This window comes from Aegilops tauschii, chromosome 4 (assembly GCF_002575655.3).
Source record: "Aegilops tauschii subsp. strangulata cultivar AL8/78 chromosome 4, Aet v6.0, whole genome shotgun sequence".
NCBI classification, from domain to species: Eukaryota; Viridiplantae; Streptophyta; class Magnoliopsida; order Poales; family Poaceae; genus Aegilops; species Aegilops tauschii.
The window spans coordinates 13,165,324-13,229,151 of record NC_053038.3 but is presented as its reverse complement, the minus strand read 5'-3'; the positions used below and the strand labels follow the sequence as shown (position 1 = coordinate 13,229,151).

General features: G+C 45.9%; 3 protein-coding genes and 1 long non-coding RNA gene across 9 annotated transcripts; 1 reads left to right on the top strand and 3 right to left on the bottom strand.

Annotated features, from left to right (window-relative positions):
* Positions 1–4,292: 4,292 nt before the first annotated feature.
* LOC141021154 (protein synthesis inhibitor I-like) lies at positions 4,293–11,917 on the top strand. Of its 4 annotated transcripts, XR_012181183.1 has the most exons (5): positions 4,293–7,191; positions 10,187–10,284; positions 10,398–11,192; positions 11,340–11,511; positions 11,867–11,917. XR_012181183.1 is itself a non-coding variant. In XM_073496082.1 (4 exons), the coding sequence occupies exons 1-3, from the start codon at positions 7,051–7,053 to the stop codon at positions 11,182–11,184; spliced, it is 1,026 nt and encodes a 341-aa protein (XP_073352183.1). In that variant the 5' UTR covers positions 4,293–7,050; the 3' UTR covers positions 11,185–11,192; positions 11,340–11,917. The 4 variants fall into 4 exon arrangements, 2 of the variants coding, with proteins under 2 accessions (XP_073352183.1, XP_073352182.1); XR_012181182.1 differs by having other exon boundaries at positions 10,398–11,511; XM_073496082.1 differs by having other exon boundaries at positions 11,340–11,917.
* Positions 4,739–6,266, bottom strand: LOC141021596 (uncharacterized). Its single transcript, XM_073497441.1, has 3 exons — positions 6,189–6,266; positions 5,941–6,087; positions 4,739–5,419 (listed from the first exon to the last, which is right to left on the bottom strand). Exons 1-3 carry the CDS (start codon positions 6,264–6,266, stop codon positions 4,739–4,741), a joined length of 906 nt encoding a protein of 301 aa, XP_073353542.1.
* On the bottom strand, positions 11,499–15,969 carry LOC141021155 (uncharacterized). 3 transcript variants are annotated; one of them, XM_073496084.1, is made up of 7 exons: positions 15,842–15,969; positions 15,425–15,651; positions 13,055–13,251; positions 12,902–12,968; positions 12,721–12,815; positions 12,365–12,646; positions 11,499–12,280 (listed from the first exon to the last, which is right to left on the bottom strand). In XM_073496084.1, the coding sequence occupies exons 1-4, from the start codon at positions 15,856–15,858 to the stop codon at positions 12,942–12,944; spliced, it is 468 nt and encodes a 155-aa protein (XP_073352185.1). In that variant the 5' UTR covers positions 15,859–15,969; the 3' UTR covers positions 11,499–12,280; positions 12,365–12,646; positions 12,721–12,815; positions 12,902–12,941. The 3 variants fall into 3 exon arrangements, 2 of the variants coding, with proteins under 2 accessions (XP_073352185.1, XP_073352184.1); XR_012181184.1 differs by having other exon boundaries at positions 12,409–12,646; positions 12,902–13,251; XM_073496083.1 differs by having other exon boundaries at positions 12,902–13,251.
* Positions 15,970–16,698: 729 nt separating this feature from the next.
* On the bottom strand, positions 16,699–34,851 carry LOC141021153 (uncharacterized). The gene is made up of 3 exons (XR_012181181.1): positions 34,427–34,851; positions 29,331–29,370; positions 16,699–17,182 (listed from the first exon to the last, which is right to left on the bottom strand). It is a non-coding gene; the product is annotated as an uncharacterized lncRNA (long non-coding RNA).
* Between the last annotated feature and the right edge of the window lie 28,977 nt (positions 34,852–63,828).

The window sequence follows — 63,828 nt, the reverse complement described above, 5'->3', positions numbered from 1 at the left end:
AGGCCCTACTACTAGGTCATATTCAAGTGTGTTGGAGGAGGTGAAACCTGATTTCATTCCTTCATCAGATGAAGAAGATGATGGTTTGCTTTTTGAGGATGAAGATGATGGACATGAGCCACTGTCATTTGTTCTACCTAAAGGGAGGAAGAGTAGGGCCAAGAAAAGGAAACCAAGGATCTGGTACAATGACAAACTTGAGCAACCACATCAGCAGTTATGTCTGTACATGTGCTTTAAGGATCAGCAGCAATTCAGAGATGCTTTGTTGAGCTTGCACATCACACAGGCCAGAGACTTCAGGTATCACAGAAATTCAGACCAAAGGATCATTGCCTGTTGTAAGAAAGAGCACTGCCAGTTTTGCATAGTTGCTGCAGTTATCAAAGGGGGGAAGACTTTTGCTATTAAGAAAATAAGGCTGGAGCACACTTGCCCTGGCAGCACTGAGACATCAAGGATTAGTGCCAAGTGGCTTGCAAAGACCTATGAGTCACTGTTCAGGTCTGATCCAACCACAATGATTAACAACTGCAATGAGAAGTATGGTGTTGATGTGCCAAGGCACATGGCCTATAGGACCAAAAACCTTGTTGTAGAAGCTGTGCTAGGAAGCACAAGAAGCAGTATCCCAGACTTAGGGATTTGCTCAGACCATCATGGATACAAACCCTGGTAGTAGAGTTGTAGTTACAACAGTTACTCCAAAACCAACTACAAAAATACCACATCCAGAACCAATCTTTCATGCTATGTTCTTCTGCATAAATGGAGCAAGGGAGGGATTTCTCAATGGATGCAGACCATTCATTGGTTAGTTATGCCATTATCACTGCTGCTCAAATCATTGTTATTTGTACATCACAATCTTTTTAGTTCATTGTTAACTATGCCAATATAGTTTAGTAATGCTTTATAGTTCTTTTTAGTGACTGAAATATATAGTTTAGTAATGCTTTATAGTTATTTTTAGTGACTTAAATATATAGTTTAGTAGTGCTTTATAGAAGTTTAAATTGTTCTTTGGTTGCAACAACAGGTGTTGATGGATGCTTTATTAAGCTCACCACTGGTGCTCAAATCCTGGCTGCCACTAGAAAAGATGGGAATAATAATATTTTCCCACTTGCATTTGCTATTGTTCGACAAGAGGACACAGTTAACTAGTGTTGGTTTCTACACCAACTGAAGATATGTCTAGGAGGAGAAGTTGGGAAATTTGGGCGTTATACTATCATGTCTGATAGACAGAAGGTATGCATGCATCTTCCTGTTATGTTCTTGCTGTTATGTTCTGCATTAGCATGTTATGTTCTAGATGCAGTAGTACATCAGCTAAGTCTAGCATGCTATGTGAACAGGGGCTACTAAATGCAGTAAACCAAGTTTTTCCAAACTGCCATCAAAGATTTTGCCTTAGACACCTCTATGCAAATTTCCAGAATGCTGGGTTTAGGGGGGAAGATCTTAAAAAATGCATGGATAATGCCAGCTATGCTTATAACCAGCACAAGTTTAACATTGCCATGAATGACTTGAAAAATGAGAGTGAGGAAGCTTGGAAGTGGCTAAGTGGAATACCTAAGCACACATGGGCTAGGCATGCTTTTGACACTAACTGCAAGACAGACTTGGTTGTTAACAACCTGTCTGAGGTGTTCCACAAGTACATCCTAGATTTTAGGAAAAAACGTATTAGGACTATGATTGATGGTATTAAGGACAAGCAGATGGTGAGGTGGGATAATAACAGAGAGAGAGGAAAGGCATCTCTGTAGGAGATTACACCACATTATGCTGAGAAGCTTGAGGTGGAAAAGGAAAGGGCCAGATTCGGACACCGAAAGAGTTTCGGGGGTTACCGGATAAATACCGGAGTACCGGGGGTTACCGGAACCCCCTCCCCCCCGGAGCTTAATGGGCCTACATGGGCCTTAGTGGAAATAGAGGGCAGCAAGGGAGGTGTGGGCCCCCCCCCAAGGCCCAAACCGAATTGGTTTAGGGCAAAGGGGGCCGGCCCCCTCTCTCCTCCTCCTCCTCTCCCTTTGCTCCCCCCTCTCCTACTCCTACTAGGAAAGGGAGGAGTCCTACTCCTAGTGGGAGTAGGACTCCCCCCCTTGGGCGCGCCTCTCCCCCTTGGCCGGCCACCTCCTCCCTCCCTCCTTTATATACGGAGGAGGGGGCACCCCATAGACACAACAATTGATCCCTTGGATCTCTTAGCCGTGTGCGGTGCCCCCCTCCACCATAATCCACCTCGATAATATCGTAGCGGTGCTTAGGCGAAGCCCTGCGTCGGTAGAACATCATCATCGTCACCACGCCGTCGTGCTGACGGAACTCTCCCTCATAGCTCGGTTGGATCGGAGTTCGAGGGACGTCATCGAGTTGAACGTGTGCTGAACTCGGAGGTGTCGTGCGTTCGGTACTTGATCGGTCGGATCGTGAAGACGTACGACTACATCAACCGCGTTGCGCTAACGCTTCCGCTTTTTGGTCTACGAGGGTACGTAGACAACACTCTTCCCTCTCGTTGCTATGCATCACCATGATCTGCATGTACGTAGGATTTTTTTTTTTGAAATTACTATGTTCCCCAACAGCTACTCCACCTGCAAGATCAAGGAATGAAGCCACTCCACCTGCAAGATCAAGGAATGAAGATACTCCATCAGGATCATAGTAGCCACCAGCAAGGACTGCTACTGCAAGATCTGCTTCTGCAAGATCTGCTACTGCCAGATCTGCTAGAGGGTTAGCTAGTGCAAGATTTGCAAGGCCTTTCACTGCCCCAAGATTTGCTACTGGAGCTTCATCTTCCGGTCCTTCTACTTCTGGTGCTCCTTCAAGTGTCCTAGGGAATTATACTCGCTTGATGTAATTCTTTACTGCCAGTGGTAACCATTGAGTGATAGAATGATTCTGATGGTTGCATGTTGCAACTTTGGTCTGATGTGTACCAGAAAATGCTTATGGATTTTGCTTCTGAACTAAGTTGTTTGTGCTACAAAACCATGTATGTTCTGATGTAGTACTAAGTTGGGTCTGATGTGTACTAAGTCTCATCTGGTCATTTGTGAACATATCATGCTCCTGTCAACATATTATGCCTGCAATATTTGGTCATTTGGCATTATTCAAGAATTCAATGCTTTTTGTGTTATTGCAAAGATGCTCCTGTCAACATATCATGCACATAAATTTGGTCATTTGTCAAGAAACCATGCTCATGTCAATATTATTCAACATTTTAGATGAGTTTAGATCATGCTCAAACTGGATGATAATGCCATAATGGCCACATACTTCATTACTAGGATCAACATACCAAATCTTTTTTACAAAGACACCTAGCTAACACATTACTAGGATCAACATGACTAGGATAAACATTCAGTTCCAGCAACACCTGACCACAACCATTCAGTAAACCAAGGATCAACCTGACCACAACTTGCATCTTCAGTGCCAAAAGATCACTTGAGTCTAAACTACTGACCAGTACCACTAAACCTGACCACAACTACCACTAAACAAGCTTACTGCAGCAGCATCTTAGCTGTCACTAAACCTACCACAAAGACAAGAAAAAGAAAGACAACATTCTGATATTTCCCCTTCAGTGCATCTATCTCTGCATTTTTCTCATTGAGCTGGTCTTCCAAAGACATAGCCACCACCTCTCTTCCTCTTTGAGCTTCAGGCAGAGCCACAACTGCAGTGTCATCTTCAAACACAGCAACACTTGATTCACCTCTCAGCCTACACACTTCATCCCGCAAATCTCCGATCAAATCACTCAAAAACTTGGGCAGATGATCATGATGCCATTCAACAAAGCCACAACTACCATGCTGTACCAACAGAAATCAGGGTTTGAGAGGGGAGAAGATCTAATGAACAGAAAAATAGAACAAAAATGAAGCTCACCATGGCATCCACGCAGGCGTAGTACCTCCGCCTGGGTTCTGATGGCTCCATGAGATCCATCTCGGGGCCTTCCAACGCGGCCTGCACCAGCAGAGCTTCTCCGGCTCGTACGCCATCGGGCTCTCACGGTAGGGCACCGGCGACCTCGATTCGTCCCCTCTCCTTCCAGAGGCTCGACGGAAGCTGGGAGCCTGAGAATGACCCGAAGACCACGACATTGCCTTGGACGCAGCCGCCGCCGCTGCCGCCCCCTGCGAGATCGCCTCCGCCGCCGGCCCGCTCAGGAATCGCCTCCGCCGTCGCCTAACCCTAGTTTTTCCCCCAAATCCCCAATCCGTTTCCTGTTCGCCCCCACGCATTGCTGTTATAACCAGGGCCACCACTCAGAGCGTTTTTTGGCTATAGGACAGTGGCCACGTTAGCGTTTTTTTGGCTAAAACGTCACTAAGGTTTGATTTGGACCAGGATTCGTTAGTTTAGAGGTATAACTTGAGCCATCTAACAGCCATCAAAGCAACATATTTCATCAGAGGTATAACTTGAGCCATCTAAGAAAGCATTAGCTAAATAACGTAGCATAGTGGAGTTCAACATAACCATAGATTCTTACAGCCATAATTAATAGATTCTTACAACATTAGCTAAAGACCATAGCATAGTGGAGTTCAACATTGTTCACAACTACTACATCCATACATTACACTTCACTAAACCACCCTTCACAAAAGATTAGCAAAGCCTTCTATCAAAGCAACATATATCATGATAGGTATGCTCTACTTCATCTACCAGATCATCTTCATCTACCTCATTCCTTCAAGATGTCATGGATCAACTTCAACTTCTCTTTGCTCTTCTCAAGTGAATTGAACTGAACAGCTAGCTGGAGCTTTAACTCATCCCTGCATTTTATCAGATTCTCATGTCCCCTCTTGAGATCATACATGTGAAGGTTCAGCTGCACATTCTCTTCTGTGAGTTTTTTCACAGACTTGGTGAGCTCATCAACCTGAATCTTTAAATTGTTGTTGCCTTCAGTTAGCTTTTCCTTCTCTTTCAAATGATTCGTCTTCAGGTTCCTAATGACACTGCCTTGAGCTTCTAGCAGGTTCATCAGCACTTTATACTTCTCTTTCAGCTTCAAGTTCTCTGCCTCTTTCTTCTCCATCTCATTCTTCATGCCAGCCACAGCTGATGCACTGGCAACCTCAGCTCTCTTCTCCTTAGCTTGCACATAGCTCAAATCCAACACCCTGTCCTCCTGTGCACCGAGAAGTTGATGGACATCTTCAACTAGTTTGTCATAGTTGGCATCCAGATTCCTTTTCTCTTCTTTAAGGTGGTGGATAGTAAGTGAACTTTCCAGGTTATCCTTCCTCCTAGCATGCCTGCTGTCTTCAAACATTTCCCAAAGCTTCAACAATGCATTTTGCATTGTGGGAGGCCACTCTGGGTCAACCCACGCAAGAAAACCACAATTCTCACTTTCCTGTAATATAGTAAACATTTATATTGTTACTCTCTCAAGAATTACAATTATGAAAGGGCACTTTTAAAAAATCAACTAAGAGCATAAGAACTACAACCTATACATGTGGTCAACTAAAAAGTGCTACTTCTACTGCAACCTATACTGCCTCAATTAAAAATTAGCATTTACACTGCTAACTAAGCTGCTGGTCATATATACTACTACAAAAAAGTGGGCAATTTAACTAAACATGAATATACATGAGCACATGCCTACACAACATGTTGCAGTGAGCTTCAGTACTAATAAATAACTAAACTATGAGCATCTCCACTACCAACTAAGCTGCTGCCCATATATATTACTAACATCAGGTGGCATGTTTAACAAAGGTGAGCATCAAAGCTACTAACTTACTAATAAATAACTAAACAATGTGCTTCATCATCAGTAGGAGTACTCCATCAGTAGTACTAACTTACTAAACAGAGGCTACCAACTATATTACAGTGAACATAGAGAGAGAGCATGAATCTTACAGGCTGAGCACAAACTAGAAACCTCCTGCCCGTCTCAAATGATTCAAAAGCTACACGACGCTCAGTTGGCAGCCGATGCTCCACGCAGAGCCCTTCTGATGCCTTCTCCAAGCCATTGTAGTCTTGGTCTTCAATACTAGCAGGAATCTACAGGAGCAAATCCCCAAATCAGAAAACCAGATCAGCAAATCCCCAAAATCCTTAAATCAGAAACCCTAACCCTAACTCACCCTAGCTCTACCACTGACCTGATAATGCATACCGTCTTCGGAGGAGGAGATCTGCAGGTTGGACAAGTCATCGCTGCTCTCATCCTCGAAGACCATGGCGCGGCGGCGATGGCGGACGCGGCGGTCTGCGCGGTGAGTGGCGGTGGATTGGAGCGACGAGGGCGATGGGGCGAGGAGAGGGACAGAGTGCGGTTGGCTCCGGTCCGACGAGCCCCGACCCAGCTACATGGTGCGAACGAGCCGGGCTGGAACGAGTGACCGAGCGGGTAGGCCACCGTGGCACCTGACACTTGGGCCGGTCGGTCAGATACGTGGTCAATACGGGCTTATACGACTGTCAGACCGTTTCGCAACACTTAGGCTCTGAGCTGGTACTGAACTGCAAAAAAAATGACTGATGGTACTGATTCGTCACGACGTGCCGAAGTGTGGTAGTTCCTTGCAATTAACTATGTTGTTTAGTTTGTAGCTATGTGCCGTTGGTTGATGCTTGGGAGTTTGGCGCTCCAGCGTAAACAACGTAAGCACAGGCTGCACAACACAGCGTAACGGTAGTGGAAGGAAGCGATGTGCTTTAGGCGGGTATCCCATTTGTCTCTCCGTGGATGTAGGATGTAGTATTATCGCTTATCCCACATACTCGTCTAAAACACGATTTGCCCTTTTATTTATTGCTCCACACAAAGGAATCCCCTCCTCACGCTGCTCTTGCTCGCCACCTGCCCGTGAGCACTGGGCCTGCGCCGCCACGATTTTCCCTTTTTATTTATTCCTCCACATTCCCCTCACGCTGCTCTTGCTCGCCACCTGCCCGTGAGCACTGGGCCTGCGCCGCCACTCTCTGCGCACTCCCGAGACGCTGCCGCTGCCCGCTGCTACGATGGACTGGGAAGAAGCGGCGACTTTGCAGGTGGAGGCCGTAGCGGCGGCGGCGGTTGATTTGTCGCCGGTGGAGGCCGTAGCGGCGGCGGAGGAGGTTGAGGCGGACACATCAGTCAACCGCAGCATCGTCAACAATCAGGTACCGATGCCTTCTCCCCCTTTTATGTATATATATATACTCCAGTGGAAGTAGATTCCAGCAGTCTTTTTTAGAATCTGAGCAGTTTTTTACTAGACTAGATCTTAATTAGAGGAGGATATGTCTAATCGATCTGTCGGTTAAGCGGTGACAAACAATAGCGGCGGCTGCTACGGATCAGCCGGATGATTTCCCCAGGAAATCATCCGGCTAGCCAGCCGTACGATTCAGGCGCGGTGGCCGTTCGATTCATGTGATGCAGCCAGTCTTCCTTTCCTTTCCCCGGGTCTACACACAACGCGACACCACATGAGCTTCAACGCTTCCGCCGTGGCACCGGCGCCGGCGGCCACCCAGCAGCGGATGCTGCGACCCCGACGAGACACGAGGCTGCGCACTACCTGTTGCATCTCTCGCCACGCGGCAGCACTCGTGCTACAAAAAATCAGAGCGACGCCGGCCACCGTCCTTGCCATTGGTGCCTTGCAGCTCCGCCACCCCCACTCTGACCGTGGATGCTTTGCAGCACTGCCGCCGCTCCCGCAGCACTAGTGCCTCCACCACAGCACCGACGCCGCCGATGAGCGCTGCATCGCGCATCACTGGTTCCTCTTCGCAGCGACACACGTGTTGCATAGAACCGCCGACAGCACCGACGAGCGTTTTGCAGCACTGGAAGTTGCCGAGGAGCGCCGTGTCGCTGTGCCCGCTGCCGTCGATGAGCGCCGCATTGCCGGCAACACTGACGGGAGTTGCATCTGAACATTGCAACTACCCCTCTCCACGCTGCATTGAAGCTCCGCCGCCGCGCGTGCACCACCATGCGTGTTGCGTTGTCAGCTTCCGTCGCCGGCGAGATACACGGGTCGCAGCAGCAGGTGGTTTACGCGAGGGAGAACTCCGGCTCGACGCGCCAGCGGTCACACGCTGAAGCTCCATTGCAGCGTCCTCGGCAGCACGCAGTGCTCCATTACAATGCCGGCTGACGTCGATGAACGTTGCATCGCAGCACCGGTGGCCGCCGAGGAGCGCCACATCGCCGGCAGCACTGACGAGAGTAGCATCTGAACATTGCAACCCGCCCACGCTGCATTGAGACTCCGCCGCCGCGTGCACACCACCGTGCGTGTTTCGTTGTCAGATTCCGTTGCCGGCAAGATACGCGGGTCGCAGCACCAGGTGGTTCACGCGAGGGGAACTCCGGCTCGACGCGCCGTCCGTGGCATGCTGAAGCTCTATCGCGTCGCCCTCAGCACCACGCGATGCTCCATTGCAGCGCCGGCACGCGATCCTCTATCACAGCGCCGGCGGTCGCACGCTGAAGCTCTATCGCATCGCCCTCAGCAGCACGCGGTGCTCCATTGCAGCGCCGACACGCGATCCTCTATCGCAGCGCTGGCGGTCGCACGCTGAATCTCCATCGTAGCGCTGGCAGGCGCGCGAGGAAGCTCTATCACAGCAACCCGCGACGCTCGGTGATGCAACCGGCGATGTTGCATCAATTTCGCGGTCGGGATTTGGATGCGCGGGAGGGTGGTCGGCGTCTGAATCCTCTCTATATTCACGGTGGCGGGGAAAGTGGTGGTAGCGGCCGAGAGCTGTCTCCATATCCGGCGAGAGGTAAGGGGGTAAGAGCATCTCCAAAAGCCGCGCAACGCGCGACGCGTTAAAAGTCAGAATACAGCGCCGGGTGAGCCAGGTTTTGCGCGCGGCGGTGCGCTGGCTCCAGCGGTCGCCGCAAAATAAAGCGCGCCCGAGCCGCTCCAGCAGGCGCGCTATATTTTATAGAAATGCGTACATAGTTCAGTCTTCTCCTACAATACATAGTCCATAGTACATAGTTCTACGATACATAAATAAAACGAAAAACTACTACTACTCGTCATTCTCCGACTCGGACTCTGCCTCGGTGATGTCCTCCTCAGACGTTGGAGCGTAGGCGTCAAGGAACCGCTCGTCGCGGGAGTCCCAGGACTACGCATCTTCTAGCGCGATGTTGTATTTAGCGACCGCCTTTCGCGTTCGCTTGTCCTCGTGATAGGCGGCTCGCTCCTTCCTCCTCTCCTCCCTCCCCGCCCTCCTCTCGGTGAAGAACTGTTCCTCATTGATAATATCTTGCGGGAAGCGTTGCCTCCACAACGCCATGGCTTCCTCGTCCATCTCGGCCAGGCTAAGACAGCGCTCCCGCCTCCGGTTTTTGCGCCGATCCTCGTCGGTGATAAGCCGCGGGAAAGGAGCCAACTCATGTGCCCGCTCCGGCGTCGCCACGTCAGTGAAGTTCATGTCCCAACGGGACCGTCGGAGGCGCCACGCCGCAGCGTCGTACGCGCGGGCACCGTCCTGGGCGGTGTCGAAGGTTCCGAGGCCGAGGCGCACGCCACCGCCCAACCGGATCGAGGCGGAGTATGTGCCGGACGGACGCACGCGGACGCCGCGGTAACCCGAACCTCCCCGGCGGCGAGGCGGCATGATGGCGCGGTGGTGTCGTGTCGGCGGCGAGGAGAGAAAGCGCTAGAGGGAGCGAGAGAGAGTGGCAGAGGGCGCCGCAATTTATAGGCGCGCCGAACGCGGTGCGCCAAATCTAGCGTGCGGGCTGCCGCCTTTTCCCGCGCGCGCGCAATCGTTTCCCGCCACCGCTGGAGCGCGCGAAAACGTCCCGCACGTGCTAAAAGCCCAGTTTACCGCGAGCGCGTCTTTTGGCGCGGCTGTTGAAGATGCTTTAAATGGAGGAGAAAGATAAGTTGCGGGCGAGAAAAGTCGCGGAGAAAAGATATGACTGGGAGAGATATGGATGCGGTGTGTGTGGGACCGAGCAAATGACTCGGTAGATAATACTAAGAGTTTTCCTAAACAATAAATAGGCTTGTATCTCATGAGATTTACGACACTCAGTTTTAGTATCAACCCCGGCAGCGGCAAAAAATAAATATAAAAATATAAGTACGTACCAAAAGACAAGTACTCATAATCATCTTTGTCTTCATTTTTTGTGCAGAGACTCACTCCTATTGCAAAGCTTCTCATTACATTGGTAGGAGTTGTAATTGCATTTCAACCTGCTAGTGCTATCAAGATTCCTGAGAGTATTAATGGGTATGAACCTCTTTTTTTTGTTTTTATTTTCCTTATACTAAATGCATAAATACAAGTATACAGTATGCGAATATTTCATGGCCTTTAGTAATTAGTTCTTTTTTAATTGGCAGAGTGCCACTTATTGGGATGGAAGCGGATCTAGAGGACTATGCTAGGTTGGCTCGGGAAGGACGTCGAGTAGCCAAAATGCGCTCGCCATTTACCATGTCAAGGGAAGGTCTGCCTGTGCTTGAAAATCAGACTGGAGTTGCAAAACCACCGCCGGCCTGGTTATATAACAAGATTGTAAATGGCCATGATCAGGTGGTATTTCTGATTAGAAGCGATAACCTGTATATCGGTGGATACATAAATCCCCAAGGAATTATCCATTCATTCGCCGAATATTCAAGTATGCTCCCCGGATCCATTTCTCTAGGAATCGGTGGAAGTTATAGAGACCTAGTTGGTCGTAGGTCAAACCTTGCAAACCTTGATCTAGGCAAAAGGGCAATGAAGAGAGCTTTGAAGATTCTTTCTCGGTACAAACATGGAGTCAGCGACTTCTTTCAGATGACAACTTCACTGGCAAGGTACTCTGTAGTATTATGTGAGGCACAGAGGTTCACGGAGATTCATGAATCTTTACTTGATAAATGGAACTCAAGGACTGGATACTATATTCAGCGGCCTAAGGAGCTCTTAGTTAGCTGGGCTTCACTGTCGTGTGGTGTGCTGGAGAAGTGGAAACCCACCCTCAAATATGGTAAAACCTATTATTATGAGACATTGTGGAACTATGACAATGTACGGTTCAAACTTAGAACATCAAAAACAGGAGCTCCATATCTCTTGAGACTGCTGATAAAGGGCAAAAGATGCCAGGATAGCATAATGGGCTGGGGCCACCGCCCTTAGGTATGCAGGCAAGTATTTTTCTTTCGTTTTATTCATACCATGCAATTTACAATGCTGAATTGGATACTCTGCCCACCATTAGTACCATGAACTTTCCTGGGGTTTTAGATCCATGACAGCAGCCTTGAGCTGAATGTGCTTTTGTTGAACTACAGGTGTGGAGAAGGGCAAGATGGAGTGCAGTGATGGAGTGCTACCCCTCCTCTGGATCTGAAGCCTAATAAGGAATAAATAAAAAGCTACAACACATGGAGTTGACTTGGTTCCTAACTCCATGCTGAATAAATATTCTTCTGGGATGTTACCCTGCCAAGTTGTGTTGAACATGTATTAAAGCATAGGGGCACTTATATCTCCCCTAATAATAATAATTAAACCGGGTACTTGTCTCCCCAAACTCTGGTTTTTCAGTTGGTTCGGTTGGCATGGCACGGCTCGCCGATTTTTCATTCTGTCGATATATCCGATTACCTCTGTCATGTCCGATTACCTCTCATCCCATCGTCCGTATCAATAGGTTGCTGCACTTTGCTTCCTTCATCTGCGTTTTAGGAGCGTCTCCTTGCTGCGGGCATGTTGTTCTCTTACGACCCTGCGTTTTGCAGATGCTACAGAATCTACTCCTCTTTGCTCAGGCCTTCATACAGCGTCTTGTCCCTCGTGTTCATAGGCCTCCCTGCAGTCCTCATCTTCAGGGGTGCTCCCAATCACGAAGGAGGTTGCTGTGCCCTGACATCCTGTCGTGTGCGCTGTCAACAGTTACTGCCTGCTCAGCTACCTTGGTGGCTTGCTTATTGGTAGCACGGTCCTCGAGCCCAAGCCCATCCCTGGCATGCTCAAATGGCGTCATCACAACAATGGCTTGCTCGAACAGACTCATCAGTCTTTCATACGCTTCCACACTCACATCTTCGAGCTTAACCAGCTCTAGTGCCTTGACGTACATTCTTGTATGCCTGAATGTTAGCGCGGTGGCACAGAGCTGGTCTCCCTGGTAATGCTGAAGGTGATCTGGCAAAACATCCCTCACATCCCTTGTCCACCTTTTTACAATGTGCCTTTCTGGTATCTCTGTCATGCCACGATAGTCCATAATCTGTCTCATGCAAAACAAATAGTATAGGTTAGCTCCCAGGATTGGGCTAATGATCAGCTTCACAATTTCTGTACTTGTGCACACCTTAAGAACATGACAGCATAACATGCCCATATGTTCGAACATACCACATTCACATTCAGATTCTGCTCAATTGTCAATCATCTTCACCAGGAAAACAACCCTGCTCCATTTCTCCCTTCTTTTCAGGCCGAGTGTGTGTTGCCCTGTATAATTCATTGTTCTCAGCCTGTTCGACCCGATACCCACCCAACTAGTACAAAATTTGGCCGAATTGCTCGCCCGAGTGTACACCTTGCTGGCATGTATTTCAATTGACGAGTTCGTTTTGAGGACGTCGCCACCCTGAATGTGAAACGGTTTTTGTCAGCTCACTCATTCAAGACTAGACTCTTCGTCACAGAACAGTTTTAACTTACAATCTTGGTTCTTTTCTCCTCGTAGCTCTCATCGGACTGGCGATCAAACTACAACCTCATGTACACCCGCACCTGTTCTCATGCAAAGGTTTCCCCTAGACAAACCAACGAGAATATTTGTCAGCACGGTACATCTTAAATTCAGCTCAGCAACTTACATATCTTAGGCTGAACTCCCTACCGAGCGTCCACAAACAATTTCCTGCATTGTCTTCCACTTCTCAGGATTGAGCCGGCTCTTTCCATATCTGATACTCCATCCATCCCAAAATGTAAGATCATTTTTAACACTTTTACACTATCATATGACAAAAATGATAAAAAATGATCTTACATTTTGGGACGGAGTGAGTATCAATCTGTGCTCCCAGGAATACAAATTGTAGCAGTGGTATGCCTTTGTCAGTGAGTTGAAGGTGTTGCCCAGCTCCAGCTTGATCACTTCTTCGCCATCCCTCTCTGCAAATCCTCTTATCATTTTCTCCAGAGCACCCATTCTGCTAGCGCATGGCGCTCGCAACCACGCTAACTCTGTCCAGCAAAATAGAAAGAAGATTCAGTGCATAGACGGCGGACTCAGAAGTCAGAACCCTACACTTCTACTTCTCTGCTACCAGAACAACAAAAAAATCAGAGCACACAACACCTAATCACAGCATGCGAGCATTAGAGCATATCCACTCGATTTGGCCCCCCCAGGGGCGCTCAAATAGCGCCGCCTGGGGGCGCGCCGGCGAAAATCTCGGCGTCGGGGCGAGATGTTTCCCAACCGCCGACCCAAGGCCGGCCCCAGACGCCGTTTTTTTGTTTTTTTTCAAAAACAAAACTCGGCCACAGTTCAGCCAAACACGACGCAAATTCGAGCAAACTTGGCGAGTTCATTGACATATTTACAGGAACTTGTGAAAAACAAACTAATAAAGGAAACCTTCATGGCGAGGAGCACCGGCTCGACGACGCACGGCTCCTTCTTCGGCCTAACGAGCCGGGCAGAGGTGGGGAGGGCTCGTTGATGGCGATGCCGCCGCCGCGGGTGCGCCGACCGAGCGGCGTGTCTTGGGGCTCCGGCTTGACAGGGCGGAGAGCGGGTGAGCCGGAGGAGCGGGAGCGGGAGCCAGACAAGGAGGACTCCGGCTCCATGCGCCTCGGCGTCCACGAGCTGCCACACCGGAGGGAGAAGGTGGGGGCCGACGGGTACTCCAGCCGCGGCGTGTTGCCGCCCTCGATGTATTCGAGGACGGCCTCCAACGTGTGGCCTGGCACGCCCACCATCGGCGGCACCCTTCCGAGTTTTGGAGGCCGCGGGGTTCGATGCCGTTGGTGGCCTCGAGTTGCTCGGCGTGACGCCGCCTGAAGTACGGCTCCCACAGCGTGCTGTCAGAGGTGAACCTCGGCCCGTCCCTCGCCGACTGCGGCAGTGAGGCGTGGATGCGGGCGATCTCCACCCACGGGTCCGCCCCAGAGGGAGGCGGCGGCACTGGACCCTGCCGGCGCTCCTCCACGACACCCGCATGTCCGGCGGGGCCGGGTAGCCGGCCTCGTAGAGGAGGCGGGCCTCGTCCTCGCGCAGGGGTAGCGCTCGGCAATGGGGAAAAAGGAGGGACGCCAAGGAGAGAGGAGAGACGGGAGCGTCGGTGGTAGAGAGAGTGCAAGTGTGCGTCTCACCGGTGTGGGAGAGGTGGCTTTTATAGCCGCGGGCGGGCGGCGAGCGTGTGTCCGCCGTGTGTATGCGTGGCGGGAGAGGGCCGGACACGCATCGCCATGCCTTCGCTGCGGCACCCGTGAGGCATCAATGGAAGGCTGACCAGCGCGCCAGCCTCCCCGCGGGAAACCGAGGCGATGAGGACGATGCGGGCGCGGGGTCGCTGACTCGGCGGGCCCGCCGTTCTTTCGCCCCAAAACCGATTGCCCCGGCGCCCCCGGGCGCCCCCAGCGCGCTGGGTTCGGCCTGGGTCTGCCGACGCCAAATTCGGCCCTAACTGGCGAAAAATGGGCTTTTGGGGGGGGGCGCGGCTGCGCTTTCAGCGCCAACGATAAGAAAGGGCCTTGGGGGGCTTGCTGGGGGCGCCGCTGGAAATGCTCAGTATTTCGATACATCCCAAGCACACGACCCCATCAACAACAACACCCCTCCCCCCGGCTCTATTCCGTACGATGGTCATCCTTAAATCAATCTATATAATTCCTTACGGGGGCACAAGACAGGCATGACCGCATGAGCTTATTACTTTGTTTTCCAATCCCCACAAGCACAACAATAGGATAGCGGGTGCAGCAAAATCACTGAACTTTTTTTGGGCCATGCCTGCGCATTTGGTAATATTTGGGAAGGGGTATGGGAGTTTAGAGTAGGGAGTTGTATTAAGATTAAACATGGGATGAGACGTCTTATTCTTAATCCTCTGTTTGGCACACAATACAAATTATGTGTGAGATTTAAAGAGAAACAGTATTCCCTTATTTGTTTCATGGGAATTGATGAGTAACTAGACATGGGAAGTTAACGTAATTTATGATGAAGGGCTAAGATTGACTCACTAAAACAATTCCTTTCCAACTCCCACCCCCTCCCGTGTTAATAAAATGGTGGGAGTTGAAGCCTAAAGTCCCATGCCTATTCCCTTCTGAATTTCCAATCCCTCGATTCAAACAGTAGATTTGAAGTCTCGTACCCTTTCAATTTCCATTCCCTAAATGTAATTACCTCCAACCAAACACGCTGAAGATTCAGCCGGGTGGTCGCGGATATGATTTGATCGCAGACTCGCCTGACTGACTAGACTGTTCGCATCGTTCCGGGCGGGGTCGCCGCCATTGAAGTACGCAGCCACAGACGACTCCCGCACGCCTACTGGACCGCCACTACCGGCCTCGCTCCCGTCGTTCAGATCCGAGCCAGCGGGGACAACCCCATCGATGAAGATTGGCAACCTGCCACAATGGGTCAGAGAAATCAGCGAGGCGGCGCCGAAGCTAACAAATCAAACACTACAAAACGCCGCCGGCACAGCCACACAGCAAGGGCCGGCACGGCCAGCCCGCAGCGCAAATACCATATAGGATTGGGGAGGGGAGGGGCGAGAGGAAGGGGCAAGGGGATGGGGTGCACACCGCCGCTCACCTGCACACCGGATCCATGGGTAATCGCCACCGGCGCTGCTAAGCATCGCCGTCCTCTCGATCTCCTTCTCCAGCCGCCGCCCTCCTCTCTGTTTTCTGCACTCGGAAACGCAAAAGCAGCCCGCTGTTGCGTGTTGTGGCCGAAAAATTTCTGGACCGTGGTACATGTATAAAGCGTTATTTTTTTTTTGAGTAACGTATAAAGCGTACCTGTACCAGCGGTCCATGCGCACAGCCCCCTCCCTCCCCATTATCTCATCTTGGCTACCTTTACATACGGCTACTGCATTGCAAAACCAGAAGCTCATACTATAATGATGATGATTAGTTAACTAAAATCTGAAACTCTCTGGCCATTTTCTCTAGCTGATAGCAAGAATAATGAACAGCAAGCACTATACCCGATTAGTGTAGCGAATGCCTAATCAAGGTCCATCTGAATATAATTTAATTGTGTTTGATTTGGGCATGCATATAAGTTTGATATCCTGTTGCGGACAGTTGTTTCTCATTTGTTGTTGACCTGATCTAGATCCCTGAACTCTTGTGCTTTGAACCTGAACCTGAAGATTTTATAGCTGTTCAAAGCACTATAAGAAACCTGTTAATACATGACAGTTCATGTCCGTCACAGACCAGGCGAAAACTGTCATGCGTGGCCATGCATGACAGATTTGAATTCCGTCATGTATATCGCGTCATAATTTGACATCAAGTCGTCCATGACGGTTCTCGGCCGTCAAGGATTAGCCCGAGGCCCGCGCAGCCCAAACCAGGCCCTAACCTTCGTGACGGACGATGCCATGTAGGATTTCTGAATCATAAATTGGAATGACGTGGCTGCCTACATGGAAATTATTTTCGTCACGAAAATCATCATGGATTTAGGCACAATTTCAATTTAGTCCCATTATCTCTTTCTTTCCACCCAAGTTTCACCAACACATTTTTTAGCATAACTTGTTACACAGATCATAATGGCAACTTTCACCAAAGACAAGCATTTCCAAAATCGCGTACATACATATATCAATTAATATGCGTCCGCCCGCAGGTATCTACAACATTTGCAATTCACAATATTCTCCATGAAATAATAATTTACAACATATACAAAATATATCACACAACAAGATTAGGAAATAGTAGAATCCAGGTTACATAGACATAACATACAAACTATTAAGGTTTTTATTATAGGTCTTGCCGTCAGCCCTCCAAATGGCAATTATCACGTCATGACAGATTGTGATGGGCTGCACCGAGTAGCCCGCTACCCAATCATACCAAACATATTTACAAAACAACAGATATTGGTCGATACGGATAGATAACAAGAGAACTGCAAAAAAGTGAAAAATGGATTACATGCTGTCAAAAAATCGTAAATCTTATAGTGCCTACAAATAAGGATAACATAGTATCTACAACATATATGTTTCATTTATATCCAAATTAATTAAAACAGCCAAGTTACAGGTAAAAAATGAAGTGTTATGTACTTGTGCATACCATCCAAACAAGAAACAATTTATTTTTTTGCGCACTAGGCATGGGATTGATAGAAGAAGAGTACAAGCATGGGATTACAACGCTTACAAGGCCATGTGCGCACTAGGCATGGTGTACAAGCGAAGGAGCACAACAGATGGGGGTATGCTCAGCCCCGCGACCGAAAACTAGAGACTAAGCACCGGGGATAATGTTTTGCATTCCGGTGGCGCCCGCCTTGGTCCATAGTCGCGCCTCGTCCTTGATGGTGTCGGAGGTGAGGTTGATCGATGGTGTCGCTCCGTCAAAAATGCAAGCGTTGCGGTGCTTCCAAATCCACCAAGCTGAGAGGATGATGAGGGAGGATAGACCCTTGCGCATGGAAGCGGGCGCGAGGTCGAGAGAGGATTGCCACCATAACTGGAATGGTGTGCTGGGGTCAGGGAGGTTGATGGGCACACACGCCCAGCCGAGGATCTCGTGCCAAATTTGGCGAGAGAAAGAGCATCCGGCAAGAAGGTGGTGCATGGTCTCCTCCTCTTGGTCACACAGGGCGCAAGTGTCGTCGTGGGGCAATCCGCGGCGAGCCAGGCGTTCCGCGGTCCAGCAGCGGTCTTGCATGGCCAGCCAAAGGAAGAACTTGACGCGGAGAGGAGCCCAAGGTCGCCAGGTGAGCCGCCAGAAAGGGTCTTCACAAGCTTCGAAGAATAAGGCCTTGTAACAGGAACTTGCAGTATATGTAGCAGAAGAGGTCCATCGCCAGCGTAGCGTGTCCGGCTCGCTGGAGAGATTAGTGTGCCGCACCAAACACCATAGCTCGACGTGCTGCACCATGGCCGCCGGCCCAAGCGCGCCTCGGATATCCTGCACCCAAGAGCGCTGGTGTAGACCATCACACATGTAGCGCTCCTTCCGAAGGCGCCTTGGGACGAGAGCGAGAACGAGAGGGGCGATCTCGGCCACAGACCTGCCAGCGATCCAGTGGTCGGTCCAGAATCTGCAAGTATCTCCAGCTCCAAGCTGCCAAGTCGTGGAGGCTTTGAAAATTGCACTCGCGTTCGCGTCGTGGGGGATGTGAAGGTGGCTCCAGGGGCGAGTAGCGTCGGTACGTTGCAGCCATAGCCAACGAACACGAAGAGAGATGCCCGTACGCTGTATGCCTCGGATGCCGAGGCCACCGAGGGAGATAGGCCGGCATACACACTGCCAGTTGACGAGGCACTGATCACCGTTGGCCTTGTCTGATCCTGCCCATAAAAATCCGCGGATGATCCGGTTCACCTTCTTGATGGCAGTGCTGTTGAAGGCAATGGCCATGAGGAAGTGCGTGGGGATGGCACTTAGGACATGGTGCACAAGGGATAGGCGGTCTCCCTTGGATAGCATAGATGCCCGCCATGTGGAGAGCTTGCGCCCAAGCTTGTCAATGATCGGTTGCAAGCTCGTCGAAGAGGCCTTGCGGACTGAGAGGGGCAGCCCGAGGTAGGTGATGGGAATGTGAGTGACGGGACACTGCACCTCCGTGGCTATAGCAACAATGTGATCCTTGGTGCATTAGATAGGAGCGGCCGAACACTTGTCAAAGTTGGTTTGCAGCTGTGACGCCCGGATAATTAGGCTACAGTAATTCCCTGCTAATGGGGCCACATCACCACGATCACTATTGTTATTCTCCCGATGATTCAATCCCGTTCAAATTCAAAATTCAAAATCAAGGCAAACGATAAAAGTTTTCAAACATTAAAACTAAAATGTTCAAATTGGAACAAATAAATCCTAAGTAATAATGGAGGAGAAACCACACTTTTATAAAATGTGTAAATACTCTAAAATGAGCAAAACAGCAGCTACATATAATTAAATGCTTTTTATAATATATAAAATATTAAACTAATTTATTTGGGAGCCCAAGTTATTGTGACATTAGAATAAGTAGTAACACTATTTTAGGAACTAATTTAGCATTTTATAAAACTATAGTAAATAGAAAGTGAGATAAAACAGTAAAAAGGAAATAGATAAAAGAAAACCAAACCAATAAAAAAAAAAGAAAGACCCCCGGGCCAACCGACCCAACAGGTCGGCCCAGTCAGCCACCAGGCCAGCCCACCCCGTCGCCTTATCCCCGCACCCCCCCGTGACCTAAAGCCACGTCCCCCACTCCCCCACCCACGACTCTTCCTCCCTCGCACGCTCCCTCCCCTTGTTTCCAGATCGGGCGCCCCTGGCACCGATCGATGCCGCCGCCTGCGCCCGACGTCCTCCCCGCCACCTCAGACTACGCCGGGAGCACCGCCTCCGCCGTCTTCGTCAACTACAAGGACGTATCGGAGCTCGGGACCTCTGCCTCGCGCCGATCGAGCCGTTCCCTTCCCCGGATCGCCGTCACCCGCCGCCGGACCTCGTCGCCTCGCCGCACGTCGTCCCCGTCGTCCTCACCACGCCCCGCTGCCTAAGACCCTACAACCCCGGTGAGGCCCCCCGGCCTCTCCTTCTCTCCCCGCGTCGTCGCCCGTTACCGCCCCATCTCCGTCGTGGCCGCCCCTGCCGCGCTGGCGGCTGCTGCTGCTCTCCAACGCCTCGCCCGTGCGGCCCCGCTTCGCCCTGCCGCCCGCTTCCCCCACTGCTGCCCACCTCGCTCGCCGCTGCCTCCCGCCGGAGCTCCACGCCGGCCGCCGCTGCTGCCGCTCCCCACGCTCGCCCGCGCCTCTGCTCGCGTTGATCTTACGAGGCCGGGCATGACCCAGAAAAGTGTGTCCGGCCAAATGGGATCGAGCGTGTTGGGTTATGTGGTGCACCCCTGCAGGGAAGTTTATCTATTCGAATAGCCGTGTCCCTCGGTAAAAGGACGACCCGGAGTTGTACCTTGACCTTATGACAACTAGAACCGGATACTGAATAAAATACACCCTTCCAAGTGCCAGATACAACCCGGTGATCGCTCTCTAACAGGGCGACGAGGAGGGGATCGCCGGGTAGGATTATGCTATGCGATGCTACTTGGAGGATTTCAATCTACTCTCTTCTACATGCTGCAAGACGGAGATGACCAGAAGCGTAGTCATCGACAGGACTAGCTACCCCCCTTTTATTCTGGCATTCTGCAGTTCAGTCCACTGATATGCCCCTTTACACATATACCCATGCATATGTAGTGTAGCTCCTTGCTTGCGAGTACTTTGGATGAGTACTCACGGTTGCTTCTCTCCCTCTTTTCCCCCTTTCCTTGCTATCTGGTTGTCGCAACCAGATGCTGGAGTCCAGGAGCCAGACGCCACCGTCGACGACGACACCTACGACACTGGAGGTGCCTACTACTACGTGCAGGCCGCTGACGACGACCAGGAGTAGTTAGGAGGATCCCAGGCAGGAGGCCTGCGCCTCGTTCGATCTGTATCCCAGTTTGTGCTAGCCTTCTTAAGGCAAACTTGTTTAACTTATGTCTGTACTCAGATATTGTTGCTTCCGCTGACTCGTCTATGATCGAGCACTTGTATTCGAGCCCTCGAGGCCCCTGGCTTGTATTATGATGCTTGTATGACTTATTTATGTTGTAGAGTTGTGTTGTGATATCCTCCCGTGAGTCCCTGATCTTGATCGTACACATTTGCGTGCATGATTAGTGTACGGTCAAATCGGGGGCGTCACAAGTTGGTATCAGAGCCGACTGCCTGTAGGAATCCCCCTTTCCAACTCCTTGGCCGAAGTCGAGTCTAGACATTGCAAAAACTTTTACTAACATGGCTGTGTGTCTTACGGGCCCACGTCGCCATTGGGTGGTATTAGGATCTTTTACTCCTTGTCTCTGGGACTCTGATCTCTCTTCTATTCGGGTTAAGTGAGTTTTGCTAAATCTAACATTAGGATCTCGTTATCGCTTTCACCCGGAGAGCCCCTTATTACTAATGATCGTCTGCTGCACGTGAAGACCCTGAAGATACTCTCCGCTGATAACCCAAGAACTTGTGTTCATCGCTTTTACAATTCCCTTTCATCGATGAACTCCTATGGATAACCACGTATACTCGCAATTCATACAATGTTTCCCAGTTGATCTTGTTACTACAAGATACCCCGTAATGCTCTCTGTTGTTCAAAGAATCCTTTGAGCTTACTGCTATGCTGTTCTTTGACACCTGAATACCCCTACGGATAATTCTCGCACTTACCGAGTATCCGCTCATCCCCAGTTGAATTCAAGTATATCACAAAAGTGTTCAGAATACCATTCGATCTTCCGAAAATCCTCAGGAGCCTATTGCTCTTGAAATTCTTGCTTGCTTGCATTATGGATAATCCCATAAGTCTCGTAATCTTATAGTCATTCCTTGTCATTATCATTTTGAGTCTGTTGATTCAAAATATTGCGAATGCTCACAATCCTCAATCAGATCCTAGAATTCTTCCTTCTGGCTCAAACGTCATTTTTAACATGAGCTGGATCTCGACCTATCAAATTGCCATCGATTGTACCCCTAAGCCTACTCACTTATCCATCCTTGATCAGAGCGTTGCTTCTGACCCCCTGATTTGGAAATCATAATTCTTTTTGCATTCGAACTTTGAGTTAGTCAGTTGTTTCTATAATCAGATCTCCTTGCATTCTTCTTCCTCTGGTTGAGTACCGATGCTCACATCAGATCCCTTGTGGACCATCGGTTCCTTTGTTGGATTTTATCCGACAGTGTCCTTCCTATTGAATAACCTTGTGAGTCTTTCCATGGGTATATAATGCCTTTGGTAAATTGTATCCTCTGTTTTCTCAACCATGCTCCGTTTTCGAGCTGGTGGTATTTACTGTTGAAGCTGGTGGTATATGATTCCACGATACCCTGACGGGTTGAACCTATGCCTTCCTTAATATGTGTGAACTCAGAAGTTTTCACGAGTCATACTCATCTGGTATTTCACGAGGTAAAACTTTCAACACTAATGCCTTTATCAAAGCGAGGAGTGAATGGAAGGTTATACAGTGAAGAAGTGGGAGTCGACCTTGAACCTTTGTGTTCATGCCCATGGACACGATGTAGATCCTATCATGGAAGCTTCTTATAATAATAACTATTTCCCTGGTATAATATCATCTGGTATCGGTGAATTGATCCTTTGCGATCGTGGTTCCGACCATGTTCTCCTTTAAATACCATTTCCTATGCAAGTTTAAGTAATTGTCTTCTATAGAGCAATACCCCAATCCACCCTCTACTTTGATTTGTCGTCGAGTATTGCCCCCTGGTATCTCGAGACTATCACGGAACCGCATAACTTCTTATGAGTTCTTCATCAAGTACTACATTCTCACGGATTACTATTTTTCCTGGGTTTTGAGTGGTTAATCACTCGAGTACCCCGACAATTGAATCGAGTCCGCACTACGGTTCAACAACTTTTAGTAATGTTCCTTACTTACGAGTTTGTACCCGATCGCGTCATTCCTAGCCTGTTTGGCTATATCATTATCTTGATGATTTTAACTGTGCTACCTGGTCCTTATTCCCGGAGCACCACTTCGACGATGAGCTAAGCTTACGTCGATTTTCCTCGTCATATCGTTTCACCTCGAACAACAAACTTGACCCCGAGTTTGTGTGCTACCCGTGGTTCCAATAACCTTTCGCTTTCATCATTCCTTTGACTTGATGTCATCGTCGATCGATTACATCTCCATGAAACCTCTCGACAAAATTTGTCATGATCATCATCAACATTCTGAGTTCCTCCAGGATATCAATTGAATTCATGATGAGAAATACCATCCTTGCCCCTCGATGATTTGTGTTATCATCGGCAACATTCTTGCTTTCCCTTCAATACAAACTTGTTCATGTTTTGTGTTGTACCTTGAGATCCTTGTTATCCAACTTATGTTATGTTCTACCTTGGAGTATTGCTATCTCTTATGTCAAGGATATTGTGAGAATTTCTCCACCTCTTGAGAATTCTTGATATAGTAATACTTCTCGCCATCTCCATTTGCTTTCTGATCCCCGTGTTGTTTCTAACCTGAATACCGACAATTGAACTAGGATGCGTGAATTCAAAACTTCTAGCAATCCTATTGCTTTGGAGCTAATGGTCGATAGTTCATGCTTAGACTATTGGTTAATGAATCATCATTCGAACATTGATCGTGCTACCTAGCCCATATTTCGGGTGCACCGTCAACCAATGTTCAATCGTGTATGTTTCCTCGAGCATACCTCATTATATCATTTGAACTGACAAAAGTTATCTCCTTGTTCACATAAGTGTGGAAATCCCTCTTTTTGGAAATCTCGAGGAATTGTCGCTGAGTCAATCAGTCACCTCCTCACCTCCCCTTGATTTAATGATGAACTCTTGTTTCGGAACTTGGTTTCATAGTTCATTTCCCGAGAATCTTACAATGTCATCTCGACAATTCGTGTTGCACCTTTCTTCTCAGGCATCCCGAGTCTGAGTTATCCTGACACCAATCAGATCTGAATCTCGGTCAGATATGATGGTTGGAACATATTTCCAAGAGTTGTCACATTGGTCTATTCATGACCCGGTAAGGTGATGTCATGCCTAACACACCTGGCCAGAGGACCTATTGTTATAGGTTTTCCCTTTTAGCAAGGTTAGCTGTTCTTCCATGAGGAAATTGTAAGACTTATTCTATAAGTTGTTCCTGATGGATCCTTTTTGTTTCCTAAGTCTGATCCTCACCTGTTGACCATGTCAATGCTACCTCGAAGCATGTCTATGGTACTCCGATTTTCAACAGGAACATTTGAAGCCCAATGCTAAATGTTTCCTGCTCAATTATCCAAACACCGTTGTATGGGTAATGTCATGAAATTTCTCTCCCCTACCTAAAGAGTTTTCTACATTATATCCTGTCATGAATATCATGCTCAGCTTGTCCTTGGGAAGGATATACCCTTGAAATATGTGTTTAAACACATTTTCCTTTCCATTCTTCTGTTTAATCTGATAATCATATTTTCCTTTCCATTGTTTGGTTTAACCTTTCTGGTGATCTATATGATCTAAGCAGTAATATTCTCCTGCTTATGTAAACACCTCGGTGTACAACTCTGTCAGTAAGACCCTGTTACTATTGTTGGTGACATTTCGGTAACCACCGATGGACGAGAATTTTGCCTAATGGTCCGCCTCGTTTCAACGGGCAGGGAAATGGTTCTCTTCGTCCCTCGCCCTTGGTACCGACGATGTTGCTGACATATAACTGACAGGTTAACCTCTGACATGCCTTGCTATCATGATCGTGCAAGATGTCACCGCCCTTCCTACTTTTAACCCACATGGTGGGCCCATAACCCACAGTTCCACAGGATCGAAACCTGACTCTCCTGAAAACACCCCTGTTCCCATGGTTGTTCCTCGCGCGTGGCCTCGTATGTAATTCATGAGCCACCTTCCGAGAGATCATCAATTCTGGCATCAGACAAAATACTTATTTCCGTTGCTTTGAACCCCTTTCACGCCCTGTAACAGGCATCGAACGATTGCCTGCCCGCTCGAAACTTTCCATGACACCTCCTCACGTTGCTCTTGATATTTTCTTAAGTTTCAGTTCGAGAGTTACTTACCGCCACCTTCCCCGATGTTAGCTACCAGATAGTCAACCTTGCAGAGGTCCGTTCTCCCGGAATACCCACCCTTTATTCTTTAGTAAGTACGATGGAAATCCCGAAGGAATGATGACGACTTCATCATGATGACCTGAAGCGGAGAAATGAAGACCTCAACGTAATGGATCGACCTCTTCGAGAAGAGCAACCAAGACCGAGAAGAATCGTTAGAATTTCGTAACCAGGACTTTCCCCCTTACACCCCTCTTAAATCTCGGGACGAGATTTCTTGTAGTGGAGGAGAATTGTGACGCCCGGATAATTAGGCTACAGTAATTCCCTACTAATGGGGCCACATCACCACGATCACTGTTGTTATTCTCCCGATGATTCAATCCCGTTCAAATTCAAAATTCAAAATCAAGGCAAACGATAAAAGTTTTCAAACATTAAAACTAAAATGTTCAAATTGGAACAAATAAATCCTAAGTAATAATGGAGGAGAAACCACACTTTTATAAAATGTGTAAATACTCTAAAATGAGCAAAACAGCAGCTAAAACCAATAATTAAATGCTTTTTATAATATATAAATATTAAACTAATTTATTTGGGAGCCCAAGTTATTGTGACATTAGAATAAGTAGTAACACTATTTTAGGAACTAATTTAGCATTTTATAAAACTATAGTAAATAGAAAGTGAGATAAAACAGTAAAAAGGAAATAGATAAAAGAAAACCAAACCAATAAATAAATAAAAAGAAAGACCCCCGGGCCAACCGACCCAACAGGTCGGCCCAGTCAGCCACCAGGCCAGCCCACCCCGTCGCCTTATCCCCGCACCCCCCTGTGACCTAAAGCCACGTCCCCCACTCCCCCCCCACGACTCTTCCTCCCTCGCACGCTCCCTCCCCTTGTTTCCAGATCGGGCGCCCCCGCACCGATCGATGCCGCCGCCCGCGCCCGACGTCCTCCCCGCCACCTCAGACTACGCCGGGAGCACCGCCTCCGCCGTCTTCGTCAACTACAAGGACGCATCGGAGCTCGAGACCTCTGCCTCGCGCCGATCGAGCCGTTCCCTTCCCCGGATCGCCGTCACCCGCCGCCGGACCTCGTCGCCTCGCCGCACGTCGTCCCCGTCGTCCTCACCACGCCCCGCTGCCTAAGACCCTACAACCCCGGTGAGGCCCCCCGGCCTCTCCTTCTCTCCCCGCGTCGTCGCCCGTTACCGCCCCATCTCCGTCGTGGCCGCCCCTGCCGCGCTGCCCGCTGCTGCTGCTCTCCAACGCCTCGCCCGTGCGGCCCCGCTTCGCCCTACCGCCCGCTTCCCCCACTGCTGCCCACCTCGCTCGCCTCTGCCTCCCGCCGCTGCTGCCGCTCCCCACGTTCTCCCGCGCCTCTGCTCGCGCCCCCCCGTCGCCCGGGCAAGCTACGGCCTCGGGCACGCGCACCACACCCGGGCGCCCGCTAACGCCGAACCCACTTCCCCCCTGGCCCCATGACATGTGGGGACCAGCCCCTGGAACATTAAAAAATAAAAATAAAAATAATAATTAATTAAAGACTTAATTAACTTAATTCAGCCTAATTAATTAACCTAATCACTTAATTAAATTAACTAATCATGTTTAGTTAACCTAAGTCAATGACAACCGGGACCCACGCGTCAGTTTGACCAAGTCAACTAACTGTTGACTGCTGACATCACCCTGATGTCATGCTGACGTCATAATGACATTTCCTAATTAATTTAAGTCTGTTAATTCTAAAATGAATTAAAAACTTTGAAAATTAATATAAAATAATCCGTAACTCGGATGAAAATACTTTCTACATGAAAGTTGCTCAGAACGACGAGACGAATCCGGATACGCAGCCCGTTCGTCCGCCACACATCCCTAGCATAGCAAACTCGCAACTTTCCGCCTCCGTTTCATCTGTCCGAAAATGCGAAACATCGGGAATACTTTCCCGGATGTTTCCCCCCTTCGTCGGTATCACCGCCTACCGCGTTAGGGCACACCTAGCACCGCGCATTGTCTTGTCATGCACCGCCATGCTTATGTTTGCATTGTATTTACTGCTTCTTCCCCCTCTTCCCTCCGGTAGACTACGAGACCGACGCTGCTGCTGCCCAGTTCGACTACGGAGTTGACGATCCCTCCTACTTGCCAGAGCAACCAGGCAAGCCCCCCCTTGATCACCAGATATCGCCTAGTCTTCTCTATACTGCTTGCATTAGAGTAGTGTAGCATGTTACTGCTTTCCGTTAATCCTATCCTGATGCATAGCCTGACATTGTTGCTACAGTTGTTACCCTTACCTGCTATCCTACTGCTTAGTATAGGATGCTAGTGTTCCATCAGTGGCCCTACACTCTTGTCCGTCTGCCATGCTATACTACTGGGCCGTGATCACTTCGGGAGGTGATCACGGGTATATACTATATACATTATATACATGACACATGTGGTGATTAAAGTCGGGTCGGCTCGGTGAGTACCCGCAAGTGATTCTGATGAGGGGGCTGAAAGGACAGGTGGCTCCACCCCGGTAGAGGTGGGCCTGGGTTCCTGACGGCCCCCGACTGTTACTTGTGGCGGAGCAACAGGGCAGGTTGAGACCGCCTAGGTGAGAGGTGGGCCTGGCCCTGGTCGGCGTTCGCGGATACTTAACACGCTTAACGAGATCTTGGTATTTGATCTGAGTCTGGCCATTTGGTCTATACGCACTAACCATCTACGCGGGAGTAGTTATGGGTATCCCGGCGTCGTGGTATCAGCCGAAGCCTTCGTGACGTCAGCGACTGAGTGGCGCGCGCCGGATTGGACTGGAACGCCACTAGGCTAGGTCTGCTTCCGGTCGCGTACGCAACATGCAGGTGTGCATAGGGCGATGGGCCCAGACCCCTGCGCGCATAGGGTTAGACCGGCGTGCTGACCTCTCTGTTGTGCTTAGGTGGGGCTGCGACGCGTTGATCTTACGAGGCCGGGCATGACCCAGAAAAGTGTGTCCGGCCAAATGGGATCGAGCGTGTTGGGTTATGTGGTGCACCCCTGCAGGGAAGTTTATCTATTCGAATAGCCGTGTCCCTCGGTAAAAGGACGACCCGGAGTTGTACCTTGACCTTATGAAAACTAGAACCGGATACTGAATAAAATACACCCTTCCAAGTGCCAGATACAACCCGGTGATCGCTCTCTAACAGGGCGACGAGGAGGGGATCGCCGGGTAGGATTATGCTATGCGATGCTACTTGGAGGATTTCAATCTACTCTCTTCTACATGCTGCAAGACGGAGATGACCAGAAGCGTAGTCATCGACAGGACTAGCTACCCCCCTTTTATTCTGGCATTCTGCAGTTCAGTCCACTGATATGCCCCTTTACACATATACCCATGCATATGTAGTGTAGCTCCTTGCTTGCGAGTACTTGGATGAGTACTCACGGTTGCTTCTCTTTCCCCCTTTCCTTGCTATCTGGTTGTCGCAACCAGATGCTGGAGTCCAGGAGCCAGACGCCACCGTCGACGACGACACCTACGACACTGGAGGTGCCTACTACTACGTGCAGGCCGCTGACGACGACCAGGAGTAGTTAGGAGGATCCCAGGCAGGAGGCCTGCGCCTCGTTCGATCTGTATCCCAGTTTGTGCTAGCCTTCTTAAGGCAAACTTGTTTAACTTATGTCTGTACTCAGATATTGTTGCTTCCGCTGACTCGTCTATGATCGAGCACTTGTATTCGAGCCCTCGAGGCCCCTGGCTTGTATTATGATGCTTGTATGACTTATTTATGTTGTAGAGTTGTGTTGTGATATCCTCCCGTGAGTCCCTGATCTTGATCGTACACATTTGCGTGCATGATTAGTGTACGGTCAAATCGGGGGCATCACAGCAGCCCAGAAGCGAGGGCAAAGACGTGGAGGAGCCTGCGAACCATGGCGAGGTCGTGAGAGTCCGGATGGCAGAAGATGACCACATCGTCGGCATAAAGGGATATGCTCGAAGCTGCGTGACGGGTGGTCAAGCGATGAAGGAGGCCCAGCTGAACCGCACGTAGCAGCATGGAGTTCAGCACGTCGATGACCAAGGTGAAGAGCATGGGTGAGACCGGATCGCCTTGACGGAGGCCGTGAGCGTGGTCGATCGGAGGCCCTGGGTGGCCATTGATGAGAACTCTCGTGGAGGCCGTGGAAAGGAGCATGGAGATCCACTCGCGCCAACGAACAAGAAACAAAAATGAAGTGTTGATACTTGACAGTTAAAGCTTAGATAAAAAAAGTGAAAATAAATCAAAAAGCTACGAAGGAGACAGTACTGGACCTATATAAGAATGTAAAATTTTAGCCCAAGGATACAGTTATCAAGAATCCAGCTGAAGAATTAGTATTTGAAAGGAACAATAATATATTCACAAATGGAGATGCAAAATTACCAGCAGCGGTGAGTTGACACGTTTCTCAGCAACCAGGACACTGCAATCCATAGCAGAAGGATTACATGCAGACCAGAATAAGAACACCAACTTTTCAACATTAAAGGTTACAAAAAGTAAGACATCAAGTTTCATCAGGAATACCACTAGGGGAAAACTCATATGACTGGAAATTATGAATTAGTTCTCCAACAAGAGATTATGTTTGGAATATCTGTCATTTGGTGCAGAAAAAATAAAACTACATTATGTGTGTGTACATCTAAATCCCAAAGATGCAGATTGTTACAATATTTCATTATTTTATTGTTTCAATCATGTCTAATGGAGCAGCTTGTTCAATGGTAATCTTGTGCCTCTCCCTCTCACTCAGGGAGCAGCTTATTCAGTGGGGTAAACTCGTATGCTTAGCTTTCTTCCATCTACAAAAGCTGAAAGGGAGAAGGAGAATCACACAAGTTAACCACCGAAAAAGCTGCTCCGTGAGTGAGAGGGAGAGGCACAAGATTTACCACTGAATAAGCTGCTCCATCAGGTTTATGCACTTGGTCCCCATCAGGTTTCAAAAATATATATAATTGTAGTTTATGCACCGGTCCTTCCATTAACTTAAAACTATTTTTTTTCATGCATCCTTTTCTAATGCATAACTCCGCCTATGTTGTCTCAACATAGCCGGTCCCAAGCCCGGGTAAAGGAGGAGGGTTGTGATAGGCTTGGCGAGCCAACGTAAAAACTCAGCCACTCTTATGGAGATGAAACCCAATAGATTTTCGTTGGGGCGTAACCCTCTCAGCGACGCGCCACATCGGAACCCGGGTGTGGTGGAAAATGGGCAAGGGCCGGGCCGTTACCCCCCAGGTGGCGCGCCGTATCTTGATCTGGATACGGTGGCAAGTGAGTGAGGATCGGGTCGTCGCATCCTTAGTGGCGCGCTACATCGGCGCCCGGATGTAGTGGAAAATGAGCAAGGGTCTTCGCATTTGACTCGACGAGTGCAAAGGGTAAGGAAGCTAGCCGAGCCTAGGAGGATTCGCTTAGGTAGCTGGAATGTAGGGTCTCTGACAGGGAAGCTCCGGGAGCTAGTTGATGCAGCGGTGAGGAGAGGTGTTGATATCCTTTGCGTCCAAGAAACCAAATGGAGAGGACAGAAGGCGAAGGAGGTGGAGGATACCGGCTTCAAGCTATGGTACACGGGGACGGCTGCAAACAGAAGTGGCGTAGGCATCTTGATCAACAAGAGCCTCAAGTATGGAGTGGTAGACGTCAAGAGACGTGGGGACCGGATTATCTTGGTCAAGCTGGTAGTTGAGGACTTGCTTCTCAATGTTATCAGCGCGTATGCCCCGCAAGTAGGCCACAATGAAAACACCAAGAGGGAGTTCTGGGAAGGCCTGGAAGACATGGTTAGGAGTGTACCGATTGGTGAGAAGCTCTTCATAGGAGGAGACCTCAATGGCCACGTGGGTACATCTAACACAGGTTTTGAAGGGGCGCATGGGGGCTTTGGCTATGGCATCAGGAATCAAGAAGGGGAAGATGTCTTAAGTTTTGCTCTAGCCTACAACATGATTGTAGCTAACACCCTCTTTAAAAAGAGAGAATCACATCTGGTGACTTTTAGTAGTGGCCAACACTCTAGCCAGATTGATTTCATCCTCTCGAGAAGAGAAGATAGGCGTGCGTGCCTAGACTGTAAGGTGATACCTGGAGAGAGTGTTGTACCCCAGTATAAGCTGGTGGTTGCTGACTTCCGCTTTCGGATTCGTGTCCAGCGGGATAAGCGTGCCAAAGTCGCTAGAACGAAGTGGTGGAAGCTCAAGGGGGAGGTAGCTCAGGCGTTCAAGGAGAGGGTCATTAAGGAGGGCCCTTGGGAGGAAGGAGGGGATGCGGACAATGTGTGGATGAAGATGGCGACTTGCATTCGTAAGGTGGCCTCAGAGGAGTTTGCAGTGTCTAGGGGAAGGAGAAGCGAAGATAAGGATACCTGGTGGTGGAATGATGATGTCCAGAAGGCGATTAAAGAGAAGAAAGATTGCTTCAGACGCTTATACCTGGATAGGAGTGCAGACAACATAGAGAAGTACAAGATGGCGAAGAAGGCCGCAAAGCGAGCTGTTGGTGAAGCAAGGGGTCGGGCGTATGAGGACCTCTACCAACGGTTAGGCACGAAGGAAGGCGAAAGAGACACCTATAAGATGGCCAAGATCCGAGAGAGGAAGACGAGGGATATTGGCCAAGTCAAATGCATCAAGGACGGAGCAGGCCAACTCTTGGTGAAGGACGAGGAGATTAAGCATAGATGGCGTGAGTACTTCGACAAGCTGTTCAATGGGGAGAATGAGAGTTCTACCATTGAATTGGACGGCTCCTTTGATGAGACCAGCATGCGTTTTGTGCGGCGAATCCAGGAGTCTGAGGTCAAGGAGGCCTTAAAAAGGATGAAGGGAGGCAAGGCGATGGGCCCGGATTGTATCCCCATTGAGGAGTGGAAAGGTCTCGGGGACATAGCGATAGTATGGCTAACCAAGCTTTTCAACCTCATCTTTCGGGCAAACAAGATGCCAGAAGAATGGAGACGGACTATATTAGTACCAATCTTCAAGAACAAGGGGGATGTTCAGAGTTGTTCTAATAACCGTGGAATTAAGCTGATGAGCCATACAATGAAGCTATGGGAGAGAGTCATTGAGCACCTCTTAAGAAGAATGACAAGCGTGACCAAAAATCAGTTTGGTTTCATGCCTAGGAGGTCGACCATGGAAGCCATTTTCTTGGTACGACAACTTATGGAGAGAGATAGGGAGCAAACGAAGGACTTGCATATGGTGTTCATTGACTTGGAGAAGGCCTATGATAAGATACCGCGGAATGTCATGTGGTGGGCCTTGGAGAAACACAAAGTCCCAACAAAGTACATTACCCTCATCAAGGACATGTACGATAATGTTGTGACAAGTGTTCGAACAAGTGATGTCGACACTGATGACTTCCCGATTAAGATAGGACTGCATCAGGGGTCAGCTTTGAGCCCTTATCTTTTTTTGCATTGGTGATGGATGAGGTCACAAGGGATATACAAGGAGATATCGCATGGTGTATGCTCTTTGCGGATGATGTGGTGCTAGTTGACAATAGTCGGACGGGGGTAAATAGGAAGTTAGAGTTATGGAGACAAACCTTGGAATCGAAAGGGTTTAGGCTTAGTAGGACTAAAACCGAGTACATGATATGCGGTTTCAGTACTACTAGGTCTGAGGAGGAGGAGGTTAGCCTTGATGGCCAGGTGATACCTCAGAAGGACACCTTTCGGTATTTGGGGTCAATGTTGCAGGAGGATGGGGGTATTGATGAAGATGTGAACCATCATATCAAAGCCGGATGGATTAAGTGGCGCCAAGCTTCTGGCATTCTCTGTGACAAGAGAGTGCCACAAAAGCTAAAAGGCAAGTTCTACAGGACGGCGGTTCGACCCGCAATGTTGTATGACGCTGAGTGTTGGCCGACTAAAAGGCGACATGTTCAACAGTTAGGTGTGGCGGAGATGCGTATGTTGAGATGGATGTGTGGCCACACGAGAAGGATCGAGTCTGGAATGAGGATATACAAGATAGAGTTGGGGTAGCACCAATTGAAGAGAAGCTTGTCCAACATCGTCTGAGATGGTTTGGGCATATTCAGCGTAGGCCTTCAGAAGCTCCAGTGCATAACGGGCGGCTAAGGCGTGCGGAGAATGTCAAGAGAGGGCGGGGTAGACCGAATTTGACATGGGAGGAGTCCGTTAAGAGAGACCTGAAGGATTGGAGTATCACCAAAAGAGCTAGCTATGGACAGGGGTGCGTGGAAGCTTGCTATCCATGTGCCAGAGCCATGAGTTGGTTGCGAGATCTTATGGGTTTCACCTCTAGCCTACCCAACTTGTTTGGGACTAAAGGCTTTGTTGTTATTGTTGTCCTTTTCTAATGCATACATATAGAGACAAACTTAACTGAACTCGTCTCTCTCTCTGAACAAACTGAAATTCTCAAGTACACGTACATTCCGTGAGATACTGAAATTCTCAAGTACACATACATTCAGTGAGATACTGAAATTCTCTATTACACGTACATTCAGGACATGGTCTGGTTCATTGCATTAGAAAGCAAGAAGACTTGCACACATAGTAGAAGTTCATAAGTTCAGCCAACTAACTTGTACATACTTAGTTCAAGCAGGACATGGTCTGATTCATTACATTACAAAGCAATAACCTATGCAAAAAAGAAGTAAACAAAGTAAAATTAGGTACTGCAAGCCTCACCATTTAAAAAGATGTTCATCACAGAAATGCATTACATATTTTGTTTAAAACCAGTCTATGAATGCAGAATAAATGCAGGGGATTGGTTTCTCAATAGAGAGGCAAGATTGAATTGGCAGCAGTACCTAATTTTGTTTCTAGTTAATAATTAGCAGCAATAAGCTCATTAAGATCTATGATAAGCCAAACAACCAGCACTAGTTGGAATAAAAAAACAAAGATCTTACCCTGCTATTGAGAAACTGATAAAAACAAACAAGCGAGCTAGAAATTTCCGCAAAAAAAAGCCAGCTAGAAATGGAGCAATCATGTAGATTCAATCTGGACCAAAATATTCACTTCCACGCAAGAACTAGCACTTCAAAAGCTTCAGCAATAATCACACATCGATAGGAGGACATTAATCTCTTGCTGTTCCGAGGACTAAGATATAAGATAGCTAAAGAAAATGAAGATGGAAAATCTGTCTATTCTTTTAGATTCGTAAGAAAACTTTGTAGCAATGTAAATTCTAGTAACATGCAACTGGCTGCCCTGGTCAAAATCTTCACACCTAGTCATAGCAATATTATTTTCTTTCTTCCAACTGAAAAATAATTCATGATCTGAAAAATCGAACATAGAAGAGGCTATCTCAAGATATGAAGTGCTAAGCAACATCATGGACAAAAATTACAGAGAGGACAACCTAGTTGAGACAAGGTCCCTCGTGTACGACCTAGTTGGGACAACCTCGTCGGCATGCACAAAAAAATTTGTGGAACAGAGGGGATGGGGAGAAGCAAAGCCTCACCAGATCTTGAGGAGGAGCATGAGGAAGAGGTGTCGGCGAGATCCAGGAGGACGCCATTGGCACACGGGCATCGCCAAGATCCCAAGGTCAGCTCGCCGTAGGACGTCGCCATCCTCCCGCATCTGCTACCGCTCGGGGCCCTTCTCTTGTGCCGCACGTTTCGTCCTCCCCTGACCGGCCAAGGACGTGGTGGTCATCGTCGTGGTAGTTGACGATGCAGTGGTTTTCCAGATCTAGAAAGAGGTAATAGATGTCAGGGAATAGAGTGGCGGCAGTTGACGGTGCGGTGGTCATCGTCCTGCCTCTAGGAGAGAAGAGGGAGGGCCGGCGGTGAACTTTGGGAAGAGGGAGGCGATGAGATCTTGGGTGGCGGCGCTGTGTGGGGAACGATGGGGAAGCAGGAGGGGGCTGTGCAGGAGGGAGAGAGGAGGGGGCGGGGAGGAGGGTTAGGGTTAGGCTTTTATACGGGCAAATGTCAGGCGGGCTGTAGCGGGCTTTGGCGGGCTTGCGGGACAGTGCACTTGGCCTGTCCATGACAATTTCTGAAAACGTCACCCGAAATGTCAGGCGGGCTGTAGCGGGCTTTGGCGGGCTGTAGCTTGGAGGACTTTGTGAGCATTTGAACATGTTGATTCGGAAGTTTTGGTGGGGGAGTAAAAACGGACAACGCAAACCCCATTGGGTGTCTTGGAAGGCTATGCAGCCTAAAGCAATGGGAGGTTTGGGCTTCAAAGATTTCGAGCTATTTAACTTAGCAATGTTGGCACGGCCTGGCGCCTGTTACAAGAGCCGGAGTCTTTGAGTGCTCGTATTCTGAAAATTGTTTACCACCCCAATACTACCATTCTTCAAGCCAACCTGGGGAACCATCCTAGCCCAGTCTGGAGGGCTATCATTGAAGGGCGTGACACTTTGAAACAAGGGCTGATCAGACGCATTGGCGACGGTGCAACGACCAATATTTGGGAAGATAACTGGCTCCCACGGGAGGAGATGATGAGGCCTTATGGCTGCATTGCAGCAATTCCACCTGCGGTTGTGTCTGACCTAATCGATCCGACCTCAGCCACTTGGAATAAGGAGTTGCTAGAAGCCACGTTTATGCAATTTGATGTGAAGGTTATCTTGAGCATCCCCCTATGCACAATGAACATGCAAGATTTTTGGTGCTGGGCTCACGAGAAGAGTGGCAGTTTTTCGGTCAGATCGGCGTACCGAATGCTAGTGTCAACACGGCAAAGGCGAGAGGCATGGCTGGATGGTACATCGGGGTCGTCGACTACCCACTTAGAGGAGGGAGCATGGAAAACTTTATGGAGGACAGAGGTACTAGCTAAATTTCGTATGTTCTTATGGAGACTCTCAAAGCACTCGCTACCAACAGAGGACGTCCGTGCTCATCGACACATGTCGACTTCGAGTTCATGCGGGATATGTGGCGCGCCGGATTCATGGCGGCACTCCCCCCTTGAGTGTACAGTATCCAGATGTACTTGGGCTCTCATCGATGAGGATCTGGGAAGCAAGCTAGCAGTGAACACTGAACCGAGTGCAAAGAATTGGCTTTTCTCGCTACTAGAAACACTATCGCATGATCAGTTTGTGCTAACTGCAGTTACCCTTTGGGCAATCTGGACTTCTAGGAGGAAAGCCATCCACGAAGCTATATTCCAATCTCCACATGCAATACAATCTTTCATCTCTCGATTTATTGCAGACTTGAACATCGTGCGGTCGAAACAACCAACACAGCGGAGATTGGCCAATGTGCAACCAGGAACCACTAATCGACCAAGAGCTCCTGCGGCAAATTATGCTATGATTCACGTGGACGCGGGCGTACGCGCCCAAAGAGGTGGGTCGGCAGCAGCGGTCTGCAGGGATAGCCACGACAACTTTTTGGGAAGCTCAGCGCTAGTTGTGTATGGAGTCAGTGACCCAGCGACGTTGGAGGCGATAGCCTGCCGGGAAGCTTTATTTCTTGCTGAAGATCTTCATCTCCAAAGATTCATCATCTCTTTCGACTGCAAGCAGGTGGTGGAAGACATCATGAAGGGCAGCAATGGTCACCACGGAGCAATCATTCATGAGATAAAATCTAGATCAACCCCCTTTCTTTGTAACTTTATTTTTGAAAGTCGTAGTGTTAATGTCGAAGCTCATAGGTTAGCAAAATTTGCTAGAAACCTAGCTCCGGGTCGTCATGTTTGGCTTGGCCAGCCACATGATCCAGTTTGTATCCCACCTTCTGTGGAATTTGATCAATAAAGTGGCTTCATTCCTAAAAAAACAGATTTCTTGTAGTGAAGGAAGAGATGCTGAAATGGAACCTCCATCAGTGTACTTGGCCTGTGACTACTGTAGTGTGGGTGCTTGTGTATTTAGTGTCCTTTGAATGTCCAGTGCTGGGTCCTTTCAATGTCCACTGATGGGATGCACACACTTCTATGAGTAGCGAACTCATAATTTGTAGTATCGCTGATGGTTCAAATAACAGAAAATTAAGATTATGGCAATACAAAGGAAACAGAAAAATCTGTTTTATTATCATCCCAGGTTTCACAAAATTCAAACATACATCATTTCCATGCGAGGTTACATATTTTAGGTGCTAGCGAACTGTTGAAAGAAACTCGAATGTTTGAGAAACACTACTCATATCAAGCTCTATCACTTGCATATCCATGTGCTACCCACACTGCATTTTGTTTTTTGAAATGGTCGCCTCCTACCTAGCACCGCCTAGGAACTTCTCAGGCGGCAGAGTTCGGCTGCCAACAAGGTCGTCTCACACCCCCTCTTCTTCTCTCATTGGTTCGATTCAATTTTGATGCTCCGTGTCTAATTTGTTTCCTCACACATGTCGTCATCTTCGTCAAGTTGCATATCTCTTATGTATAGTTTCAACTACATTGAAGTTTTGCATCCATTTTCATTGCATCACTTATCACAAGATCTACCCAATAAATCCTTGTATAGTGACGAGCATCTACAAAACAATGATGTTCGTAAGGATTTGGTCTATGAACAGGGATGTATACAAGCAGTGCTTATCTTGGAACAACCAAAAGACAAACATTTAGGAATGTTTGACAACGGTGAAGCACAGAAAAATACCTAGCAAAAACAAGCAAGAGGGCTAATGGAGATTATTTACAAGGGCCACATGAGCTATTTTCTAATGCTTAATTTGCAACTCGGTATCAGGTGAGCGTCGAATAACATCAATGCATCACTGCAATTTTCTATGTCATCTTAATTTAGCCACATGAATCTACCTTATGTTTATCTTTGCATAGTGCGTATATATTTAAGGCTGGTGCATCCCGTTTAAATGAAGTAAGCTAGGTAAGTAGGATTGAGTATTTGTAGATCTCATGCACCAGACTACCAAACACTTGATTATTCAAGCACAACATTACTACCTAAAAGATTAGTAGTCAGTTCAGTGGTGAAGAATTACCAAGTAGTTAGAGTTTTTCTTGTTTGAGTACAACAAAAGTAGTTTATTCTTTCGAGGAAAGAGGTTAATACTGGCTCCAAATAATTAATATGGTCCACGTTGTATAAAGGAGTTTTTTATTTTTTGAGGAAGATGTACTACACTAATTTAATGTATATTATTCGATACATGAGTATTTTCCATATTGGTAATAAAATAATTGTTCACATATGCTTGTCACTGTCACATTTTCTTGGCATGTTTTCCAACACCACCCCTATTGAGTGTATGCCTATACCCATCAAACTAACTCTTTACTTTCATGGCTTTGTTGTTTTTTCAAGTATTCTAGCTATCAGATGTTCCATTAGTCAAATCATCATCTTGTGCAGTGATGTTCCATTAGCTACTAATTGATGATACAACAATGATTTTGAGGTATACTGTGGGTAAATCGCCCATGTACCTTTGTGTGAAGTTTGTTGAAATGATTTTGGGACTACGGCGCAGATAATACTTCCCTATTAAGGCTCGCAGTATACCCCTCCACACTGCTCTGTCAAGTTTTCTTCTTGAAAGACTATTGTCATATGATCTCCCGATACGTCTCTTTCCAATTTGCAAACTGTACAATAATTTATAATTACTACTGTACTCTTATTATTCCCTCTGATTGGATTTTAATATTGTGGCTCACTTATCCATAGTTGAATATTAGGGTTTTGCAAAGTTATGATTGGCGTTAGCTTCTTGTCTTTGTTGGTATTTTCCTTGCACCAGTTGTTGTCCTTATTCCTTACCGCTTTGTTCTGTAATGGCTGATCTTTTACCCCAACTTATGCTTTCAGCTCTCCTTTACTTTCTCTCGGAAGGAAATATGCCCTAGAGGCAATAATAAAGTTATTATTTTCTATTTCCTTATTTCATGATAAATGTTTATTATTCATGATAGAATTATATTAACCGGAAACTTGATACATGTGTGGATACGTAGAAAAAATACCATGTCCCTAGTAAGACACTACTAGACTAGCTCGTTGATCAAAGATGGTTAAGTTTGCTAATCATAGACATGTGTTGTCATTTGATAAATGGGATCACATCATTAGGAGAATGATGTGATGGACAAGACCCATTCGTTAGCTTACATTATGATCGTTCAGTTTTATTGCTATTGCTTTCTTCATGTCAAATACATATTCCTTCGACTATGAAATTATGCAACTCCCGGATACCAGAGGAATGCCTTGTGTGCTATCAAACGTCACAACATAACTGGGTGATTATAAAGATGCTCTACAGGTATCTCTGAAGGTGTTTGTTGGGTTGCCATAGATCAAGATTAGGATTTGTCACTCCGAGTATCGGAGAGGTATCTCTGGGCCCTCTCGGTAATACACATCATAAGAAGCCTTGCAAGCAAAGTGATTAATGAGTTAGTTGCAAGATGATGTATTACGGAACGAGTAAAGAGACTTGCCGGTAATGAGATTGAACTAGGTATGAAGATACTGACGATCGAATCTCGGGCAAGTAACATACCGATGACAAAGGGAATAACGTATGTTGTCATAACGGTTCGACCGATAAAGATCTTCATAGAATATGTGGGAGACAATATGAGCATCCAGGTTCCGCTACTGGTTATTGACCGGAGAGGTTTCTCGGGCATGTCTACATAGTTCTCGAACCCGTAGGGTCTGCACGCTTAACGTTCGATGATGATATAGTATTATATGAGTTATGTGATTTGGTGACCGAATGTTGTTCGAAGTCCCGGATGAGATCACGGACATGACGAGGAGTCTCAAAATGGTCGAGAGGTAAAGATTGATATATAAGACGATGATATTCGGACACCGGAAGTGTTCCGGAGGGTACCGGGTACATATCGGATCACCGGAAGGGGTTCCGGGCACCCCCCAACAAAAGATATGGGCCTTATGGGCCAAGAGGGGAAACACACCAGCCACAAGGGGCTGGTGCCCCCCATATGGGCCGGCCAAAGAGGAGAAGGAAAGAGGGGAAGGGAAAACGGAAAAGTAGGAAGTACTACTTCCTTCTTCCCCCTTTCCTTCCCCCTTTGGCAATTTATGGAAGGGGGGGGGGGGCACTTGGGAAAATCCAAGTAGGATTCAAATCCTACTTGGGGTGCCCCATGGCTGCCTTCCCTCTCCCTCCCACCTATATGATGAGGAGGGGTGATAGATCTCCGTCGTATCTATAATTTTTTATTGTTCCGTGCCAATATTCTACAACTTTCATATACTTTTGGCAACTTTTTATACTATTTTTGGGACTAACATATTGATCCAGTGCCCAGTGCCAGTTCCTGTTTGTTGCATGTTTTTTGTTTTGCAGAAAATCCATATCAAATAGAGTCCAAACGGGATAAAAATTGACGGAGATTTTTTTGGAATATTTATGAATTTTGGGAAGTGGAATCAACGTGAGACGATGCCCGAGGGGGCCACGAGGCAGGGGGCGCGCCCCAGGGGGCAGGCGCGCCCCTGACCCTCATGGACACCCCGTAAGGCGGTTGTTGCCCTTCTTTCGCCGCAAGAAAGCTAATATCCGGATAAAAATCGTGTTCAAATTTCAATCCAATCGGAGTTACGGATCTCCGGGAATATAAGAAATAGTGAAAGGCCAGATCTGGGAGCGCAGAAACAGAGAGAGACAGAGAGACAGATCCAATCTTGGAGGGGCTCTCGCCCCTCGCATGCCATGGAGACCAAGGACCAGAGGGAGAACCCTTCTCCCACCTAGGGATAAGGACAAGGAAGAAGGAGAAGGAGGGGGGCTCTCTCCCCCTCGCTTCCGGTGGCGCCGGAGTGCCATCGGGGCCATCATCGTCACCACAATCTAGACCAACAACTTCACCGCCTTCATCACCAATTCTTCCCCCCTCTATGCAGCGGTGTAACCCCTCTTTTACCCGTTGTAATCTCTACTTAAACATGGTGCCCAATGATACGTCTCCAACGTATCTATAATTTTTGATTGTTCCATGCTATTATATTATCTGTTTTGGATGTTTAATGTGCTTTATCGTACACTTTTATATTATTTTTGGGACTAACCTATTAACCGGAGGCCCAACCCAAATTTCTGTTTTTTTGCCTATTTCAGTGTTTCGCAGAAAAGGAATATCAAATGGAGTCCAAATGGAATGAAACCTTCGGGAACGTGATTTTTTGAACAAACGTGATCCAAAGGACTTGGAGTGGACGTCAAGCAATCAACGAGGAGGCCACGAGGCAGGGAGGCGCGCCTGCCCCCTGGGCGCGCCCCCACCCTCGTGGGCCCCTCGTAGCTCCACCGACCTACTTCTTCCTCCTATATATACCTACGTACCCCGAAAACATCCAGGAGCACCATGAAACCCTATTTCCACCGCCGCAACCTTCTGTACCCATGAGATCCCATATTGGGGCCTTTTCCGGCGTTCCGCCGGAGAGGGCATTGATCACGAAGGGCTTCTACATAAACACCATAGCCTCTCCGATGATGTGTGAGTAGTTTACCTCAGACCTTCGGGTCCATAGTTATTAGCTAGATGGCTTCTTCTCTTTCTTTGGATCTCAATACAAAGTTCTCCTTGATTCTCTTGGAGATCTATTCGATGTAATCTTCTTTTGCGATGTGTTTGTCGAGATCCGATGAATTGTGGGTTTATGATCAAGATTATCTATGAACAATACTTGAATCTTCCCTGAATTCTTTTATGTATTGAAAAGAATTCTACATAAAAGAATTCAGGGAAGATTCAAATATTGTTCATAGATAACCTTGATCATAAACCCACAATTCATCGGATCTCGACAAACACACCGCAAAAGAAGATTACATCGAATAGATCTCCAATAGAATCGAGGAGAACTTTGTATTGAGACCCAAAGAGAGAGAAGAAGCCATCTAGCTAATAACTATGGACCCGAAGGTCTGAGGTAAACTACTCACACATCATCGGAGAGGCTATGGTGTTGATGTAGAAGCCCTCCGTGATCAATGGCCCCTCCGGCGGAGCGCCAGAAAAGGACCCAAGATGGGATCTCATGGGTATAGAAGGTTACGGCAGTGGAAATAGGGTTTCGTGGTGCTCCTGGATGTTTTCGTGGTACGTAGGTATATATAGGAGGAAGAAGTAGGTCGGTGGAGCTACGAGGAGCCCACGAGGGTGGGGGGCGCGCCCAGGGGGCAGGCGCGCCTCACTGCCTCGTGGCCTCCTTGTTGATTGCTTGACGTCCACTCCAAGTCCTCTGGATCACGTTTGTTCCAAAAATCACATTCCCGAAGGTTTCATTCCGTTTGGACTCCGTTTGATATTCCTTTTCTGTGAAACACTAAAATAGGCAAAAAAAACAACAATTTGGGCTAGGCCTCCGGTTAATAGGTTAGTCCCAAAAATAATTTAAAAGTGTATGATAAAGCACATTAAACATCCAAAACAAATAATATAATAGCATGGAACAATAAAAACTTATAGATACGTTGGAGACGTATCACCTACTAGATTGATCTTTCTTGCAATGGGAGAAGTGCTTAGCTTTGGGTTCAATCTTGCGTTGCTCGATCCCAGTGACAGAAAGGGAAACGACATGTATTGTATTGTTGCCATTGTAACATCCCAAAATTCTAAATTTTGGAATGTTATATTAAATTGATAGTTTTGATTGTTTGCTTGATTGTGATGAGTGAATTTGAGTGAAATTCAAAAACTTTTGAAAGTTAAATGAGAGGGAATGAAATGACTTTCCCAAACTTTCACCTTTGCTTTCTAATCTCCGTGAATTCAAGTTCTTTTCAGATACAAAATCCTAGAGAGAAGATGACATGACTTCTTCCATTTAAATAAAATGAAAAGGGTTTTGAAAAGATTTGAATTTCATTTGGAAATATTTCAAATTCAGAAACTTCAGGCAACTCAATGATTTTCATGAGAGAAGATAAAATGACTTCTTCAAAACATATGAAATATGAGTTGGAAGTTTAAAAGGATCAAATTTAAAATCCTTTTAGAAATTATTTTCAATTTGGAGTTATTTGGGTTTTATTCAAATTATTTTTCTCCAAAAATAAAATATATGGAAATTAGGGTAAAATGAATCCCTACATTAGAAAATTGGAGAGAAATAAATTTGAAATCATTTTGGTATTTTTAAAATGATTTTTATTGGATTTTATTGCAACAGTAGCACATTTTGCTTTATTTGAATTTGTGTGGATTTTATCTGACGTTTGCAAGTGATGAGATGGGCCATAACCCACAGGCCCCATGACCTGCCAAGAAGCAAGCACACTCTTGCTGAAGGAAAAACCCTGGAGGAAGTTACGACTTTATCAACAGACGATCTTATAGGAGTTTACGCAAAACCAGAGAGATGTGAAGGAACGATAGATGTTTTTGTTCAGCTTGCAGAATCAATGGATTTATCCGAACCCAGTTCGTTGACAAGAGAAATTCTACAATTCTGGCATGGATGACCGAGCGTTAGAATGCGAGATTCACTAAACCTTATACAAGGTAATGATTTGGGTGCGGGATGGATTGATCAGCATACCGACTTACTCTTATTGTTCGCCTTGCTATACGGGATGGTAAATCTGAGTGACTTGCCTATAGTAGAGAGACGACGATATTAAACCTTTTTTGATCCTTAGAATGGTATAAGTATTTTCCCTTGTACAAGGTAGCTGCTGCCAATCGTAGGATATACGGTGAGGTTCAACCCAGACCCATTTCCTGCAGGAGAAACCATAAATTGTTGACCACCATGAGATATCGATAGTCGTTTAGTATTGGCGCCAGACCCGTCAGCTAAGAAGACCCAGTCTCGGAATAACCTTACCAAGATGGAAGGACAGAAGAATTGAGAAAAATGTTATGCCACTACCGGAAGAGCCCAGAGAAGGAATTATCCTGAAGATCTGAGAAGATAGACACCGTCAACAATAAGGATGGAGTATATGAGTTTTGATGGAACCGTATCAATGCTTCAAAGGGTGGTAGCACCCCTGACCCCCCTGTGATGATCGATGGATTTTGAGAAGACCCCGAACCTAACCTATTTCTTTCTAGCCTCTCCGAATCTCGAGGACGAGATTCATTTTAAGGGTGCGAGGTTTGTAAGATCCCAAAATTCTAAATTTAGGAATGTTATATTAAATAGATAGTTTTGTAAAACAACTTAAACATATTTTTGAAAGTTTAAAATTTGATTTCAAACAGATTTGTATTTGAACTTCGTTTGATCATAACTCGAGTTTTATAACTCCGATTTGAGTGGTTCTTTTTGCAAATCGAAGCTCTTGACCTAAACTTTCTGATAAGGCCAAATTCACATAATTTTCGTACTGTTAGAAATTGTTTTACGATGCAAGAGTTATTTGCTTGGTTCTGATGTTTTCTGAATTGTCTTCTTCATTCTTTCTGATCCTTTGAGTGATTGCTTATGTGTGGTTACTATTGCTTGCTCACGATAGATTGACCAGAGTGTGACGAGTAAAACTATCAGGAGTTATGAGTGCGAATCATCTTCATCATCAGTACAAGGCAAGTTCACACTTTGATCATATCCCTTACATACCCAGTTTTTATGCATTAGTTTCACCCTCAAACATTGCATGAGTACATATTGATAACATGTGGGTATTGGGAAGTAGTTGATGAGGTAGGAACCTATTGTCCTGCATTCAAACCTTGGGAGTTACTACTACGTTATGCTTTTACTGCTATGCTATGCTCATAGACGTGGATTGGGATTGAGTGTATCCATGACAGATGTGAGATTATTATTTAATGGTTAACTTAAGGTGGCTACTTTAATACACATCTGGGTGGAATGGTAGGGGCACCCTGGAGCACCCAGTGGTCTGCCCGGGCACCTGGAGAACCCAGTGCTTGCCCAAGGGGATCCCGGAGGACCCGTGTGATCACCTATGGAATGCCACTCAGGCTCAAAGGGATCATAAGATTATTCATGCTAGAAACTTCCATGTGCAGCCACAAGCTATTATGGGCTCTAGCATAGTTGAGTATGTTGCATGACCTCTTCCAGTGGTAGGTTAGCAGATGTAGGGGATGTAGGTTGGTACTGTCTACCCGGGGTTAGAGTTAATGCTTCTGAAAGACTGTGTCTCGGTCATCCGTTTCTCAAACACCATGTAGTGCGAGAAATCCAACGGAGGAGATCGAGTCTTGTGGGGAAAGTGTGCAAACCTCTGCGGAGTGTACAAACTAATCATGATTAGTCGTGTCCCCGGTTATGGACATCTTGAGTATCTGGTTCTTGAATTATCGATTTGATCTCATCACTTTACTTAATTAATTTGTTGGGTTGATAATTATTAATTTGGGATTGAGTTCGAGGAACCTTCTCAATGTTTTCAACAAACTTTGTAGTTAAATAAAATGTATTCCTTTTGCAGTAGGGAAAAATTGGCTTTATGCAAAAATAAACTTAGAGCTTTCCACCAGCCAAATATGCATGTAGTGATAGCTATTATTCATCATTATCCTATGGTGTGAATTTGCCAGTACATTCAATGTACTGACCTACATGGCTGCAACGTCTCATGTTGCAGGATCTTACGACGAGTAAGTGATATATTAGGGTTACGATTTCTACCCTCAACTTTGCCATTGGTGTTGATGGGAATCCACAACCTTGTTACTTCCGCTATTTGGATTGAGGTAATAGTATTTACGTTACTTTATACATGTGATTTACCTCTGTTATAAATCCTCGAGTACTGTGTGTGTCAGCATACCGATCGAAGGATGACACTTAAGCACAGAGACTTGACCGTCTGAGGTCGGGTCGCTACAAGATGGTATTAGAGCACATGTTGACTGTAGGACGTGACCCTAGAAACTGGCAAGCCCATAGGAAAGATTTTTATCTACAACTTTCTTTTCAAAAGGATCTTTTACCTCTCTTCTCTTCTGAGCTTATTCAAATATTCCCTTTTAGTGAGACTGTCAGGACCGGTTTTCGGGATATTAATTTCCCAGAAAATGGCCCTTGTGCTCACCAGCCCCAGGATTACTGTTAGCTGATGAGGCACCGTCTTGATACAGAAATTCCAAGCAAAGAACAAAATATGTAGTACAAGACCATTGTGGCCTCTGAGTACAACAATTGGTTTCTAGTGGTTGATGGCGGAAGCGGTTTGTGGTACATCTGCGTCTATGGGACTCCATTTCCCACAGGAACAGCTGACCAGGATAACTCCTTTCTTCGCGAGGCTGCTATCATCATTGCGTAGGTTCCGGGGCTGTCATCGCAACGCTCCTCTCCAAGCAAGCAATCTGGCCAAGACAATAGCCAGGGACAAGCCAGTGAGTACTTTTGAATGTACTCGCAAACATTATGAACACGGGTATAATATAACGAGGGATAATCATGCTCCGAAATATTCTATGATCATAACGTCTGTCACAAAATAAACGAAATCCATGATGCACGCATGCTGGTAAAACATGAATATGTACTACAAGAGTAGAAATAGAATACACCGATCGAGTGTCTGAAGCGACGCCTCGAAAGGATAATAAGATAAATCATGCCTCAGTCGGGCATCTGAGCGACACCACGTAAAGGGCTTATAAATAAAAGAAATAACCAGCATGCCACAGTCGGGCGTCTATGCGACACCACATAAAGGGCTTATAAAGAATTTAAATAACAAGCATGCCACAGTCGGGCGTCCGAGCGACACCACATAAAGGGCTTATATAAGAATAATCACAGTGAATATCCAGGAGGTAGAACCGTCCCAGGGATACTCAATAATTCAAATAATGTAAATGGTTAGTCCATAATAATAATAATCATAATCCTCATATGTCACAGGTCATAATCAATGTCCTGGTTTAACAGTGTCTCCTCGAAGACCGACACTAAGACCGACTCTTGACCCATCTCAGACTGTAGTCCTTACCCATGGACACGACTATTCGAATAGGTTTAACCTCTGCAGAGGGTGTACTCTTTACCCAAGAGTAACGGATTTCTTTAGTCCATCGGGACTAATTCCGCCGACGGTCTTTTAATTGAAAACACACCTGCCCGCACACACCATCCTAACTTACCGGTGTCTGGAATCACCCACGACACCTGTCAAGCAAAACTCTAAGTGGGGAGGCTACAACCTCGATTAGCATGGGATCACGCGCGCAAACTAGGGAAGCCACTCCCCTCGGCTACAACCGGAAACACCCATGCCCCCGGACCAGGTGGCATGCCTACCAGATGCCTCCGGTATCTTCCACCATGGCCTCTCTGTACGGTGTGTGCTTGGAGGGGTTGACAACTTACTGAACCGTTCCCTACCTACGGCAGGGACAAGTGGTAGTACGAAACAAGTAATGGGGTTACTGGAACGAGACTCGATCTACGGTTGACTCAGGAGGTTCAAGTATTCCCTGTATGATTAGCATAACAATTATATTTCAACTAACAGACAGAATCACCACTCATCATGCCTCATCATGCCATACCGGACACACTCGTCTCGACGAGGAACTAGGGACAAGCTCGTGTCTACCCAAGACCGCGACTTTCCCGGCTTCCTTCCGGTATGCATGAAAAGCTCACGAGGATGATTACCATCACCAGCATATCCATTTCTAACAGCAAAGAATCTCATTATGCACTCACGCGTATGATCGTATCGTCACATAAAATAACGAATGCTGCATGTCAAGGTGGTGTTGTAACCGTACCAAACAACACACAAAAATATTATGCCAGGGTTCAGAATGCTTGCCTTCAAGAGTATGCAAGAGGGAGTGCACTTTTTGAAAGTTGCCTTCTTCTTCAAAATCCTATTTTATGAAAGTTTAGATTAACCCATAGTTTTAAAACAGTACAAAAAAGTTGTTTGGAAAAATTTCAAATAAATACTAAAATAAACTAGACAGAATTTGAGAAAGGTAGGAAAAGGAATCAACTCATTTGGAGTTATATATAAAAAGATATAGCCAGTCAAAGTTTAGTCAAAGTCTGTTTTTAATAAAAACCAGAAAAAGAAAACGTTTCGGGGGAAAATACGTTTTCGAAGCAGAGGAGACGTACTTCAGGGGTTTACGCGTCCACTTAAACACGTGGTGGCGGGGCTGGGTCACTGACAGTGGGTCCAGCGGGCCCACTGGTCAGGTTTGACTAGTCCCCCGCCTTCTTCCTCCTCTGTCCGAGCCGAGGCGGGGGCTCCGGCGATCGACGCCGGCGAACGATGGCTCCTAGGAGCCATCCGAGGGTGGGGAAGGATCCGCCGCTCCAGGACGATCCTTCCGGTAGTCGAAAGGGCCCCGGGGACGGAGGGGATCATCGGCGGCGAGCTTCGCGGCGGCGGAGGCTTCGGGCATGATTGGGGAATTGGGCTGTGGTGGCTCCTGATCGAAGCTTAGAGGCTGGGCGACTCCGCACAGTCGAGGGGAGTCGGACGGCGGCGTTGGATGGGTGGGGGAGGCCCTGGTTGCGTCGCACTGCACTGGATTGTGGCGGCGACCGAACTGATCGGAGACGGGGAAGAAAGCTTCCCGACGTCGATTGCTGGGTGTTGGGGGCACTAGGGGAATAGAACGAGGTTGCCTGAGTGCTTGGTCGAGCTCGGGGTCCCCTTATATAGGCGCAACGAGGTTGGTTCCGCGGTGGTGGATAAGAACGACGGCGAACCGCCGTTCTGTAGTGGCCAGGGCGACGTGGCGGCGACGAGCACTAGCAGACGGGCTTGAGGATAGGCTGGGGCTGTACAAAGGGGGCAGCTGGCGCGTTGCTGCGGCTCGGGCGGCGCCGTCCACGGCAGGAGCCCACTGTGGCCGACCGCTAGCCACCGTGGCCGACCTGACGGCGGCGCTGTAGGGCGCCAGGGGCGGCTCTGCGGCGAGGGAGGGGTCGGGGCATGTCGGCTGCGAGCGGGAAGGGTCAGCACGAGCGCGGGGGTGGGCGGCAGCGAGACACGGCGGCTCGGTGCACGCACGTGCAAAACGTGCGCTCTGGGCGCGCCCAGAGCGTGCACGCCAACTGTTCGGCAAAATGCCAATGCGTGCCACAGGGCTTGGGTGAGGCTGGCAATTAGCAGACCTGGGTTAGGAGTAGCTAGGATCTTAGTGGACAAGGTTGCTGGGCCAGTGGATTAAGTACACAGTGCAAGCTAAAAATCATGTCAAAACTGACTATGCACACCAAGTGTTTGACAAAATGACAAGGGCTTCTAGACAACTCTTGGAGTGGCCAAAATCTCCAGATCAGGGTCTCCCTAGATTTAGGTGATGATGGCAAGATCATTTGGGCAAAACCAGAAACTTGCTAGTGCAAGTTTTGCAAACCTTCATTTTTGGACAGAAAGAAAAAGGCCTTATTGCATGCACTTAAAACCCTCCAATGGGTCCACTCTCCTGGACTTAAGGGTTTTGCAGGGTGGTCTATAAGTAGGAAAAAGCTCATGGTTACTAGAGTAAGATAATCTAGGGTTGCAGTACAAATCACTAAGCTGGACTAGAATGAAGATGAGGATGATTTTCTCAAATTTTTCAAAGAACACCAATGGGTTTTTGCATAAAGTTGAATTATATGCATATACTGACATCTCCAAACACTTGGAAGAATTTTTAGAGGAATATTTAAATAGGTTGTAGTGCAAAAATACCTACTGGACCAGATTTGAAAAGTTGATGTAGAGCTCAAAATCTCCAATAACCAAAGGATATTTTTGCATAAAGGTGATGTGGAAACATCACATGACATCCCCAAATTTTGGTGAAAATTTTAAATGCATTTATCAAATGGTTGCAGTGCAAAAGAGGCTCCAAATTTATGAAAAATCATTTTAAAAGAAAAAAGCTCAGGAAAAACAATTATGCAAATAAATCCACTGATAAAGGATTGTTTTATTAAGAGAGTATACAAGTCCAATAACATTTTTGGAAAGTTTCCACTTGAGGTAAAAACCCACAATATTAAAGAGAAGAGGGGTTCTGAAATCAAAAGATAAATCCAGAAAAATGGAAAATTTAATTTCCTGGCAAAATTTTAATTAATAAAACAAGGCCAAAATTTTGGGGTGTTATAGAGACCATACCCCTTTCCATTTTTACCACACGAAGATTCGACTGATGAGGCTATTCCAAGAAGTACAAGATATCGGACAACTAAGACCACTTCGAAATGAAGAGGATTTTTCTATGCAATTGAAACTACAACGGTTGGAGAATCCGAAGACTAGGAGAATTCGAAGGCCCTGTAGAATTTCCAGATTTGTATGACCTAGGAAGGCTACCCTTATGGAATTTGTCAGACTATGGAAGCTGTCAATACCCGAGATCAATATGTGTCGAAGAAAGACCAGAACATGGAGCGTTAAAACTTGAAGTTTTGTCAAGATAACCCTAATGGAGGAGATATCAACTATGGAATGATAGCTCATGGTAATGACAAGGGCAGAAACACGGCTAATCATGATGTTATCGCCCGCTTATGCTATTGTCACCATGCTGAGTTAAGCATGCATTTCTTCGGAAGGATTGGATTGTAGAAGGCTGATGGAGCATTTGTCAGCAAAGGATGCAGTTTTAACCTTAGCTGGGTATCACCAGGATCTGGAGTAGAAGTTAGGTGGACCTACAGGAAGCCGTATTTGACGAGAAAATATTCCTTGAAGAACAAGGGACCTAGAAGCTGAAAGTAGCCAAGCTGGAGGAGCAAACCTCGAGATAATGGAGAATTCGTCAGGAACTGAAGGACAGTAGGACCATGGTTCATGCTAAGGATGTTAAAACCTAGAAGTTTGGAATGCAACTCTAGAATATTAAAGGACATCATGAGAGACTTCGCGTCAAAAAAGATGATCTGGCAAAAGAACTTGAGAAGGACTAGCACGATCGAAAGAAGCCAGCGGAGACATGAACAAGACCTGAAGAGTTTGACGACCTTGAAGATTTATTGACCTTTAGAAGACCAAACCCCTGTTATATACCTATGTTAGATGAGTCGATTATGAGCTGTCATTTGTTTGATGTTTTTCCGACAGCCACAAAATAAAATCTGTCTTTTCAAAACTATTGTTTGTATTGTGTGTATCCCTCTCTATCTCTCTTATCTCACCCCCAATACCCTTGAAACCAATAGAGGATGAATGGAGATGAAACCATATTTTCTGGACCGATGAGTCAATTGGAGACGAATCGATGGATTCAGAACATGGAGGATCATATGGGGAATAACACTATAGCTAGAAATGGTACGGCCCAACATGCTCTTCAGTGCTTTGAAAGAGGTGATGCTACTTGGTGGAGGATGTACCAAACCATCAATGGATGGCAAGGAGTAACCACTTGGGAAGAATTTAAGATGCCTCTGCTAAAGTCACGGCTTGTGTTCCAGAAGTTGAAGCCTTATGGAAGTGGTATGGAGAAAACTTGTGCATGCAAGCTTTGTGAAGAAATAGGACACAACCATAAAGAACACAAGGATGAATGCCCTAATTGTGAAGGAAGTCACCCAGCTGAAGAATGCCCAACTAGGTAGATCACTTGTTTCTTGTGTGAAGGGAGTACCCACTACCCTGCTTAGTGTCACATTTACCCCATTGTACAAACAAACATCTAGCAGAAGAAAGAAGTAATGAAAGGAGCCCTCATGGAAATTTTAGAAGAACATGTGATGAAGGAAGAGGTGGAGGACACACCCAAAGAAGACCCAATTAAACCATGCACTAAGTCATGTTATTCATGTGGAGAAGAAGGAGACATCTCCCAGAATTGTATGAATGGGGATCTAGTAGAATTCCCGACAGAGGAAGTAGAGTATGACCCACAGGAAATAGAAGCCCTGATTGGAATGGAAAAGTCTAGGAAGAAAAGTAGATTGGATACCAGGAAGGACCTGAGTCATATCACATGTTTCAGGTGCAAATAGTCAGGGCACTACTTCAGTAGTTGCCCAAAAAGGAAGCCGAGGACCCAAGGAGGCTATATAATCACAAGGAAACCTCGAGACTTGTCAGAAGTAATATGTTTCTGCTGTAATGAAGCAGGGCACTTTGCCAGGGATTGTCCCAAGGAGAAGGAGACTTGTGATAATTAGTTGTGTCTGTGAGAAGTAATGTAGTAGTAGTAGAAGTTGTGGGAACAACTCTTTTGCATTGAGGTGTTGAGTTGAGGCATGTAATGGAAATGCAGGAGATTGAAGTAATTCGAGAATCAATAAAGTTAGCACCGTTGGTACTGATTTGAATTTTTATGAGTTGCAACTCTATGAAGAAAGATTTTGACCATTTTCAAGGATATGAGAAATATGGTGTATGGATGAATTTGTGCATTTCAAGGGTGGTAGGACCCTGTGAGGACACTGGACCCCTGGAAATGATAATGATATTCCATGGAGTGGACTTCGGACAAAATAAGTACGAGTTTTATCTCGATATGTGGGGTATCCCAAGAATATGAAGGGATGAAGTACTATTGGATATAAAGGAGGTATAATGTTGGTAATGTGGAGCAATTGTAACTCCATGATGAGTCGGAGTAATCACTTCTTAGCTTGGTTCCAGTAGAAGGAAGAAGGACAGTATAATTGGAAGGATTTAAGAATGCTAGGAAGCTGGATGTTGGAATAATGATCAGTTGCCCCGATGATGAGCTCAAGGTTTGCAAGTGATGAGATGGGCCATAACCCACAGGCGCCAGGACCTGCCAAGAAGCAAGCACACTCTTGCTGAAGGAAAAACCCTGGAGGAAGTTACGGCTTTATCAACAGACGATCTTATAGGAGTTTACGCAAAACCAGAGAGATGTGAAGGAACGATAGATGTTTTTGTTCAGCTTGCAGAATCAATGGATTTATCCGAACCCAGTTTGTCGACAAGAGAAATTCTACAATGCTGGTGAGGATGACCGAGCGTTAGAATGCGAGATTCACTAAACCTTATACAAGGTAATGATTTGGGTGTGGGATGGATTGATCAGCATACCCACTTACTATTATTGTTCGCCTTGCTATACGGGATGGTAAATCTAAGTGACTTGCCTATAGTAGAGAGACGACGATATTAAACCTTTTTTGATCCTTAGAATGGTATAAGTATTTTCCCTTGTATAAGGCAGCTGCTGCCAATCGTAGGATATACGGTGAGGTTCAACCCAGACCCATTTCCTGCAGGAGAAACCATAAATTGTTGACCACCATGAGATATCGATAGTCGTTTAGTATTGGCGCCAGACCCGTCAGCTAAGAAGACCCAGTCTCGGAATAACCTTACCAAGATGGAAGGACAGAAGAATTGAGAAAAATGTTATGCCACTACCGGAAGAGCCCAGAGAAGGAATTATCCCGAAGATCTGAGAAGATAGACACCGTCAACAATAAGGATGGACTATATGAGTTTTGATGGAACCGTAGTAATGCTTCTAAGGGTGGTAGCACCCCTGACCCCCCTGTGATGATCGATGGATTTTGAGAAGACCCCGAACCTAACCTATTTCTTTCTAGCCTCTCCGAATCTCGAGGACGAGATTCATTTTAAGGGTGCTAGGTTTGTAACATCCCAAAATTCTAAATTTTGGAATGTTGTATTAAATAGATAGTTTTGTAAAACAACTTAAACATATTTTTGAAAGTTTAAAGTTTGATTTCAAACAGATTTGTATTTGAACTTCGTTTGATCATAACTTGAGTTTTATAACTCCGATTTGAGTGGTTCTTTTTGGAAATCGAAGCTCTTGACCTAAACTTTCTGATAAGGCCAAATTCACATAATTTTCATACTGTTAGAAATTGTTTTACGTTGCGAGAGTTATTTGCTTGGTTTTGATGTTTTCTGAATTGTCTTCTTCATTCTTTCTGATCCTTTGAGTGATTACTTATGTGTGGTTACTATTGCTTGCTCACGATAGATTGACCAGAGTGTGACGAGTAGAACTATTAGGAGTTATGAGTGTGAATCATCTTGATCATCAGTACAAGGCAAGTTCACACTTTGATCATATCCCTTACATACCCTGTTTTTATGCATTAGTTTCACCCTCAAACATTGCATGAGTACATATTGATAACATGTGGGTATTGGGAAGTAGTTGATGAGGTAGGAACCTATTGTCCTACATTCAAACCTTGGGAGTTACTACTACGTTATGCTTTTACTGCTATGCTATGCTCGTAGACGTGGATTGGGATTGAGTGTATCCATGACAGATGTGAGATTATTTTTTAATGGTTAACTTAAGGTGGCTACTTTAATACACATCTGGGTGGAATGGTAGGGGCACCCTGGAGCACCCAGTGGTCTGCCCGGGCACCTGGGGAACCCAGTGCTTGCCCAAGGGGATCCCGGAGGACCCGTGTGATCACCTATGGAATGCCACCCAGGCTCAAAGGGATCATAAGATTATTCATGCTAGAAACTTCCATGTGCAGCCGCAAGCTATTATGGGCTCTAGCATAGTTGAGTATGTTGCATGACCTCTTCCAATGGTAGGCTAGCAGATGTAGGGGATGTAGGTTGGTACTGTCTACCCGGGGTTAGAGTTAATGCTTCTGAAAGACTGTGTCTCGGTCATCCGTGTCTCAAACACCTTGTAGTGCGAGAAATCCAACGGAGGAGATCGAGTCTGGTGGGGAAAAGTGCGCAAACCTCTGCAGAGTGTACAAACTAATCATGATTAGTCGTGTCCCCGATTATGGACATCTTGAGTATCTGGTTCTTGAATTATTGATTTGATCTCATCACTTTACTTAATTAATTTTTTGGGTTATTAATTTGGGATTGAGTTGGAGGAACCTTCTCAATGTTTTCAACAAACTTTGTAGTTAAATAAAATGTATTCCTTGTGCAGTAGGGAAAAATTGGCTTTATGCAAAAATAAACTTAGAGCTTTCCACCAGCCAAATATGCATGTAGTGATAGCTATTATTCATCATTATCCTATGGTGTGAATTTGCCAGTACATTCAATGTACTGACCTACATGGCTGCAACGTCTCATGTTGCAGGATCTTACGACGAGTAAGTCATACGTTGGCGTTACGATTTCTACCCTCAACTTTGCCGTCGGTGTTGATGGGAATCCACAACCTTGTTACTTCCGCTATTTGGATTGAGGTAATAGTATTTACGTTACATTATACATGTGATTTACCTCTGTTATAAATCCCCGAGTACTGTGTGTGTCAGCATACCGATCCAGGGATGACACTTAACCACAGAGACTTGACCGTCTGAGGTCAGGTCGCTACAACCATCGAGGATAAAAAGATGGGGTTTATATCATATTGCTTGAGTTTATCCCTCTACATCATGTCATCTTGCCTAATGCGTTAATCTGTTCTTATGAACTTAATACTCTAGATGCATGCTGAATAATGGTCGATGTGTGGAGTGATAGTAGTAGATGCAGGCAGGAGTCGGTCTACTTGTCATGGACGTGATGCCTATATACATGATCATGCCTAGATATTCTCATAACTATGCTCAATTCTATCAATTGCTCGACAGTATTTCGTTCACCCACCGTAATACTTATGCTATCTTGAGAGAAGCCACTAGTGCAACCTATGGCCCCCGGGTCTATTTTCCATCATATTAATCTCCCGTTATTTCTGTTACCGTTTATTTTGCTTTCTTTACTTTTAGTATTTATCATAAAAATACCAAAAATATTATCTTATCGTCTGTATCAGATCTCACTTTTGCAAGTGGTCGTGAAGGGCATGACAACCCCTTTATCGCGTTGGTTGCAAGGTTCTTATTTGTTTGTGTAGGTACGAGGGACTTGAGCGTGGCCTCCTACTGGATTGATACCTTGGTTCTAAAAAACTAAGAAAAATACTTACGCTACTTTGCTGCATCACCCTTTCCTCTTCAAGGGAAAACCAACGCTGTGCTCAAGAGGTAGCACCCAACGCCATATATTATTTCCCAATGATGTATGGCTTTCCTATGATGTTTGAGTAGATCCGTTTTGTCCTATGGGTTAATTGATGATCGTGATTGGTTTGAGTTGCATGTTTTATTATTGGTGTTGTCCTATGGTGGTCTCTGTGTCGCGCAAGCGTGAGGGATCCCCGCTGTAGGGTTTGCAATATGTTCATGGTTTGCTTATTGTCTGCGTTGCGTGAGTGACTGAAACACAAACACGGATAAGTGGGTCATGGCGTATGGGAATAAAGAGGACTTGATACTTTAATGCTATGGTTGGGTTTTACCTTAATGATCTTTAGTAGTTGCGGATGCTTGCTAGAGTTCCAATCATAAGTGCATATGATCCAAGAAGAGAAAGTATGTTAGCTTATGCCTCTCCCTCAAATAAAATTGCAATAGTGATTACCGGTCTAGTTATCGATTGCCTAGGGACAAATAACTTTCTCGTGACATAAAGCTCTCTACTAGAAATAATTTAGTTGTGTCTTTATCTAAACAGCCCCTAGTTTATATTTATGTGATGTTTATTATCTTGCAAACCTATCCAACAACACTTCTAGTTTCATACTTGTTCTAGGTAAAGCGAACATTAAGCGTGCGTAGAGTTGTATCGATGGTCGATAGAACTTGAGGGAATATTTGTTCTACCTTTAGCTCCTCGTTGGGTTCAGCACTCTTACTTATCGAAGAGGCTACAATTGATCCCCTATACTTGTGGGTTATCAAGACCTTTTTCTGGCGCCATTGCCGGGGAGTTATAGCGTGGGGTGAATAATCTCGTGTGTGCTTGTTTGCTTTATCACTAAGTAGATTTTATTTGCTGTTCTAAGTTGTTCTCTATCTTTAGTTATGGATATGGAACACGAAATACCAAAAAAAATTAGGTGTACTTGCTACTCATGGAGATGGGGAACCTCCTAAAACCCTCGATGCTCATTATGTGAAAGATATTATGTACTACTTTGATAATCCTAAGAAAACCCCATTCAACTTTATAATGGGAGTAACGTTGGATCAACGTGAATACTTTAGGGATTATCGCTTGACTCAAAAAGGGAAACTATTGTGGGATCAAATTCATATGTTGCATTGGTATGCTCGGGAACTGTGCTTGAGATATGATTATACTTGTTGCTCTAGGATGAAGGCTCCACACCTTCCCATTTCATGCGAATTTAATGATAATAAAACCTTAGCTTCTTATGCTAATGGTATATATGATTACTATGATGTGGAACAAATAGAAGAATTCGTTGCTTTTATGGGTGCTTATGAAATTGAATCTTTGTTTAAAGTGTGTGTAAATCTTTATGATGCTGCTTACAGACCTAAAAATTTAGCTATCCTTAAATATTTCTATGAGAATTATAAATACAATTATGATATTAATGAATTTATTGAGAAAGTCTCCGCTGTCCAAGAAGAGACTAATATTTTGCAGGAATCTATGGAAGAAGAAATTGATGAAACTGTGAGCTCATTGGATGAAAAAGATGAGGAGGAGAGCGAAGAACAAAAGGAGGAAGAGCGGATTGATCACCCGTGCCCACCTTCTAATGAGAGTAACTCTTCAACTCATACATTGTTTAATTTCCCTTCGTGCTTACCGAAGGATGATTGCTATGATGATTGTTATGATCCCGTTGATTCTCTTGAAATACCCCTTTTTGATGAACTTGATGCTTGCTATGCTTGTGGCCATGATGCCAATATGAATGATGCTTATGGAGATGAACTTTATATAGTTCCTTATGTTAAACATGAAATTGTTGCTATTTCACCCACGCATAATAGTCCTATTATCTTTTTGAATTCTCCAAACTACACTATATCGGAGAAGTTTGCTCTTATTAAGGTTTATGTTGATGGGTTGCATTTTACCGTTGCACATGATGATTTTGATAGATATAATATGCATGTGCTTGCTGCTCCAACTTGCAATTATTATGTGAGAGGAACTACATCTCCGCCTCTTTATGTTTCCAACATGATAGAATTGCAAGAAACTGCTTATACTATGCATTGGCCTTTACTTTGTGTGCACGAATTGTTCTTTTATGACATGCCGATGCATAGGAAGAGAGTTAGACTTCGTCATTACATGATATATGTTGCTTTGTGCTCACTAATAAATGCCCAATCATTGTTAATTAAAATTGGCTTTGATATAGCTTGGGATCCGGGTGGATCCATTATTTGAGCACTATATGCCTAGCTTAATGGCTTTAAAGAAAGCGCTGCCAGGGAGACAACCCGAAAGTTTTAGAGAGTCATTTATTTCTGTTGTGTGCTTTTATAAAGTTTAAAAACAAAAAATAAAGAGGGGAACCCAAAACTTTTTCAAAAAGAAAAGCGAAAGTGAGAAAGACGAGCATTGTTAAAGTGGGAGCTAGCCTTGAACTTTGTTCATGCTCACGGAAACTTTGTGAATCTTCATTACAGAAACATTTCAACAAAAATAATTATCCCCTTGTACAATTCCATTGTATAATAAAAATAATGTGCCAAGGTTTGCCTTTAGGATGTTTACAATGCTTGTTGGTTTGTGCGGTGCAGGACAGAAACTTTGGCTGTAGTGCGTGATTTTACATTTTTTACTGGTACGTCAAACGGTTCTGAAACTTTTTGCACTGTCTTTCTATACAAATTGTTTGTTTTTACTAATTTTGGCAGAATTGTTGGAGTAGAAGTATGGTGAATGTTCAGATTACTACAGACTGTCCTGTTTAAGACAGATTCTGTTTTTGATGCATAGTTTGCTTGTTTTGATGAAACTGTCGATTCCTATCAGTGGATTAAGCCATGGAAAAGTTATATTACAGTAGCTACAATGCAAAAACAAAATATGAATTGGTTTGCAACAGTACTTAGAGTAGTGATTTGCTTTATTATACTAACGGATCTTGCCGAGCTTTCTGTTGAACTTTTGTGTGGATGAAGTGTTCGAAGATCGAGGAGGTCTCGATGTGAGGAGAAGGAGGAGAGGCAAGAGCTCAATCTTGGGGATGCCCAAGGCACCCCAAGTAAATATTCAAGGAGAATCAAGCGTCTAAGCTTGGGGATGCCCCAGAAGGCATTCCATCTTTCTTCAACAAGTATCGGCATGTTTTCGGATTCGTTTCGTTCATGCGATATGTGCAAATCTTGGAGCGTCTTTTGCATTTAGTTTTTACTTTTCTTTTATGCACCATGCTAGTATGAGATAGTCCTTGTTTGATTTATAGAATGCTCATTGCACTTCACTTATATTTTTTGAGTATGGCTTTATAGAATGCTTCATGTGCTTTACTTATATCATTTGAAGTTTGGATTGCCTGTTTCTCTTCACATAGACAACCGCCATTTTGTAGAATGCTCTTTTGCTTCACTTATATTTGTTAGAGCGTGGGCATATCTTTTGTAGAAAGAATTAAACTCTCTTGCTTCACTTATATCTATTTAGAGAGATGACAGGAATTGGTCATTCACATGGTTAGTTATAAAATCCTACATAAACTTGTAGATCGCTGAATATGATATGTTTGATTCCTTGCAATAGTTTTGCGATATAGAGATGCTAATATGTGGGAGGTACTTAAATGATTGTGGGTTAGTAAGAATATTGGTGTTAAGGTTTGTGATTCCCGAAGCATGCACGTATGGTCTCCTAACTATGTAACCAAATTGGCGTGCATTGTATTTTGATTGTTTATCTTTGTGTGAAGGTCGGGGGCGCACGATGGTTAACTCCTACCAACCTCCCCCCTAGGAGCATGCGTCGTAGTATTTTGCTTCGAGGGCTAATAGATTTTTCGCAATAAGTATGTGAGTTCTTTATGACTAATGTTGAGTCCATGGATTATACGCACTCTCACCCTTCCATCATTGCTAGCCTCTTCGGTACCGTGCATTGCCCTTTCTCACCTCCAGAGTTGGTGCAAACTTCACCGGTGCATCCAAACCCCGTGATACGATCGCTCTATCACACATAAGCCTCCTTATATCTTCCTCAAAACAGCCACCATACCTACCTATCATGGCATTTCCATAGCCATTCCGAGATATATTGCCATGCAACTTCCATCATCATCATATACATGACTTGAACATTTATTGTCATATTGCTTTGCATGATTGTAAGACATCTAGCATGATGTTTTCATGGCTTGCCCGTTTTGATTTCATTGCTACGCTAGATCATTGCACATCCCAGTACACCGCCGGAGGCATTCATATAGAGTCATATCTTTGTTCTAGCATAGAGTTGTAATATCGAGTTGTAAGTAAATAAAAGTGTGATGAGCATCATTATTAGAGCATTGCCCCATGTGAAAAAAAGAGAGGCCAAAGAAGCCTAAATAAAAAAGGGGGCCAAAGAAGCCCGCCAAAAAAAGAGAAGAAAAAAAGGGGCAATGTTACTATCCTTTTACCACACTTGTGCTTCATCATAGCACCATGTTCTTCATATAGAGAGTCTCTTGAGTTATAACTTTCATATACTAGTGGGAATTTTCATTATAGAACTTGGCTTGTATATTTCGATGATGGGCTTCCTCAAATGCCCGAGGTCTTCATGAGCAAGCAAGTTGGATGCACACCCACTTAGTTTCCAGTTTGAGCTTTCATACACTTATAGCTCTTAGTGCATTCGTTGCATGGCAATCCCTACTCCTCGGATTGACATCAATTGATGGGCATCTCCATAGCCCGTTGATTAGCCGCGTCGATGTGAGATTTTCTCCCTTTTTGTCTTCTCCACACAACCTCCATCATCATATTCTATTCCACCCATAGTGCTATGTCCATGGCTCACACTCATGTATTGCGTGAAGAATTGAAAAGGTTCGAAAAAGTAAAGTATGAAAACAATTGCTTGGCTGACACCGGATGAGCATGAGGGGTACCTTGTGTTAAGAAAATGGAGCATACAAGACTATATGATTTTGTAGGGATAGCGTTCTTTAGCATTGATATTTTGAAAGACATGATTGTTTGTTGGGATGCCCGAGTATTAAATTCTTTTATGTCAAATGATAGACTATTGCTTTGAATCGCTCGTGTCTTAATATTCATGCCATGATTAGATTACATGATCAAGATTATGCTAGGTAGAATTCCACATCAAAAATTATCCTTTTTATCATTTACCTACTCGAGGACGAGCAGGAATTAAGCTTGGGGATGCTGATACGTCTCCGTCGTATCTATAATTTTTGATTGTTCCATGCCAATATTCTACAACTTTCATATACTTTTGGCAACTTTTTATGCTATTTTTGGGACTAACATATTGATCCGGTGCCCAGTGCCTGTTCCTATTTGTTGCATGTTTTTTGTTTCACAGAAAATCCAAATCAAACGGAGTCCAAACGGGATAAAAACTGACGGAGATTTTTTTGGAATATTTATGAATTTGGTAAGTGGAATCAACGCCAGACGATGCCCGAGGGGGCCACGAGGCAGGGGGGCGCCCCTGACCCTCGTGGACACCCCGTAAGGTGGTAGTTGCCCTTCTTTCGCCGCAAGAAAGCTAATAACTGGATAAAAATTGTGTTCAAATTTCAATCCAATCAGAGTTACGGATCTTCGGGAATATAAGAAACGGTGAAAGGCCAGATGTGGGAGCGCAGAAACAGAGAGAGACAGAGAGACAGATCCAATCGCGGAGGGGCTCTTGCCCCTCCCATGCCATGGACACCAAGGACCAGAGGGAGAACCCTTCTCCCACCTAGGGAGAAGGCCAAGGAAGAAGGAGAAGGAGGGGGGCTCTCTCCCCCTCGCTTTCGGTGGCGCCAGAGTGCCACCGGGGCCATCATCGTCACCGCAATCTACACCAACAACTTCACTGCCTTCATCACCAACTCTTCCCCCCTCTATGCAGCGGTGTAACCCCTCTTTTACCCACTGTAAACTCTACTTAAACATGGTGCTCAACGCTATATATTATTTCCCAATGATGTATGGCTATCCTATGATGTTTGAGTAGATCCGTTTTGTCCTATGGGTTAATTGATGATCGTGATTGGTTTGAGTTGCATGTTTTATTATTGGTGCTGTCCTATGGTGCTCTCCGTGTCGCGCAAGCGTGAGGGATCCCCACTGTAGGGTTTGCAATATGTTCATGGTTTGCTTATTGTCTGCGTTGCGTGAGTGACTGAAACACAAACACGGATAAGTGGGTCATGGCGTATGGGAATAAAGAGGACTTGATACTTTAATGCTATGGTTGGGTTTTACCTTAATGATCTTTAGTAGTTGCGGATGCTTGCTAGAGTTCCAATCATAAGTGCATATGATCCAAGAAGAGAAAGTATGTTAGCTTATGCCTCTCCCTCAAATAAAATTGCAATAGTGATTACCGGTCTAGTTATCGATTGCCTAGGGACAAATAACTTTCTCATGACATAAAGCTCTCTACTAGAAATAATTTAGTTGTGTCTTTATCTAAACAACCCCTAGTTTATATTTACGTGCTCTTTATTATCTTGCAAATCTATCCAACAACACTTCTAGTTTCATACTTGTTCTAGGTAAAGCGAACATTAAGCGTGCGTAGAGTTGTATCGGTGGTCGATAGAACTTGAGGGAATATTTGTTCTACCTTTAGCTCCTTGTTGGGTTCGACACTCTTACTTATCGAAAGAGGCTACAATTGATCCCCTATACTTGTGGGTTATCAAGGGTGGTTCCTAGCACACCGCAACCATTGTTAGCCGTGTGCGGCGCCCCCCTCCACAGTTTACGCCTTCGGTCATATCTTCGTAGTGCTTAGGCGAAGCCCAGTGCATATCGCTTCACCATCATCGTCACCATGCCGTCGTGCTGACGGAACTCATCTACTACCTCGACAACTTGCTGAATCAAGAAGGCGAGGGACGTCACCGAGATGAACGTGTGCAGAACTCGGAGGTGCCGTACGTTCGGTACTCGATCGGTGGATTGCGAAGAAAGTTCGACTACATCATCCGCGTTGTGAAACGCTTCCGCTTACAGTCTATGAGGGTATGTAGACACACTCTCTCCCCCTCGTTGCTATGCATCTCCTAGATAGATCTTGCGCGAGCATAGGATTTTTTTGAAATTGCATGCTACGTTTCCCAATAGTGGTATCAGAGCCAGGTCTATGCGTAAATGATATGAACGAATAGAACACAAAGAGTTGTGGGCGTTGATCGTCATACTGCTTACCACCAATGTCTTATTTTGATTCGGCGGTATTGTTGGATGAAGCGGCCCGGACCAACCTTACATGACCACGTTAATGAGACCGGTTCCACCGACAAACATGCAACTAGTTTTGCATAAAGGTGGCTGGCCGGTGTCTATTTCTCCTACTTTAGTTGAATCAAATTTGACTGCGGCCGGTCCTTGTTGAAGGTTAAAATAGCAAACTTGATAAATCACCGTTGTGGTTTTTGTGCCATAGGTAAGAACAGTTCTTGCTATAAGCTCGTAGCAGCCACGTAAAACTTACAACAACAAAGTAGAGGACGTCTAACTTGTTTTTGCAGGGCATGTTGTGATGTGACATGGTCAAGACATGATGTGATATACGTTATTGTATGAGATGATCATGTTTTGTAAAAGTTATCGGCAACCGGTAGGAGCCTTATGGTTGTCTCTTTATTGTATGAAATACAAACGCCATGTAATTGATTTACTTTATCACTATGCATTAGCGATAGTTCTAGAAGCAATAGTTGGCGAGACGACCATGACGCAACGATGGAGATCAAGGTGTCGAGCCAATGAAAATGGAGATCATGATGATGCTTTGGAGATGGAGATCAAAAGCACAAGATGATGATGGCTATATCATGTCACATATTTTGATTGCATGTGATGTTTATCTTTTATACATCTTATTTTGCTTAGTACAGCGGTAGCATTATAAGATGATCCCTTAACTAAATTTCAAGGTATAAGTGTTCTCCCTGAGTATGCATTGTTGCGACAGTTCGTCGTGTTGAGACAACACGTGATGATCGGGTGCGATAGACTCTACGTTCACATACAATGGGTGCAAGACAGTTTTGCACATGCGGAATACTGGATATCAA

Bases quoted from the DNA above. Each gene is read 5' to 3' on its own strand.
- LOC141021596 (XM_073497441.1), bottom strand. From the start codon at position 6,266: ATGGTCTTCGAGGATGAGAGCAGCGATGACTTGTCCAACCTGCAGATC. The intron at 6,088-6,188 runs GTCAGTGGTAGA...TTGCTCCTGTAG, and splicing joins AAGACGGTATGCATTATCAG to ATTCCTGCTAGTATTGAAGA. The intron at 5,420-5,940 runs GTAAGATTCATG...ACTATATTACAG, and splicing joins TTCTAGTTTGTGCTCAGCCT to GAAAGTGAGAATTGTGGTTT.
- LOC141021154 (XM_073496082.1), top strand. From the start codon at position 7,051: ATGGACTGGGAAGAAGCGGCGACTTTGCAGGTGGAGGCCGTAGCGGCG. The intron at 7,192-10,186 runs GTACCGATGCCT...TTTTTTGTGCAG, and splicing joins GCAGCATCGTCAACAATCAG to AGACTCACTCCTATTGCAAA. The intron at 10,285-10,397 runs GTATGAACCTCT...TTTAATTGGCAG, and splicing joins ATTCCTGAGAGTATTAATGG to AGTGCCACTTATTGGGATGG.
- LOC141021155 (XM_073496083.1), bottom strand. The intron at 13,252-15,424 runs GTAATTACATTT...TTTGCTGGACAG, and splicing joins TTCAGCGTGTTTGGTTGGAG to AGTTAGCGTGGTTGCGAGCG.